At 38.6% G+C, this 72,089-nt stretch overlaps 2 protein-coding genes across 4 annotated transcripts; one reads left to right on the top strand and one right to left on the bottom strand.

The window, feature by feature from the left end:
- The first annotated feature begins 27,722 nt into the window (after window positions 1–27,722).
- On the top strand, window positions 27,723–29,567 carry LOC144709329 (uncharacterized). Its single transcript, XM_078582858.1, has 3 exons — window positions 27,723–28,110; window positions 28,186–28,249; window positions 28,996–29,567. Exons 1-3 carry the CDS (start codon window positions 27,938–27,940, stop codon window positions 29,230–29,232), a joined length of 474 nt encoding a protein of 157 aa, XP_078438984.1. The 5' UTR covers window positions 27,723–27,937; the 3' UTR covers window positions 29,233–29,567.
- Window positions 29,568–54,517: 24,950 nt separating this feature from the next.
- LOC144709757 (acyl-acyl carrier protein thioesterase ATL3, chloroplastic-like) lies at window positions 54,518–59,996 on the bottom strand. 3 transcript variants are annotated; one of them, XM_078583388.1, is made up of 5 exons: window positions 59,668–59,996; window positions 59,042–59,142; window positions 55,410–55,519; window positions 54,847–54,942; window positions 54,518–54,756 (listed from the first exon to the last, which is right to left on the bottom strand). In XM_078583388.1, exons 1-5 carry the CDS (start codon window positions 59,886–59,888, stop codon window positions 54,637–54,639), a joined length of 648 nt encoding a protein of 215 aa, XP_078439514.1. In that variant the 5' UTR covers window positions 59,889–59,996; the 3' UTR covers window positions 54,518–54,636. The 3 variants fall into 3 exon arrangements, 2 of the variants coding, with proteins under 2 accessions (XP_078439514.1, XP_078439515.1); XR_013583100.1 differs by having other exon boundaries at window positions 54,703–54,756; window positions 54,847–54,946; window positions 59,668–59,995; XM_078583389.1 differs by lacking the exon at window positions 54,518–54,756 and having other exon boundaries at window positions 54,785–54,946; window positions 59,668–59,994.
- Between the last annotated feature and the right edge of the window lie 12,093 nt (window positions 59,997–72,089).

Here is a 72,089-nt window from a genome sequence, read left to right as displayed (position 1 = left end):
CGGCACAGACTTGGTGTGGGCGCGAACACGAGAGGCGGCATAGCACTGGCACTGGGAGAAACGACGATCGCGAACGGTGCAAAAAATAGCACTCCCTCTCCTCTCTCCCTCTCTCTCACACATAATATCTCTCCCCTTTATCATTTTGTATCTTGTTACCAATGATATGACCCTCGAGTGGGATGCAGTGTTTATCTTCTAAGTGAAATTGTGCTCGAAGCAACCAGATGGCCTCACTGATTTGGTGCAAATAGAGAGGATCCAAGAAACACTACTGCACTCAAGGTTGCCAAAATAGAGTTTGCAACAGAAATTCAGGGATAGTTACAAAGTGTAAAAAAAATATGTACAAATAAGGATCATAGATTCTTAATGTGAGAAACCTAGAATGATTGTGCAAGATTTGTCAAGTTGGCCAGGTAATTTCAATTCATACTCCATTTATAAGAAAGCATCAACTGCCCACTTGGATTCCTGCTTAAAATAGCATCTTCTTTGACTGGGCTTAAGCTCCTTTTGGGATCCAGATCAGGCCCGCTTCAAAGTGGGCTTCATTGTACTCTAGGTTCGTCTCTCATTCAACCTTAATATTTTAATACCTAATTCTTGTTATAAATGAAGGTCCAATGAAATTTTATAAAAAATAAAGCACTTGATTCAAGGGAATCAAGTGGTGTCAGTTCATAAATCATTTAACCCCATTAGTTGAGACCAATTACAAAAATGAGAGTTGATATCATTTTTACCATGAATAAGTGATAATTGTTTTCCATATATTTTGTAAAAAAGAGTAATATAAATTAAAATTACAAAAATACATTTTGATGTCATCAATAAAAATCACACCAGAACAATAATCAATTAATATTATATCCAATAAACTTACATTAAAACATGATTATATAAAATGGCTTGATGGCCACATAATATCCGTCATTTAAAGCATTAATTTTCAATAATCTCTCAATATCTTTGTGAATGAGCTCATAAATAATTTCAAAGATACATTCCAAACATTTTATAAAAAATATATTTTAAATATTTTATCAAGATATATATTTGAGGATATACATTTATTGAAAGAATGTGGACTCAATGCGGATTACATGAGAGAATGAATTGTTATTTATGTACATTTATAGGTTTTATGATCATAACCTTTACATGTTATTACTAATTATTATTTTGTATTTCTGTGTCTGGAGAAATTTACCGGAGTTAAATGTGATACTATCAACGACCTGGATTACTTATTGTAGCTAACTAGTCAAGCGGGCTTTAAGGGGTACAATGAGGTTTTGGGCTTTCACAGAAGCAATTATAGGAATCTGATCCAACTTGGGACCCACTCCTTCAGCATTCAGTAACTTATTTCAAAAGGGTAAACAACGTTAGGCGGAGAAACCTACAGGCGATAGAGAAAATGAGCCATAAGTTGAAAGGAAAGTGAGTAGTAAATATTAAAATGACACTTAAAGTAATCGTGTCTATTCTTTGGAACAAAAAAATCCCAAATCTTGATATATCCTAAGTTTTCTCAAGAGACGGTTATAAACCTGACATACCATTTCCCATTTTGAGAAAATGTTTCTTTATCTAGATACATTTTTCCCCATCTTTCTGGATTTGTAACGATTTCTGATGTAATACGAATTTGCCGGATCGTTGGCTCGTATTACAACAAAAGAAAATCAGAAATTATGAACTTCAAATGTTATGCATGCAGGTATTTTGAAATAACTCTTGACGAGTAATTAAAGCAACGACTAACAAGGTGAACAATCCACTAAAATTCCAGAAAAAAAAGATCACGGGCAGACTCTCAATGACCTTAAACTCAATGGAGTACCAATGACGTAAGGAGCATATTACGGCTCAAAGGTGTTCACACTTTCGTTATCAGTACACTAGTCTTCTACCTCAAAGAAATATCCTACCTCTCGACACAGGTGGCTATCCTATTTGATTCGAATTTTGTTAAACCTGGCAGAGAAACTGATAGGCGGCACTACAAAAGGTAATAATACTGATAAGAAGGGGGAAGACAAAATGAACCTGGCTTAGACAATGATCAACTATTGTGTATCTTCAGTAGCGAGTTGGCGACGTCATTTTATTGATGATGGTTAAGACACCAGGCTGGCACGACTCGCTGGAGAGTGGTGGCAAAACAGTGGAGAGAGAGATGGCGGTACTGGGAAAGGGTCACGCGGGTGGCGGGTGCACAGATGGGCGCGCAGGCGGGACGCAGGGGCTGGCACGCGAGTAGGCCACCCAGGCGGACACGCAAGTGGGGCGCGCGGGCGCCTGGTGCACGACGGGACGTGCAGGCAAAACGCGCAGGCTGGCGCGCAAGTGGAAGCACGAACGGGGCGCACGATCAGACACGCGGGCAGGTGGACGAGTATGGGTACGCTGGCACAAGCGTATGAACACGGAGATTGCGAAGGCACTGGACGCTGACGGCAACGGTGTTGATGGCGTGGCGGCTGCAACAACAATGTGTCCTCAAGAACATGCCCAGAATAGGCGATCCTTGAGGTTCTTGAATCAAAAGAGATTGTTATGAAACCCAGATTCTTGAAATATTTTCAAGAAATCGGGCGTGGAGGGGATCAATCGTCGGCGAGGTGACCCATAGAGCGCTGTCGACGTGTGGTTGTGATGACGACGATGAAGGGGGCCCACGTTCTCCACTCGCTATAGGTCTAACTGCTATCTACTCTCTAAGAACACAAGAAAGTTTCAATTTGACAAATCCTATCTCACTTGGGCATGCCATCCCCTAGTATAAGGAGGATGGGTTGCCAAGTGGTCAACCATAGGGGAAGAAACTGTCACGAGCCGGCACCCCCCCTAGACGAACGTTACAATGACGAAAGAAAATCAACCAACGAGGCCCAAAACATACTGGCCCAGACCGATTGTTTGCTGAAATTCAAATACAACAAAATAGCATGTGAGACTTACGAGTAAATTCAAGCCGAATATTTGAAGCCGAGATTGCGAACATCAGCATGGGCAGCTCGGCGTGGTTGAACTCATCCCCTATTGGCGTCATCGCGATGGTCCCCCATCAATCTCTTTCTTTTTGTAAATATTCATCCCTATTGCTTGTTTCTTGTCATGAAGTTTATTTAAAAAAACTCTGTGAGCTTCACATCAGATTCCCAACTGAATTTTATTGCTAAGTGGATTTTAGTCCAATCCCTAAGTATGTGTTTTGATGAATCTTCAAAGTGGATTATGTGAAGGAAAGCCTGAGTCAATGGCTATACATTTAATTCATACCAGCAATTTTGAGCACAAAGTTAAGTTAATTTATATGATTCATTGTAAGCAAATCGCACATGCATTGAATGACTACCTTCATGGATATAAAAAAATTGATATTTCTCTGTCTTTCAAGAGGGGAGATCGGTAAGTAAGATTTTTATCATTGGTGAAATAGTCATGTGAATCAAACACCATCTGACTAGTGAAACATGATGGTCAATATTGACTTCTCTACCTACCTTAGATAATCGTATCTGAGATAGTAGATTATTTTATGAGAGTTTCAGTATAGATTAATCTAATCAAATTGTTGTAAAAGTTTAAATACTTTGATTTCAGAAATTTATGATATTAATTATGAATTTTTATGATGTTAAGTTCACTACGGAAACACAATGGTTACAATACAGTGACTCAAGATCTATATCCTCATCAACCTTCTTCTAAAGATCATTCTGGAAGTTTTTGCTAATTATTTTTGAATTTTTGTATGACAGAGGAGAGCTTAAAATGTTGTAAACAAAAATAAGTAGAAAATAATTTCATAGTGACTTTAGCTAAATTTTAATGATATATTTTAATATTTAAAAACAAGAGGAGGACATTTAAGGAAGTTATCCGATGAGATCTCAAATGATAAAATTTGCTCGATAAATTCCGTTCCTACAAAATAGTGAGCATATATGGTATGTTTAGTAGCATTTTCATAATTTTAATGTGGCACAATAGTGTTAATTTCTTTGAACTTAAGAGTGCTACTGATATTTCTGGCACATATATATATCATTCAAAATGAGAGGAATCGTGAGTGATTTTATAAAACCAAGAGAAAAAAGACACAGCATAAACATTTTAGAACATACTGTTGGTGATTGAGTCAAGTCATAAATACATTTGTACAGCAGACAGGCCTGTCTGGAGGACTTTGGGTTTCTGAACCTAGGTGTTTTTTCCACATATGGTATTATTTTGTTATCCATAAAAAATCATTTGAAATAGACAACTAATGAATTTTCCATTAATTAGTCACAAACATTGATAGCTCTACTGTTATTTTTGCATGTGTAATGTATGGACTGAAGGAATTAGGAACCCTTCTTGTTGGTCGAATCTCTTTTTAACTAGTGGGGCTTCATATTTATCAATCTCATCACTCGGCTGATACCCCAAATATAAGGTCACTTTCAAACGAATATATGAATATTTGGATTCATAGAATCCATATCCCATATTTGATTGTCAATTAGAGTATCAATTTTATATATAATATTTTTCATCTAGTTGTCACATTAGATCCAACACTAACTCGTAGGTTCATCTATATAACATTATTTGTTAGTTATTGTGGTATAAGGTGTTCAATAACATAGTATGTTAGGCAGCTTGAGTTTGGCTGCTTTGTGGGATTATTTAGTTATATTGTGGTATAAGGTGTTCAATAACATAGTATGTTAGGCAGCTTGCGTTTGGCTGCTTTGTGGGATTATCATGTTGGGCGATTATTTTTTTCTGTCTTCTCCATCAGCTCTGACGCTTCCTATTTTTTCCATTTTCAATTAAGTCATCCTATGTTCAGATTCTTGATTGACTGTGCAATCACCTAGTCTTCCGCAACGCACGCTTTGAAATTGCCATGTGTACCAGGAGAAAAAAATAGACAAAATCTATTTTAAATATTATGTTGTGGAGACATGTTACTGTGCACCACGTCACAATATTCCCTTCTTCTTTCAGTGACACGATGATGTGTGTGTCATGTCAGAATGAATTGCGATGATGTCTCATTGCCCTTTTCTTTTTATCAAGAGCAAGGGTTCTCATGTGCTTCATGTGAACTACCCCAATTCTTGACTCCTCCTTCCCTCTTTTGTATACTTCTCTCTCTCTCTCGATTCTCTGTTGTATTCATTTTAATGCATAAAAAGGAATAATTCTCCTAGAATGAAGTTCATATTTTATGTCTTATCCCGACAGCAAAGATCAAATTGAATAATTTCTAATGAGTGATGAGATATTTGTGGAATGGGTTTTAGAAAGGGGTTGCTTTTTCCAACAAACTTTGGTTACATTTATTTATGTTATTTGTACCAGTAACTGGTTTATGGATGAGTGCTCTTGGAATAGTCATCTGGCTCTAAACCTACGTGCCTATGACTTTATTTCCCAAGAAATCCGTGCAGCAGAAGATCCTGAATTTGAGACTTTCTACACCAAAATATTTTATTAAATGAAGGTATTTGTGCTTGGATGGTGGCTCAGGGTCAGCCTCATGAAAATATTATATTCCTTGAGGAGGTTCTACCACGCGGAAACACTCATTAGTGGACCTTAAGCTTTAGCTGGTCGTGACCAAGAAACCACTGGTTTTGCTTTGTTGGCCGGTAATACCAGACTTATCAATTTGCCTGGTAAACTACTTTGTTTAATGGATAACAAATGAAATGTTTTTAGAATTATCAATAGGAAGGCCAAAATTTGTTAATGAGATTTTCCGAGTTTGGGCTTGAGGGCTGATTGAATACCATGTTTCTAATGTTCTTTATCCGATATATGCGATTTATTTTCATGGATGTGAGTCAAAGTAGCAGAGGCCATTGTAAGTTATTCCTCGAACTAGGCTTCTGTTGGTTGTTTTCTTTCTTTTATGGACAATAAGAATCATGAAGCTCAACGTATACATCACTATGAGACGTTAGTTCATGAAGAGACAAAAAATTCATCATAATTTCTAAATTATGTAAAATGTTTTTCAGAAAAAGTGTTTTATTACATGTAGTAGTTTTAGAAGAACAAATAACTAAACATTAATGTCTGAACCATTATGCATTTAAGTATTTTTGTGTCCAAGATAGACATGTGGTTGACTATCATGTTGTCATGACCTGTGATATGATGTGTAGGTCTACAAACTTAGATCATACCCATTCAGTAGAGGTAGGATGATGTTTCTTCACAACTGGTAGTTGCATGGATACATCAGGTTCCAGGTCAAATTGATACTGGGACTTTTGCCATGGCAGCCATGCTCATCTGGTTAGAGGAGCTACAGATTACATTGGCAGTGGAGGTGTGCTTTCCTTTATATATATTGGGCACCAAGGGCTATGATACCATGGAAAGTTTTGGCATGATCAGTAAGAACAAGAAAATGATACAGTGGAGAGAGAATAAACACAAAATTGGTAACCTTTTATATGATCATTAATTCAATAATTGGGTGTGACATTGGTTTTTATTTGTAATACAATAGAGTACATGTATCCATGCAACTAGTTATAGATGTGAAAACTTATTATAGTGGCTAGAATTTGGCCGCGGGTTTCTTATATGGGATATAATCACGGCCGTCTATCTTTGATTCTATTTTTTGAAATGGATTTAATCCTGTCCATTGGTTCTCTTATGGAGTACAAGGTAAGCATTTTTCTGTTACTGGCTATGATTTAGATTAACTCCTATTGGTTTGCCCCGATGTGGACTGAGCTTCCAGTTGGGTTTGCGAGTTACTGATTCCAAAATAAATTTTTGGCGTTATTAAAAATGTGTACTCTTCATGCAAAATTGAATAATCAAAACTGGACACTAAAATATCTAGATATCCTCCATTTAATAGAACAAGAAAAGTAAACATGACAACTATGATGGGGAAACATTAATTATGGCTAGAAAACATCAACAACCTGATCTGATCACCTCAGCCTGTGTAGTAACTTCTTTGGAAGTACTACACTGACACTGCCAGTAGAACTCAATGCTTCATAACCTTCATTTTTTTCTACTTTGCATTGCATTGCCTGCTTCAACCTACATCCTCAGCTAAATCTCAGTCTTCATTGAGTTTGTGACCCTAGCATAGAATCCACGGCCTTGGTAACTTAACGATTTGGATATTTTTCTGCTTGTCGTAGAGTACGCGTCAATGCAAAGGAAAACTTTGAAGGAAAAAAATATTTAATGTTCACAATAGGTGCCATTATAGCTTGAGCTCTATTAGAGCAGTACCCCGGGGGAATTATACATAGGAACTCAGCAATAATATTTTTAAGGAAAACAATACTGATATCTATCTAAAGATGCAAAGATTGTGTTGGATCCTAGCTTTCTCACTTCAGCAACTCACACAGAGAAGGAAAACATGAGCACTCACTTTCTTGATCCCACAAAGAGAAACAAGATGAAAGAACACTTTGAGAGATGACGGAACCAGTTTACGCACACAGCATACTACAACAAAGGAACTCATACATATTTATAGGCACTCCTCCATAACTGCCTATGGGCTAAAAGAAAGCATGGACACACACCTATCCATGTACTGGGTCTTCCAAGACACCCATTCTTGTGCTCCTTTGAACAAGCTCTCCCATCCACATCTCCCTAAATCCATGTTGACTCGGTCCTTTCTTGACTTCTTCAAAAATAACTCCGAAAGTAACTGAGACAAGATTAACTGTCCAACAGATTGGACATTCGCCACCGAACCTTGTACTCCCAAATTGAGAATTAATTATTTTTTCCTGTTCTTATCCCTCGTATTATAAGGATATTTTCAGTTCTCCTATCTCTAGTAGCTTGTCCCCTATAAGTTTGTCGTATTGAACCAAAGTCAAGAGCCAGAATGTATGACAACGACGAGTGAGCGCCGTCTTCCTTCCTCATTATAGTCATTGATTTGTCCATTACTGCTACTTTTCGGTATTTAACTCTATGAACAAAATACTGTTTTTCCCAACATAGATTTCCCTTTATTTCCGGACTTGCAATATGTTCTTTGGGTAAAAATTATCACGAGAATACTCCATTTCTTTCAGCAAGTCTATATCTCTTGCTTTGATATCTTGTGGACCAGGTCTTCCTGGCCACCAAAAATATATCGTGCTTGACTAAAATTATCTTCCCAACTGAAAGACCAAGATAGTATTTCTCTACACAAAAATTGATAAATAGGGAGACAGGTCATGGAGCGACAGGACTATGGCATCTTCTCTTGCTTTATCGCTGTTCTTGCTTTCCCTGCCCTTACTCACCAGACATGCCGCTGTCAACTCGGAGAGGTTGAAGAGCTGCCTGGAGAACGCGGGGAACATCGTGGAACATCTAATAGATAAGTATTTCAAGGAGGATGAACCTTCACCCACTCCCCCGAAGCTTAACACTTCGGATAATCGGCTGAATAAGTCACACGTAAATGAGTTCTGCCTCGACTTCGGCAACAACTTGGAGTCTCGATTGGGGCAGGACGCACCATTCACTTTCTTCGTCCTCTATGATAAGGAGTTCTACTCGCCATCGCCATGTCAGAATGGGGTTCGGACACCACGTCAGCAAAACGGGGCCCAAAGAAGCAGAGTCACCACGACGTGGACCAATAGGAACTTTAATAAAGAGTAGTTAGTAATAAATGGACACGTACCCCATATACTCATTAGAGATTTAGATATAGGATTAAATATAAGTTTAAACATAGTTGATTAAATAAAGATAGGAATACACATAGATAGGATTACACGTAGATAGGTCTCACGTTTGTCACCAAGATCCAACAGCTCTTATTTATAAACTAGCCATTATAACCAGTTATAATGGCTACGATTATACCAAACTAACTATATACGTTATAACCATAATCATATACAATATAAATACGAACCAACGATTAATGTAAATCTTACGGATTAAACAACAATCAACCACTTTGTGTCTTGCCCGTGTCTCAACCTTCTCTCTTTCTCTCTTTCATTCTCTCCTCTTCTTTTCATTGTCAAGAACGATGGATCGTCTTAACACTCTATCCTGTACCCGTGCGGACGCTACAAGCGCAGCCCGTCAATCTGCCGGCTCTTCACACTTTGCCATGGCACTACAGTGCGGAAAGCCTTCAGGGGTTGCCACAGCCATTGTTCACTTAGGGAGGCGCTCGAGTGAGAGCGAATAAAAATGGGGTTGTGAACGTTTCGACGGCAATTAGTGGAGCCCAAGTGGGGAGGGCTTATTCGACATGGGTAAACTGATAGTGTACAACATCGACGTTGTGCTGTTGGTGCAGGATTACCCAGTTGGAGTACCACCTCCGCCAGCAACTGTGGCTCAGCCGCAAAGGGTGTCTGTCATTCTGGGCCGCGCGCTTTCCTGTATGATAATATACACCAACGGTACCAACGTCGGAAACGGGAGTGTCCGAAGCGGAAGCATATGACTCAACTCCAATCCTCTCCGTTGTTTGACGCTGGTGTTGCTTGTTATGTTTTATGCTCCATTTTCCGGTTCTTTCTGAAAGGCAACATTTTGAACGTTACTCTTTACCATGTGTGTTGGGTAAAATCCGGGACTTTCGAAGGTATAAGTCACAGTTATGCCTTTCAAGAGTCATAATATGGAGATTCAACTGTTCCAGAAGTTTCCTATCATACTGCTTTGGAATTTCGTAATGAAGTTATAGTGTAAACGTGCTTTACAAGATGTATAAATACACTATTAATGTGAATGGTATGTTCTTGGTGGTTTAATACAGTCGTTCATTTCTCCAATTCCTCTCACTCTCTTGTTTTCTCTACTCTGTTTGTAAAATGATAGCCTCGTTTGTCTTCCCATTGCGGTGAACGTTATGAAAAAGTTCCAGAAATCTGGCTAGACTTGTCCCATTGTGACCGTAACGATTTGTTTTGAATCACTTTCCATCGTTGTCTTCTCACTGGATATTTTTTCAGTCATATGTTGAAGATGGTTTTGATATTATGAATGAACTTGAGTATAGAAGAGAGGTACAAGAGAGGAAGAGAGACAGGGAGATAATTCACAAGGAAGATAATTTCAAAAAAGAATTCTCTACTCCAAATAATGTAATTACAAGTGTGTTCCATTTTATAATATATATACATGCATATATATATGATGTTATACCCATCTTTTCCCCATTTTCAATCTCAGATGTCAAAATGCACCGTTGTATATTTGACCAAAATATCCATATTTCTTCCAAAATAACTTGAATCCTAACCATTTATATTTGATCCTTTCTAAATTAGAACGTATAATGTATACTAGTTGCCAATTTCATAATGAGTAAACTATGCGGCTTCTTAAGGCATAAAGGCGTACAGTTCACATGAATGTAAAAATGAGTTATATATAATAGAACAGACCATTGCAGACTAAACCTTTACCGATAGTATTTTATGTAACACGATGGGGCCATGATCGAATGGCTCGTGTTACACCACAGGGAGAGGATGATAATCAATGATGCAAACATGGATGGATGATGCAGGCGTAGTAACGTCAATAAGAATATATGACGCAAAACTGCTGGCCTAGGGTGAAAGACAAGACAAATGACACAAGGGATCTAGGGTAGCGCTCAAGCTCCCAATGACCCAAGGGACCAGATCAAATGCCTTCGAGGTGGAGAACAATAACTGTCCACAAGCGTCCATGACCATCGGTGAGAGCGACATGAATCCGACACCAGGAACAAAATTCTCTATCTCGAGATTCTGTGGCTAAACCTATGCCTCAAAAATTGCTGATAGAGGAGCAAGCAAGGGCGGCATTAAAGAAAGTAATATTAATGAAAAGAAGGGGAGAGACAATGTAACATGTGGGCCAGGACTTGGAAGCTATGGTGGTCATAACTGATCGTCACGTTTCGAATCCTTCTGGGCGCAACCCGTTTATTGGGTTTATTTTTGCACCCCTCTAGCTAGTGCGTACCACGCGGGACTAGCATTTTTAAGGCGCAGGCCAGACAGGACGCTGCCTAGGTGGTGCCTGTCACGTGGGCCCACAATTGAACATGGGGCCTGCTGTTAGTGGATCAGGCTGACCCACTCTACCAAGTACAGGCTTTGCTGTTAATGGACGGGGTGAAACCGGATCCACAAATCAAGGGCCCTGCTTAGGCTATGTTGGGTCAAACTGGTGCAGTCAGCCCGAGCAAGGCAGCGGCGATGCCAGTCGGGCTGAACGGGGTCGGCCAGATGGAACTAGACTACCCGATAGATTCAAAAGGATGTAGTCGATGGCGAGCGGCGGGGAGCGGCGGCGAGCGGCGGCGAGCGGCGACGAGCGGCGAGGCAGCGGCGGCAGCGGCAGCAGCGGCAGCGGCAGCGGCGGCGGCAGCGGCGGCGAGCGCGGCAGCAGCGCGCGGCAGCGGCGGCGAGGCAGCAGCGGCGGCAGCGGCGGCGAGGCAGCAGCGAGGCAGCGGCAGCAGCGCGAGGAGGCAGCAGCGCGCGAGGCGAGGCAGCGGCGGCGAGCAGCGCCGAGGCAGCGGCGGCGAGGCGGCAGCGGCGGCGGCGGCGGCGGCGGCGGCGGCAGCGGCGGCGGCGGCGGCAGCGGCGGCGGCGGCGGCGGCAACTATTCTTCCGGTAATTTTGGTGGCGTCGGGGCATCGGACGATCGTCTCCCTCGGGGCCACTCTAGAAAGCAAGAAGATAGGTCTCTAGGATGGTGGAGAAGAGTGGGAATCCTAAAGGAGAACAGACACATCTCAAGACTCAAATTTCTCAAATGGAATTCCAAATTTCTCTTTGGGCATACCTTCCATTATATAGGGTAGGGTGGAATTCCAAAACCCTAGAGACCTGTCGTCAAGCCGGATACTTGAAGCTTGGGTTCTTCGCGTCGGCTGAGGCTCCACGGCATGGCTGCTCACGAACTCGGGCTTGGTCTTCCAGATGGCCCTCCATTAGTATTTAATAAGATTCTTTGGATTTTCTCTATGTTGTTTCTTTTATCTGGTTACCGCATGATATCATTGTATTTAACCAGGTGTGTTACTTGTTTCATAATGATAGGATAGAAAAGTCAATAATGATATTATATATTCATAGCCCTCAAAACTTATCAGATCTCTTAGCCTTGGTTAATCTAATTTTCAAAGAGTATTTAATGCCTTTTTTATGAAACTACTGACCAAGGGATTTGTGTGGCGGTGCACCCAAACCTATGTGAGCAATGTGGGAGAGTGGGATGCGCACGGATACACAGCCTAACAGTGTTATACTGGACAACAATTCAACAGCACGTACAAGTTGACAACATTGCGCCTTATGTGGGACAAACAATGCATGTGTTAGAGCTGTGACAATAGTGGCGGAAATGCTTTGACTTAGAATTGTATGCCACAGTGCCACAAGCATCTTACGATGGTACCCATCATTATCCTTGGCGAGAAATTTTGAAGAGTCAATGTTAGCCATGTGTGATGCTTCGGTGACCAGGATTGGTAACTACACAGTCCAGACAATTGTTAATCGGTAGCACAGCATCTTGGTGACACACATAAGGTGTTAGATGTAGAAGACCATATGAGTGTACATTCTTCCACATACCTATAGGCATGACAATTCACTACATGCAAGTAGTTGCTACCAAATAAGTGTGGCTGAGTTAACACTCTAGTTGTCACATGAGGCATGCTGTCTTTTTAGCATACTCATCATAAAAACTAGTGATCTCCATATAAAGATAGTGTAAATCTATCATAATACTTCAATGTCCTCCTCGCGTATCCTTCGAATAGGAATATTTGGAACACATGCTTAAAAACTAGTGATCTCCATATAAAGATCTAAGTCTGATCTGTATTCATGGTTTTCATTATAAGCATCACATGTGCATTATAATGAGTATGTTCGATTAATGAACATGGAGCGAGACATCCAATGTGTGATTTGCTGGCCGGCCACATATATTTCCATCATAAAGCACATTCTCTAGCTTCAGTGTATCTCCATTTGCACATTCTGCTTCAATTTTTCCTTTTCCTTCATACCCAATTACTGAACCATCTCTAAATCTCACTATGCCACTTTTAGTAGAATCAAGGTAAGCAAAAAACATTTTGTTACCTGTCATGTGAGATGTCGCACCCATGTCAAGGTACCAGTAGTCAGAATTTAAGACTCGCCACATAGTCCTTCAAGAAGTACATCTTCAGCTTCACTTGAGATGACCATGATGAGTGCTAATTCGTCTTTCTCTTCTAACTCTGCTAGATTCATCTTCTCTTCTTTCAAATCCTTCTTCTTGTCATTCGGCTCTCTGATTTGAAATGCCCAAATTTCTGACAATAGTAACATTTGATCTTCAACTTGTCAACGAGAGTCTTTTGGAAGATTCTAAGACCACTCGAGTAGAGAAAGACTTAGAGAGTTGAAAGAAAACAAGAAAGAATGAATACATCAAACAGTTTAAGGGCATTTATAAGCCCGAATGTCTGTTACAAAGAAAATAGACTTATAGTCATTGCTCCACATTGGCCAATCAGATTTAAAATAATTCTATCCCTCAGGTGGTTCACAACCGTTCACCTTGATCGAATGGTCCATCTTATTCCTTAAAAAAAAACTAAAAGCTAGGTAGTTAACTTAGGTATCTCTGGTGATGTTTCCACTTATTGATTTGTCGGATCAAAAACTGCCATTGTACTTTTCAAGCAAAGTTGAAGAATCAAATGCGGAAGATGAAAACTTCAGCGATCGTCCATTTACCTGAATAATCACAGTAAAGATGAGAGTAATGATGGGAAATCGTTAACTGTAGCAAGAGAATATCGACAATCGGATCTTATCGCATCTGCCTATGTAGTAACTTCTTTGGAAGTACTGTATGAAAAGTTCTCTCACGAGAAGTGGAAGTAGATGAAGAAGAAGAAGAATGGAGAAAGAGGAGCAGAGAAAAAGGCAGACAAGGAGAAGATCATTGTTATTCCTTAAAAGTTGAATCTTTGTAAAACAGTGGGTTGATATTTATACAGAAGCAGTAAAGGCTAGTAATAGGTAGTTCTAGATCTCAATCTATAACAGCCTCTTTAAGTTTAATTTTAACCGTTAGTTTTTGAACGGTTATATAAGCCTATCTGTATATAATCCTACCCACTTATATTATCTTACATTTAATCCTAACCATCTATTTCTCATACCGAGTGTGTATATATATTTTTATTTACCCATCTTCTCTTTTTCTATTGACTCCCGCTTAACATTTTTCTGTCATTCTTTTCTTGGTCTTATGTTGTTCATTTCTTATTCCCCTTTCATATTTTGACTTTCTCCCTTTTTCATCTCTTATCCTTCATATCAACTAATTTCATGAAGCCGCAGATGAGTTAATGTACCTACATTGTTCTCATATTCTCTCTCTCTCTCTTGACTTTCTTCTTATCCACTCTCGTTATCCCACCCTTTTAAATCTTATTGCTTTCCATATTTCATATAGAGCTTATTATATTGTATTATTTATCCCTTTTCCCACTTATATTATTATTTTATTTTATTACATCCTTCTTTGCTTCTTCTGTTTTGTTCATATATTTTGTTTGTCTTTTACTCTTATTCCTGCACTGTTTTATTATTGTTATCTTCTTTCTTCTCTTTAAATGTGATTTTTTTTTCCTTGTTCTTCTCGTTTTTGTTCTTTCTCACAGTTTCACCAAACGGCAGATATCTTATTCTGCATGCCCTTCCTCTTTTTTGTTAAGTATTCTCTCCCTTTTCAATTTCCACCATACGATTCTTGATATCATGATGAGTTTTGTTTTACTTCTCTCTTGTTCTTGTCTAATATATTTCACTTTTTCTCTGATTTCACCTACAACTGCTGATTTTTTCTTTCTGTCAATCATCTCCTAGCATTTCTTCCTTCTATTTTTTAAACACTATATTTATGATAATTGTTTTTCCACTTCTGTTTTGTTTTTTTCTTTGTATTTTTTTGTTTTCCTCTTCCACTCTTCCTCTCACACTTTTTTCTTTATACTCTCTTCCTATATGACTTGGTTATGAATGTTGTGCCTTTTGTCAATTCCTACTGTTACTATGGCATAATGTAATTCAAGTTTACTTGATGAAAACTAACAATGCATCAAATAATACCAGCATTTTACTATTCATGATGATGAATTGAAGTAAGTAAACGCACACTTCTGTGCTTGAACATACATACTCTCCATTATGATCAAATGTGCTATGATTGTCTTCATCATTCACCCCAACTATAATATTGTCATTATATGATGACCTGTGTTGATGGCACTAATAGACCAAAACAAGTTCCCCATACACTGCTCAGTTAGATGGAGCTCCACTTAGACCATGCTGGTAGCAAGTGTTGAGAAGAGGGATATTTTTGATATAAGGGCACTAAAATGCAATAATGAAACCACTATTGGATGAGGAGAGTGAAATGATTAAATATTTGCATGTTTAAACATTAGTGGTCTCTCTATTATGATCTCATCATAATCAGTTAGTCAGATCATATATTTATGAGCTTCATCATAAGCATCACATGCATTATAATGAATATAATGTATTGTTGAGTATTGAATGAGGCATGGTATGTGGGATTCGTTTGCAAAACACATCTATTTCCATCATAGTCTTGAGTGAGCTTGTGTTCCTAATGACTAATAAAAAGATATAGATTTAATTTATGAGTTAAATATGAGGAGAATGAGATAAATTGATAATAAAATAGAAAATATGAGGTAATATTTATAATATCACATGTTCAAAAACAAATTGATAATAAAGGTGATAGGGACATGAGAAGAGTTTTATTAAGTGTAATTCGGTCAATGTAGGGATTAAGATTAATTAGTAATGAAAGATATTTACAGAAGGAATAGATGATAATAGGGACAACTTTTGTGGCATAGATATTAAAAGAAGGAAAAAATGATCACGACTTGTTAGGCTGTGATCATATCTTCTTGTCATTCTTGTCTCGGCCCATATTATAACTTAAAAAATCTATAGGGAAGTTAGTCCCATTTCAGAAATACTAGAAAAAACTAATTAATATAGAGTTTTGTTTCTTCTTTTTTTCTTGAATTTGATGGCAGCCTGCTCTTTCAAGCAAGACTCTGAATGAGGATTCTTTGGCTACCCCTCAGGGCACAGCCCATGGGCTCTTCCTTGGCAAAGATGAGCCCAATTACCCTTGGACTGCCCCCTCTAATGTATGTGGCCATATATGCTGCCTGTTCTGAGCTTGATACTCCTCTACTTGGGTAATCCTCTAGAAAATTGACAGAGATATCTGTCCAAGGTTAGCTCGATACCCCTTTTTAATTTTTTCCTATTTTTTAAATATTTTCTTTTGATTCTATACTAGTTAGAAATGGAGTAAGTTAGACATATAATGGGTATCTCAATCCCAGAATTTTATGGAGATGTTAATCAGAATACTCAACAAGCATGCATCAACCAATCAAAAACTATAGATATAATTATATTATTCATGGATGATGATTCTTAAAATAATACCAGTTAAATATCTATAAAATTCAGGTGTAAGGCTGTAAAATAAGCATGATTTCATGAATGATATTCAGTTAGTCAAGATAATCTTCTGGGAAGCTCGGATCAGTGAAGTAGGAGGCAACCCACGTCAAGAGGATTACTGATGCAGGACATCGCCAGAGACGTCGTCCGGTCGACACTGAATATGATGGTTCGGTGCCGATGAATGATAATGTTATCGGACTATGATGGTGGCGTCGTCCGACCAGAAATCCTAAATGGAAAATATGCTACGATGCAATGCAAGATGTGACTAGTTTTGGTATGCGCAAGTGCCGACTAACAAGGAATACCGACGTCCAGACTCAACGGAGTCATCCGGTGGTGGAAAGTAAGACCTTTCGAACCTCGTCCAAAGGGACAAGGAGGACTACGGCGCCAAGCGGAGTAACTCCGCAGGGGTTTGCTTGCACGTGACGGGGGGCCCCAACTCGTACCAAAGAAGCGCTCAAGCTTCACGTAGCTCATGCTCACCCTGTCTCGCTCACCTATTTCTAACCCGAGCACGATGGAGGCAATCCAAAAATGTACTGCACAAAATAAGAGATGGGCGGGTACGGGAGACAAACCTCGTCGATGCCTGCGAATCGTTCTTTCAACGTCGTGCGACCGATTCGAGCGAGGAGGGCAATGTTGGTGGCGAAGGGTGCTGGAGGAGAGGCCGGTGTGGTGTGACAGCTGAGGGGCTGGAGCGTTCAAGAGGGTCGAATGGAGGGCAGCAGTAGTAGTTGGTCCACAATCGACGCCTGGGTGATGCCTAGGATGGGGAAGCCCTGACCGGTTAGACCCCGGCCGAGGCAGGGGTTTGGTCAGGCGGATGCCGCTCAAGGGAACTGAGGAGTCCCAAGTTGAGTCCTGGTCAACGCTGTCTCACTCGTCAGTTGGATCAACTGAGAGCAAGGCAACACGGCTCTGAACAAAGGTGTCTTCGTTTTGGTCACCCGTCCGGGGCGGCGGCCCCTTGGCTACGGTTGTGCCAAAGGTCTGGTTGGCCAAGGAGGGGTTACATGGTGATGGTCCAGGAAGACCCATGGTCAGACCGTCCAAGGGATGGGGTCAACGCCCGCCCAATCAGCCCCGACATGTTCAGGAATTGAGGACGAGCGCGCGCAGGACTGGCATCGATGGGGGAACACCTAGGGTCGATCGTGCACCGGTGGGGCACCTTCATGGAGTCGGCATGCTCGAGAGCAGCCCATAGAGCTGTCCTGGTGCCTTCCCATGATGCAGAAGACCACTGTCGGAGACGAGGCAACGATTGGCGATCGACTCCCGGTTGCACCAGGCGGTGGCGGGAGAGATCCACGCAGGAGAAGACAAGGCGGTGTCTTGGAAGACAGTCCTTCCTCCTCCCTTCTAGATCTTCCTCTGCTGGTTCTTCTCCTCCAATCTTCTCCTCCTTCTACTAAGTGGGACCTGTTCAACTTCTCACACAATGATTCTTCAAAGGAAAGACAACAAGTCCGCATTGCTAGGGCACCCATCCTTTCCTTTCATAGGGACGAATGTGAATGGGCCCCCTAAGTGCACCATAAGAGGGGAAAAAGGAACTAAAGCCCATTAAGGGAGGGGGAAGTCCTTATAGAATGGACTACCCCTCACTACAACGCAAGTAAGAAAAGTAAGAAAAGAAAAGCGAAAAGTAAGAAAGACTAGGGACAAATGGATAACGGATGGAGGAAACAGGAGGGTACAAGAAAGAGAAAGTCTAAACGTAAGAAAATGCGGATCAAAACACGACTTAAAAGATGCAGATGAAAACAACAAAAAACGAACAATATGCCCTTTACCTAGAATATCTGAATGTGGGTGTGCATGCGGTTGCCTTGGCTTGTCGGGCAGGCTGAACACAAGCCAGCGTGATGTCGTAGACGATGGCGACATCTCTGAAGACGATCCTTGGGCTCGAGCTACGTTGCGCCATCAATTACCCGATGCCCGAAGGGCACCCAAACTATGAAGAACGCTGACGAGAAGAGCACCATGCTCGGATCCAAAGGAGCGTGCGTGCTGACGTTGCCGTCTTCGAGGGGTCGAGGAAACCTAAGGAGTTTATCGACTGAGAGTTGAATATGAACTCCTACTTTTGGCGGTACCGCATGAACGATGACTTGTGCATCAAATATACGGAGACGGGACTTGACGGACAGGTCAAGATCTTCTAGTAAAATAAGCGTGTCGCCGTCGAATGACAAGGACGTCCCATCACGTCTTGCGCTAAAATGTTGCTAAAGTTGAGGAGTAAGTACGTACCTTGACAGTCTATCTCCGCATGTTTGTTCCTCACATGGCTCGACCTTAGGCAAGGTCGGCTCACTATGACGGAATACATAGAGGCATTCGAGGAGTGCCAAATGCAGTGTCAATTCTTGGAGGACTCGTGAATCATCATCGGTCTATTTGCCCGCGGGTTACAACCGACCCTGCGCAGCGAGGCTCTCAAATGCAACCCTGTAGAGGTCGACAAAGCCTACCACTTAGTGGAGCACATGAAGCATCGAAGCGACGAGGTCACAGCTCACACTACTCACACTACGCCTCAGACTACAACTGCCCAAACCACACTGCTCGCAACTGTTCAGGTTTCCCAAAACACCCAAGGGCAAGGAAGCGCCCCGCCACCTCCGTAGGTTCTACCCCACATGCTCGAGCCTTCACGAGCAATACTCAAGCCCGCAGCACCACCGTTAGTCAAGCACCACCTTCGTGCTGTAAGTGCCAAGGGAAAGAGCACCGAGCTAGCCAATGTCCGTCCTCAGCCCTCCTAATCAATATGGGAGAGGTCGAGTAGGACCTGAACGGAGAATTGGATCCGTTACCCGACAACGGTTATCGCGTAGACAAGGAGATCGTGAACGGGTACGAGTCACCTGACCCACGAGTTGGGTACATCCAGATAGTGGATGTCGGTACAACTCCGACACCCGCTCCACGCCCTAGCACCCTAGCAACTCGCTAGCATCATCGCTGACCACCCACGCACTAGTGGCACGTCCATCCCACCTGACATTACACTTCAGGCTAACCCTGTGCCTATCCCGTAGAGGACAGCCCCGTTGGCCGACACGAATCTATAAAATTTGCCTTCTACACGTTTGGCAAGATCAACTACAAAGCGTGCAAGTTGGCAGTGGAAAGTGGCTGTTGTGTTAATGCCATTTCGAACACGATGGTCGCACGACTAGAGATGGCAACCGTGCCTCATCTGACTCCATTCCACTAGAGTTGGCGACCGTGCCTTATCCTTGGTCGTCCCTGGATCTATGACCACAACGTCACCATAGCCAGTAGAACAAACACATGTTCGTTGTTGCATCAGGGATGACGGGTCACGTGGTACCCTTACACCACGAAGCCAGCTTTGAAGAGTGCCCCGACAAGGACAGTCGGGCTAATGCTCGTCTGCCATCATGCACCCCACCGAGAGCCAAAATGTGATGACGAGCATGTGCTTGACTTCCCGAGGCCCCACGCCACCGAGTTGAGCCCACCCGAGATTGCCAACGGCCATGTTCCTCGATGATCCCATACCCTAGCACCCGTAGAAGGTCCTCTTCATGAATTGGCCCAGCATGTTTTGTCATTACATCATCATCATCACGTTAGACCTACATATAGGCATGCAAAGTACAAGCAGGAAGCCGACTCGCAGAGCCAACTTCGAGTGTACAATGAGGGAAACCGAGTGTTGTTGAGAATTTGGCCAGAGAGTTATTCTCTCGGGTTGGCCACAACGCTACATGTTCATAGCGCCAGCCTATTCTCGGCCCTCCAACGAGTGGGCAAACACGCCTACGTCATCGAAATCCCTCCTTCATGGGGGACCAGCTCCACATTTGACGTGGCAGGCCCGATCCCATATCGAGCCCCTTCTCTCCCCTCCACCCTGTCCTTTCTAAACCCCTTCAATGTGAGCGAGTTTGCTGCAACCACTTCCCCGGTGATCTCGCCTGATTAGCACAAGTCAGTCGATTGTATAGTGCTTGGGGTAATTAACCATGCAGGGGATGAGGTGTCGCGAAGGCTCTTATGTGCAGATGCAGATGACCCGGTCACCACGGAGAGCGATCTATGCCAACAACGAGCAGGCCCTCGCTAGCAGCTATTGTCGGCTACCCCAACTCGATGGAGCCGAGTTCTTCCGATCGCGGGAGGATTGATGGCCCATGTCATCTTGAATTATCAACGACATCGTTCGCACCACCCGCCACCATCGTCAACAACCGGGTGAAATATGCTCGTTCATCGCTTTTAATTTGTATCGTCTCCTTCGTTGTATTTTTTGACTTTTTGCACTCGTTATTTTGTTTTCGTCACACAGCGACGCTGATAAAGTAAAATAAGGGTAGTCATTTGCATGTATTCTTCATCATAACTACAGTGAAATTCAGTTCAACACTACCAAAAACTATTATTTTACATAATAATGAGATCGTGCATTCGACTTTTCCAATAATTAAAAAAGCTACATCTTTTACTCAATTTAGGTTTCCATCAATGCTCTACATTTATTTTACCAAGTTACATAGTTTGGGATTGATGGGATATTTCTAAACCCCACTAGACTCAATGAGTCAAGTGGGACATGAATCTAACAATTTCCCTAGTATGTTGACTTTTCAGGTTAAAGGTTGACTTTTGGTGGTCTTAAAATTACTATATTTTATGAGGAAGTCAAGACATGACTCTTGAGTGTTGGGACGGAATTTCAGATCAAAAGGAACAATGAATAAGAAGATGCATTCTAATAAGTGGAGCAGACTCAACCGATGGGCTTATTGTGAAGGAGCATGAAGAAAACCTTCTAGAAGGTCCTTGGAGGCTTTCAGGGTGATCAAGACACCTAAGGGGGACTCCAGCTGGTAATTATTGGTTGGTGGAGAGCCCAGGGTCGGGATCCAGTCCAGGATTCATGAGGTGGAAACCATCCATCCATTCCAGCTCAAATCCAAGGGCTAGGGATCATTTGTAACTAACTCTAACCAACTTGTTCTTTTCCATCCAAATTCAACTTGGAGGGAAAGAATCTGGTTGGTTGGAGTCTGATCACCTGGATTGAGGCCTCAAGAACTCAATCTTGGACGTTCATCCATGATCCAACCACCAAGAATGGTTGAAACAAACACATGTACCCCTATAAAAGGGCCCCCCTCACCCTCCTTGAGGGTATCCAAGAATTGAGTATTGTTTTGTTCTACTTTCTTTCTTTGTTGAGCTTGTTCCTGGGTCCACCTTCAACTTGAAGGTGCAAGGAGTTTTCTGGGAGTGTCCTGGATCTTGAAGCCAGTTGGTAGGGAACTGAAGAAACCACCTTGGGCCCCTTGGGTGTGACAAAAGAGGTTCCTTTCTTCTTCTCGTTCTACCTCCTCCTAGACTTTTCCTAAGCTTCTTTCTATCCCTTAGATAGCCAACGTCTTAAGCTTTCCAACGCCTACTCACAAGTGTCAAAAAAATATCTGGAACTCCAGATATCATCATTTTGGTCCATCGCAAGTGAGAGCACCTCTGCCGGTGCAACCAGCGACGAAGCGCTGAAGCCCAACGCACAAGTGGCACTTTCGCCGCCACATTCAGCGATTGTGCTCTCTCTCTCTCTCTCTCTCTCTCTCTCTCTCTCTCTCTCTCTCTCTCTCTCTCTCTCTCTCTCTCTCTCTCTCTCTCTCTCTCTCTCTCTCTCTCTCTCCACTCAAACTGTCGAGAATCATTCCTGAACTGAGTTAACTCAGTTCAGTAACGATTCGGACAGCTCTCTCTCATCCGGTTCAATGAATTTGAACTGGATTAAGGGAATTACAACCCAATTAATTTCAGAATTTTTTGTCTCTCCCTAGAGATGATAAAAAAATTTGGAAAAAATCTCAAAAATCATTCTCTATTTAGGCTTTTTAAGAAAAAATTTCCATACCTATTAAAAATCATATTCATCTTTTTTTGTTGAAAATAAACCATCTTAACAACTAAAAACATTATGAAAGAGACTTATACCATCTGAAACTTAAAATTCTAATTGAAATTCATCCTAACTAGCTACCTAGCTCCCTGAGGGATCGACCCTTACTAAGTACTACTAGTAAGGTAATAAAATTGTTAATTGGTACATAACTACCCTTACAAATGACTTAGTGAGTGATCTTTTTATCATCAACTTTCAGCCCCTAGTTTGGACCAATCAGACGTGTCCCATCTACACCGTGTGTCTTTGTCGACGTGTGGGAGGGGGGTCCTTAGCAATTTGGACTCCCCCTCCCTTGTTCCCTTGTGTCTTTTTCCTTTATGTTTTAAATTTTCCCTTTTACTTTTTAATTGGGGGGGGGGGCATTATATAAGGCCCCCCTAATGGACCACACTCCCTCTTGTTGACCCATTTAGGGGCCCATTTGACCTTCCCCCTTTATAAGAGAAGAGGGGGGCTCCCTAAGTCCAAACCAGGATTTTTCTAAGTTTGAAGTTTTTTTCTTGGAATTTCTTGGTCTCACCTCTCGATCAAAGAACGGGATCGAGAGGGAGGAAGGACAGCAAGCTGAGGGAGAATCATAAGATACGTGCAGAAGAAGAAAAGGGAGAGTGTGTATCTACCCAAGCTGGACCTTGTCCCCGTGCATCGCCGTCGGATGCGCAGAAATTTCCCCTCCATCGGGTGTCCACCGTGGAGAATCAGGATTCCCCGGGGCTTGAGTTTGTTCTTGCCCGTCCCAGAATTCTGCTCGGTGATTCATCACCAAGTGAGATCAGTCTCCCCCCTACCAATTCTCTCAACGCAATCGCCAGAATTCAGCCCGGGAATCGAGCGTCGTATCCATGACAGCCGATCTGGGTGACTTCCTACAGATGGTCTTGCCGATGCATTCTGAAGAAAATCATCCCTGGAGTCTCTCCGCCCTCACGCGACAACAAAGATGAGGGATCCAAAACGTCTTACTCACCTGGACGTCATGCACCCTTGTTGCTCCTGTGGAATGCATGGGATCCTATCACCTGGCAAAATCGGTTAGCCGATCTCAGCTAGCCGTGGACGATGTTCTGTGTGCCTGTCCTAGCTGACCCAGCGTGCAGGTCCAACCAATGCTCGGGGTCCCTCCGGGATGCCAAAATCCGTTGCTAGTTGGCCGGACATCAGCAATTGACCAAGTATCATCGCTGGTCGATGAGTCACCCTGGTGAACAATCCCATTTTCACTGATTGCTGCTGGCTTAGTGATGGCGCAAACCATCAAGGATCATCAACGGCGTCATCCGCGCCGCCTGCCACCATCATCAAGAATCGGGTGAAGATGCTCGAGTATCGTATCTTCATTTTCGTCGTTTGTTTTGTTGTGTTTTGTGTTTTCTGGGTGAAGATGTTCGAGTTAACTTTTCTCCTGGTATTTTATTTGAGTTTTAGTTTCTTTCTTCATTGATCTTGATTTGTGTTCTTTTAAATCGCTTCGGCTAGGACAAAATGTACTAGCCCTTGTCTTGATTGAATAAGGAAGTTAGTTGCCTACATTCTCGTCATATTCTTTCATCTCTATTACATCCCTCTTCTTAATTGTATTCCCCTATGATCTCTAAATACCTACCCTTTTACTTAGAAGGGAAATCAATAAGGATCATCCCTATTTAATACTGGAGACCAGATCTTCCCTAAATATCATATCTAATCAATATTAAATCTGTTAAAATTCCATTCTAATTATCTTAAATTGAATCCTTGAACTCTGCTTCCCTGTGGATGACCCCTCTACTCATCATTTACATCTTTATATAGATGGTTCATTATATATATTATTGTATAAGTTGATTACAAACAATGATAGTAATTAACCTAGTTAATTACAGTGAAATTCAGCTTATCATACACAAAAAATTCATGGCCATTATATATGAGCAAAAATTTACAAAGAAGGTTGCATGGTTAATATCCAGATTAAAATTTGGCAACTATCTCATTTAATTATTAGACTAATGTAAGGGAAAATAATTCTGTATAAAATATCTATTATCGGATTTAGTATTTTAATATGCAGACTTTAATAAAATGGATCCAATAGATTGTTATTTTGATTCAACAGAATAGATATGGAGTGGAATGATTTGAACTTCAAAATTAGGGGACTGAAGCTTGTTGCATTACCACATGGTGAATCCCCTTTTAGATATTTATATATATATATATATATGATATCAAACAACATTATTTTTTAATTAGATATTTTCTGTTTCATTACAGAGAATATAAGAATTTAATAATAATAGTAACAAAATATAATTTATATTCGGTACCAATCAAATACAGTATTGTGGGACATTCATAAATTTCATATTTTATTGCAGAAAAACATAAATATAAGATATTTTACAACATAGAGATTCTGCTGAACCAAAATATAAATTCAATAATGGAAATTCATTGACCATAAAACATCATTCAAGTAATATTGTGTGAAAATACAAATCACAGTTTTCTCTTTTGAAAATGAAAGGATTTTTTATTAGCATTTTTTAGATGTTCAAATCAAAGGGAAAGAAATATTTTTTTAGTTATTACCTACTTTAACTAGTCAAATTCCCTTGTATTCATTATTCAATAAAAAATTAAACTATCTAAAACTTTTTTTGGTTATGCTAACTTTTTTTTAATATAGCCTGTATTTGTCATAATTCTGATTTTGTCAAGTAGTGTTTTGCTCAGGAGAATTGCGTAAGGCGTATGCGCCTTTTATCCAGCCATAGACATTACACCAATTTTACCTTCATTTTTTTCTTTATCTTAGCATTTTTTGGCAAGCTGCAGCAATATTTGCAATGAAATAAAAATTGCAAATGAAAGGTCTACTTAGAAAACAAAATTCATGATTTATTTGATAAAACATGTTAATGCTCTAAATCATAAAACGAATCTTCCCATCCCTAAATATTTGTGGCTTGCAAAGATTTTTCCTATAGAGAGAAAATGAGTGCCAAAGCATAACTTTATGTATTATACTGTACAGCAAAGATAATTAATGCCAGGTTGACCTCACAACTGTTTGGGTTGACCATTCTGTGGGTCAACTAAGTCAACCTCTCTAAGGGGGCAGGTGGGGTTGACCAGCAAGATAGGGCCCGTTTACAAGCCATTACAAATGACTCACCAATTTCCCCCACAATAAATCCTGACCCTTAAGTTTGGTGGGCCCAGTCAACAGTTATTAATCTGTCCAATGAGATTGACATAAAGATATTATAAGTCTAGTGGACCCCACTTGTCAACAGGATCCGAAGTTAAAGGAACCAGAGGCCCGACAAAGATCCGGAACAATGGGACATGTCGGCCCATAGAGATCCCCCAAACCTCTTCTGGTTTCAATCTCAGCCGTCCAATCGGTGTGCCCTTATTCAAACCGTCGATCTAGAAAGATGGCCGACAAAGAAACGTGCAGTAGATCTTCTTTCGAAACGTCTTGTCTTGTTTTTAATGATTTAATGGACCCGAGATCTGTAGTTATTTACGATAGTGCCATTCTTGGATTGACCTTTCCCCACCGTACAATCCCACGGCTGACGTACTTGCCTTATCGTGATAAGAGAATAGATTATTGATCCGCACGTGCGAGGAAAGTTCCACGCGTGTGAAGGGGATCTTCTGCAACTTGCTACCTTTCTCCCCCTTGTCATGGCAATCTAGGCTTTTTAGCAGTTAATGCAAGTCTAATTAGGTGTTTAATTAATATAAGTTGTCAAAAAACAAGATTTTAACTCTCTTTTAAGATGGCCCATGTCACTGTACAACTAATTATGTATTTTTATTTAACCTTAGATTTTGTTTCGACAACCAAAAATGAAATAAGATTGGGTCTATTATGAATTTCCATGCGCCAAAGATTAAATGAAAATATGAATATAAAGTAGAAAGATGTCAAACTCGCGTACTTGCTTCTATTTTAGTTTGAGATGTTTTTAAAAATACCCCCTAAAGTTTGATACTATCCTAGGTGTAATGATGTATGTTAATTTAACTTAATGCTTTGTGAAAACAACCAAATAATGTTCTTCGGGAAAATAAAATTGCTTCTACGAATCAGCAGACACCAAATATTAAAGGAAAATATGATTAGGTAATTGAGACAGACAAAATGTAATTCCTACTATTTTAGTTTAAGATGTTTGTAAAAATGCCCTTTAAAATTCAACACTGTGTGAGGTCCGCTTACGTGTGTTTATTTAACTTAAGACAATTTGATAAAAACCCAGTAATATTTAGTGAATTAATTACATCCAATTTGAGTTGGCATTCACCAAATGCTCGAATAAAAAATGTGATAACATAAGTCAAAGAAAAAACCCCAAGTAGGTTACTATCTAAGTTTAAGATGAAAATTAGATGCCCTTTAAAATTCAATACCATGTGACGTCTGATCAAATTGAAACTTTGAGATAACAACCAAACAATGCGTCTAGTTTGACACCCACCAAAGACTTAATAAAAATATGATTACAATAAATTCATATACAAATGAAAAGACTCAAGTAATTGATACTATATAACTTTAAGGTGAAAATTACATAACCTTTAAAATTCAATACCACGAGACATCTAATCATCCACGTGTAGTAAACTTGAAAATATGTGATAAACAACCAAACAAATGCGTCTACTTTGACATGGACCAAACACTTAATAAAAATATGATTATATACTCGAGACAGACGTCAAAAAGAGAGCTCAAGTAATTGAAACTAGATACGTTTAATACCCTTTTAAATTCAATAAAATATGTTTCATTAAATTAAGACAATGTGATAAGAACCAGAAATCTGGTATAATTTAAAGCGATTAAATAATTCAGGCAGACGTAAAAGAGAAAAAAATGACGGCCACATTTTTAATTTAAAACGCCCTTCAAAAATGGATCCCATGTGGCGTGAAAAAAAAAACTACTTTCCAAGAACATTAATTTCCGAAACAATTTAATATCCCAAAAATTCCTGCCACGCGCGATAATAAATATCCGCCGAAAATATGTGGTACGGGGAAAGTGCACGGGCGGTAACTCCACCGAAATCGCTGCTTTTTCAGGAATCGATTCGCCAGAATCGATTCGGGGCGGGCCTAGCCATTAAATGAATAGGAAAAAACCCAAGCGGCAACCTTACCGCTACGCTCACCGCCTTCCCTCTTCCTTCTTCTTTCCTTCTTTCTTCTGACCGAACAGCGCTGAAAGAGCTGGCCTTTGCCCAGTATAAATCTCCTTCCTCGCGCTCCGCGTTGGTCTGGCACCTTCCTCGAGCTCTGGTCCAGCGCGCTAACCCTAACCCTAACCCTAATTCCCAATCTCCGACCTTCTTCTCCAATACCCACTTCCCAATTTTCCCCCCTTTCTCTCTCTAGCGAGGCCATGAACCACTGCGCCGTTCAGCAGAGCGCCATGGCGGCTTACGAGGAGATGAGACGGCCCTTCGTGGCTATGGTGTCTGAGAGAAGAGAGGCCATCTTCTGTCCTAAGCCGGGCCGGCTTAGTCGATTTGTAGCTGCCGCCGACGCCATTAGACCTCTCCGATGGCATCTCGGGTGAGAATCCCGCTTTCTCTCTCTAGATTAGGGCGTGTTCTTCGTTTCTGAGCTGTGGTTGGGGTTTTGATGCAGGCCGCTGTCGGAGGCCTCGGAATCGAGACCCGGATCGGAAGCTTTGGATATTATCCTCACCAAGGTGGGGATGAGTGGATCGAGCTGATTCTCTTGATGGATTGACTCGATTTGTTGTTTTTTCGAGCTGATCTCTGAGATGGGTCGGTGGGTTTTTGGGTTTTAAAACAGCCCAGATGGTTTGCAGAGTTGGATCCGATCGTTTGTTCGATTTTTTTGGCTTCCCTGATGATTTCTCAGCTGCAGTTTTTGATCTGCTGTTTTTTGCTGTCCTCTGGGAATCTTTGATGATTTCTCTGATGGGTTTGTCGGATTCTTCAATCCTCTCTAATTGTTTTGTAATTTTCGCGACCCTGTTCTTAGTCCGGGCGATTTCGCTGATGAATCTGCTCTTTTGTCATCTTTTCAATCACCCAGATGATTTATCAGCTGAATCTAACCCATTTTTCCTTAGAGTCTTCAACTTTTCCCCATCTTTTCCTTCCTCCCAATGATTATTTCGGGCAGATCTCTGTCTTTTCCCATCTTTGCGTAATTCTGGCAGAATTTTCAACCGCCCGTAATCACCGAGACCAAATTTCTAATGGGTCTTCAAATTTTCCCTTTTTTCTTAAACTCCCCCGCCGATTTCACTCTGGGGACTGCAAATTTTCCTTCATTTTCAAATTTCCTGTGGATTCCTTACATAGGTTGCGATCAAATCCCAAATTCTCTAAAATCCTGCTGATTTCTTCCATTGGGTCTGCCAATTCTGTCCAATTACACCGTAATTCTGGTTCACATACCTGACTCTTGCCGGCATGTTCACAGGGGGCTTTCTCTGACGTCGGAGAATCGGCTGTGGGGGCATCCCCGCCGTACTTCTGCGGCTCGCCGCCGACCCGGTCAACCAATCCGGTGGCGCTGGACGCCCGCTTCGGCGAGGCGACGGCGGCGCCACCGACGCCGCCGCCGGCAGCCCGTGGCAGCACCAAGCTTGGCCCGGTCCCGGCCGCTGTCCGTATCGAGGGCTTCGACTGCGTCAACGGCATCGCCGCCGTCGCCTGACTCCGCCGGAGACGATGATCATCATCACTGTACATGCTTAGGCTAGGATTTTGCAGGGTCCTGAGTACCAGAAAAAGAAGAATTTGTCTGTAAAGGGAAAGAAAGTTAGGATTTTGCAATAATGGGTCTTCGGAAAATTGGCTCCAGCTCAGACACCGTTGTCGCCATCGTCGCTGCCACCGCCGCCGACTCTCGTCTTTTGTACAATTGCCTCCGGCAAGGGGAGGTGACTTTCCTCCCCTGTTGGTGGTTTGGTTTTTTGGCCGAGTCATTTGTCACTTTTGTTCATGTATATATGCCTTTTTTATTGATCCAAAGGCTCTTTTTTGTCTCAATTTATCAAATACTTTCTAGTTAGTGAAACAAAATTGGAAAACGTTTCTCATCTGTATTTTAATATCTATCTTATAAAACAAAATGGGAAAACATTTGTCATCTATTTTTTCCAGAAAAAAAACTTAAATTTTTTTTCCCAAACTGAAAAACTAAAGTTTTGTTGGATCTTTTTTCTTAAATTTCCTCTTTTTACGCGGCTCATGATCCTTCAATGACGCAATTATTTTGTCCGAAGCTTGGAAATTCTCATTTTTTTGTTCTTGGGAAAACATTTGCCATCTATTTTTGCAGGAAAAAAAACTTAAATTTTTTTTCCCAAACTGAAAAACTGAACTTTTGGTGGATCTTTTTTCTTAAATTTTCTCATATTACGCGGCACGTGATCCTTCAATGACGCAATTATTTTGTCCAAAGCTTGGAAAATCTCAGTTTTTTTCAGTTGCCTTTCCTGCAAAAGTTATGGAATGTCTAGAATAACGAATCTTTTTCATGGGTCGCTAGAGAATTCGATAAGCCAATGAATTTTCTCCCTGTTTTAAGGTACGGTTAACCAACTAATCCATCCCTTTTTCTGGAAACTTCTTATTCGTGGTATTTGAAGAGAGAGAAAGAGGAGTTGACCCGGAAACGCAAATTTAATAAAATAAGAGCCATTTTAAACCAATCTTCTGTCTTCTAAAATAAAATCCTTTTTTTTATCTGTGATATGAGGAGATAAAAAACGGGAATTAAACAAAGGGAAATATCTGATTCCTGGATAAGGCCGGTTTTCTTTGAACTGGTCAACGCATATTGATCGCTTTAATGGGCCTGGATAAAGGCGTTGACTGTAATGACGTGGAGGGCTGGGATTGGTGGAAGATGCTTGTTTTGTGGCTATCTCAAACGGGTCGCTGCCGTCCAAATTGTCCACCTCAGAGCAGCTGCCACGTGGGCCCAAGGTCGCAATCGTAGGGTCTTAATCAAGACACGTCAGCACATTTGGATGGATTCTCATAAAATATATGTTTTTCTACGATGAATTGAGTACATGGTGGTGAACGCTTTTATTCATTCGTAAGGCAGTTTTGGCCATAGTTTTGAGTCTTGTATTTAATACAAGTCTTCAAAGGATACCCTGGTTTTTTCTAATTTGGAATCTTATTGTTCTTTTATTAATTCCCTGTGTATCTTTCTATCTTTATCCCTAGAAAGTGGCCTATACCAAATTTGACCGGTTATTATATACAAGTCTTCAGAGGATACCCTGGTTTTTCCCACTTTGGTGTCTTCTGTTCTTTTGTAAAGTCCTTCGGAATCTATATATCTATCTTTAACCCTAGGAAGTGGCCTATAACAAATTTAGCCAGTTATTTCATACAAGTCTTCAGATGATACCCTGGTTTTTCCTTTTTTGATATATGATTTTGCTTTTATAAAAACCCTGGGTATCTTTCTATCTTTATCTCTAGAAAGTGGCATATACAAAATTTAGCTACTTCTTTTATACAAGTCTTCAGAGGATACCCTGGTTTTTCCTTATTTGGTATCTTATTGTTCTTTTATAAGTCCTTGATCACCTTTCTATCTTTATCCTTTGGAAGCGTGGTCCATACCAAATTCAAAATAATTATTCTGCACAAGTCTTCACAAGAAACACTGATTTTTCCTACATTAATGTATTATGGGTTTTTTATCAAGTCCTGGGGGGTACCTTTATATGTTTATCCTTCGAAAGTGGCCCATACCAAATTTAAAACAATAAATGTGCACAAATCTTCACATGATACCCTGATTTTTCCTACTTTGTTGTTTTATGGTTCTTTTATCAAGTCCTGAGAGTGCCTTTCCATGGTTACCTTTTGGAAGTGGCCCATAACAAATTTAGGCAAGTATTCTGTACAAGCCTTCACTTGATACCATGGTTTTTCCTACTCTGGTCTTTAATGGGTCTTTTATCAAGTGTTGGGGGTACCTTTCTAAGTTTATTCTTAGGAAGTGACCGGTACCAACTGGCTGAAATGATTTAAGGTTTGACTCATCCGCGGTTGGCTTATTCTACCCTCGTGTCTACTATGCCAACTTGATGCTCGCTGGTTGGATCCCAATTGCTTAGTGTCCTATTAATTTCAACAGGGGATTCATTTATTTTATTTTGTAACCCACATAACAAGTAACACATTTTAACAGATATCCAGAAAATTTTTTTAAAAAAAAAACCAAATTGTGCCATATATCTAGGAGAAAAAGGCCCTTGCTCATTCATTTATAAATTATCATGCATAGGGTATCAGTATAAAATTATGAATCGATGCCCCCTAAACATGTCACTGAGTAGTTAAATGGTTTTAATGTTAGGATTAACAATTTTAAGATACTTTGCATAAGCATAATAGGATTAACAATGCAGTAAATCTTGAGTTTGATGTTATATTAAGTGCAATACCCCATCTTTGTATCAGTATTATAATGTGCATTTTGTTATAGTGTAAAACTAATATGGTGCATTCAATTTGATGTGACATTTGTAAAATAATTGTTTTGCATGAAGTTTACTCACATTTATAATTGTAAGCCATTGTACGTTGTCATTAGTAAAATAATGGTATTTTGTATTTATTATGTATCATATAAGTAAAAAAAGGAAAATAAAAATTATATTATTTCGTGAAAGAACAGATTGAAAAGTTTAAATCATTCTTATTACCAATACAACACAAGTTATGTGATCAAACATCACAAATAATATATCACTTTTATCACAACTAATTGTTTTATCCAAAAGTTTGTCGTAATATTATATATGTATCATATACAATAGATTGAATATATATTTCATATATGCGGAATCGACAAATAAATTAAGAATCATATTGTTTCTTCTAGAATTTTCCCTTATCGTGGCTCATCAAATAAATTTCTGACAATAAGAGTATTTAGAAATTAATTATGGATATTATATTAGAAAAAGAGAAGTCAATCCATTTGTAACACTTGTCTTATTATAAAATGCATTTGTTTTTAAATAATTAGAGCTAGTTTAGATAAAATGGTAAGAACAGTTCTAAATGGTTTTTAAAGATGATTAACCCAGTAAGTATTCTGAAGAGTATCTTATCATGGGAAATATGTTAAAGACATATTTTCGTTGACATGCCCACCAATAAACATTCTCGCTATATCCATTAAAATATTATATAATTGATCACTAATGATGATGCAACTCTAATTAGGAGAAAAATTAAGACATATATCCTTTGACCAAAATAATCATTATTATTATAGAAGGAAATATAAAGATATCCGAATTCACTTATTTCAGTGACAATTTGATATTTTTGTGTCATTTCCTCCAGACTAAAAACTAAGAGTAGACATTATTCCTTTTATTCATATTATTCATTAAATTATTTAATTTAATCTCTCAAATCTGTCATCCAAATATAGTAGACTAAATTGATACAAAAAAGATATTTATGTACCACCCATGAAGCACAAAAATAAGAGACTAATATTTATTCAATTATGTATTTCGTCTATTTGAATCAACTTTTGCCAGGAGGTGCATTGCTTTTGTATTCACACTTTATTCTATTTTGAGGTTTGAGAATTTATTGACTTTAGGTTGATTTCCAATGCATTTAAAATATTTTAAATAATGATGCCATACATAATTGAGCCCTAATATCTAAGGAAAATCTTGTGGATAAAATGTACATAAATTATTCATCGAAAATGGATTCTCAAGCTTAGGATGAAATTTTGTTATTACTTCCTCATCTTATTCTCAGTTTTTCATGCATGTAGGAATTTTTTTCAATTTGAGTTTATATTAAATATCTTAAATACTAGTGTCTTTACATTTTGACTTTACAAGATCTATATAGGAACAACATGTTTTCTTTACTCAGCATCTATGCTAGATTACTTTACTTCCTAATCCCATTTATAAGATCATCAAATATATCACCAATGTATCTTTCTATTTCATACCATCCTAATTTCTTCACATTTAAAGTTGAATGAGATAATTGTGTGATCTAAAATAATTAATTTCTCATGTCAATTGTATGTAATAATTAATATTTATATTTATGAGATTATATGAAACGGCACATGATGAATCAGTTCGAGGACTCAAGACTGATACACTGGCCTAGAGGGTCACGCACATAAGATCTACGGACATTGGTGCATATATTTACATTATAAGAGCTCTTCTGAAAATTTCCATAATAAGTACAAAAAGAGGGGGGCACCCATTTTAGGGGCCCCTACTAACCCCCTTGTATTCTATCCTTATCATATGTCTTTCAGTTCTAATAAGACTTGATGGCAAAAATATTTACTATACCTTGAAGGAAGATTGAAATAAGTTAAAGAGGACACCCATCATCTCATCAATCATGCGGATATGTCTAGAGGCTAGGCACATGAAAGCTTGGATAAATTATTGCAAGGAGTAAATTGAGAGTGGAATCAGTTCCACAAAAGGTGAAGAGACTCTACATCCTTTTACAGATAAATTATTAATTGATTTACCTAGTATGATGCTTTAAGTGTGATTTCTACAATCAACAAAAGCCTAGAACCCAACAGTAAATTTAAGAGCCCCATAAGAGTAATATACCCCTTTGTATTAATTTTTTATGAGATCGCTTAAAATACCCTAACTTTTAAATAAACACTTATGGATGAGATGAAATACCCTAAATTTTAAATAAACATGGAAACATTATGATACTAAGTACACTCACGCATGAAGAATACATCATCTAATTGTTGTTAGAAATCTTCTAAGGGTAAAAACTGAAACACTGGTGGAAGTGTCAAGTCATGAAAGATAAATAAAAAAATTAATTTATTATATTAGTGACTTTTTACTCCCATGAACGGAAAATATTACATGGTCTAATAAGGATATTTAAACCTTCAAAATTAAATAGGATAAATAATAATTTTTATAAAACTTAAATTTTAATAAAATAACACTTAATAAATTTTGAACATTGATTTGTCAATATTGAGAAATAAAATCAGATAAAATTTATTGAAATATATTTGATAAAAGAACTGAATTCATAAAATTAATTATATGAAATAATTAATTTTTAATTGCAAGTAATTTAAGCCTAGTAAAGTTTTTACAATACATGAACGAATTATTAAGTACCTAAATAAATTGGGGGTGTGTAACATAATTTAAAGTAGTAATTAAGTTTAAGTAAATAAAAATATTTAAGTTAGATAAAATAGAGAAATAAGTATAAGCAAATAAGTAGGTACAATTAACCAGTAATAAGTAGAATTTTGAAGTCTATAATAAAGTGTATATTTTCATATCCAATAATAAATTTCTGTCTTATAAGTATTATAGGACGTCAAGAAACAGTAGAATAATGAAGAAATAGTAGCATAATAATATAGTTTTAAAATAAAAGTAGCATAATAAGTCAACCATTATACATTATAGCAGAAAGTATTCAATGAAGGAGTTGACTGGGTCATTTTATCAATGACAAATATTTAAGATAATTAAAAATCATGGTATATAATTTCAGGTACACTAGATAATATGTATATATCTAGATAAATACATAAACTTAATTCTAATTAGCAATAAACACCCTTTGAATAATTTCAGCCACTGCAAAACTATGGGAGAAAACATAGAATAAACTTAGGTTATAATTTACAAAGGTTTTCTCAGTAAAAGGGATATTATATCCAAGCTATATTGATTAATAAGATAACTGAAAATAATGGTGTAATAAAATTCTAATTTAATTTGTGAAATGGCCAATCAATTTAGGATGAAAAGTTATAAATTTAATAATTTTTTCTCATAAAAAATTTTAAATAAAATAAAAATTCTCAAATTTATCACTGCCATTTTATTGTTGATCGATGGTGATAAATGCAAATTTGACTCCTATATCTGTGTTTAAAACTAAATATTTAGTAATGTGTGAACTTTTGGGGTCAATCCATAGAGAAAGAAACTACAATATTATAAACTTAATTGGTGAGTAAATAAGATAAAAAATTGGGAAGATAAAGAAAACATATAGGACATGACTAAATGATAAATAACTCAAAATTTATTATTATAAAGGAAGTGAGGTAAATATATATCATTCAACGCCATCAATTTAATCCATTCAATATAATGCATGTGTGAAATTTATAAAGAAGTCCACGCATTGATTCATAAAATAAATAAATCATGAAGATATCATAATAATAAGATTACTAGTATTTATAAATATATCATAAATATTATTATTCATAGGACACTCAGAAAGGACATCAAAATATCCAGATATACTAACTTTATCTAGTCTCATTCATATGATGAATTTGACAAATCCCTTAAACATTAGTGTTGATACACTTTATGAGAAAGTGTATCAACACTAATATCATTGTCAAGTTTATGAGAAAGTGGGTGCACTTTATGAGAAACATCTCACCAATTATATATATATGAATCCTGGAATGTTTTTTACCATATCATTTTCAAGTTGATTCACTCATGGTTGTGTAAGCGGGACTTAAATGGGAGACACCAAAGATGTCTTATGGATGGCCAATTGTACTTTGACTATGAGCTATGAATTACTAATCATGGAATTCAAAAAAACCTTATCTCGGGTACATCAAGAGGTTTAGAAATATGATTGAGTTGTCAAGATAGGGTTTTCAATCCTAGATTAGAGGATATAGTTCAAGGAAGACAATGTGATGAATTCCCTTGACAAGGTAGTGTAATATCATAGAAGAGTTCTCCGATGATCTTCCGACACATCAATACTAACTAGGATTAAATATTAGGGTTTGAGAATTTACTATACCCTGGTCCATACTAGGAGAAACAAGGGGATGAGGGACTATAAGTAAATGACAACCAGTGACAGTAATGTTCCATCAAAAAGTCATTTTAGTCCTTTGTATCTTCTAGAGCACAAGGTGTAGCTTTGCGCCGAAGGTCTGAAAACTCGACCAGTCAATTGGATTGATTAATTAATCTATATGTTTATATATATAGTTAATTAAGTTGGTTAATAAAGGTTATTGGGCCATTGGAGTCGTTAAATAAACTTATATATGGGCCTAGAGGATCATATTCAAAAGGTCGTGTGGATGTCAGTAGACTTTAGAGGGTTTATGAAAAATTGCCATCAAGTATAAGTAGAAGAAAGCCCTGAATAAATTTTGGCCATAAAATATTTATTCAGGTGACCATCATTCGTATCTCTTATCACCTTTCTACCCCTCCACTCCTGATTCAATTGCAATGGCTTAATGGAGCTAATTGAGCTTATTGAGATGATAGAGATGATTTGATGTGACATTTATCATGTGAATATGTCTAGAGTTTGGACATATAAAAAACTCAACATGTCTCTCTTGGAGAATCAAGAAATTGAGATCTAATCCGTAGGAAGGTGATTTTCTTTTAAATTTTTTAAGTGTCTTTTACAATTCCATTATATGTTTTTTTTTGTGCAACTTTTCAATGTTTCATGCCAATCACAACCCCGGAACCCAACATCGAGGATGCAAGAACATACGATAAACATTTATTAATTCACATATCATTATAAAAATGATCATAATGTAAAAACATAACCTAGATCTCTATTTTAATTACCCAATTTTAACTTGATCAATGACTGTATATTTTTTTCATTAACGGCAGCTCTGAGTACCTAAGTCTCAAGTTTGTCTTTGATTTGTGATCACATCCATCAATCTTTAATATTAAAATATTTTATCTTGAAAACTTTTTGAATAGACTTTCCTACAACTTTTCTCCAAATGTTCTCAAAGTGAATAGTAAACATCACAATAACATGTGGTCTGAAAAAATTATCATTAAATCCTTATCAAGAAGCTACAATGAAGTTCTACGTTGAATAAAAAATAAAACAATTCGAGCATCAGAATATTCTTCTCACCTAAGCCCAATAAAGGTTTGAATGTTATTGTCTTAACATCATCGAAAGTTAGATCACTTTATAGGCTCAGCAAATAGATACCTGATACACATAAATTTATGTTACATACATGCATCAAAATATTATTTTAGATGACTATTCATTAGGAAATTGTGCAATTATGCTTCAAATTACAATGAAATACCACATTTAAATGAATTACATATTTTAATCCCATCATGCAATTTTATGCATTTTGTGCATTTATTTTGGGATACTAACCCAATTTGATTTCTTTGTAACTCAAATAGTATAGTGATAACACCCTAAATTATGTGCTTAATTCAAGTAATTAGCATACTTTTATGCTTTTAAAGAGTTTAAAATAGGGTTTTTATCATATTCTAAGTATGTTCTGATTTCCCTGAATTTTCTGTAAATTTATGAATTTTATGGAATTTATTTAAGCTTTGGAATAACTCTATTTTAATGAAAATGGAAGATTTAATAAAAACATTTAATGTTAATTAATGTGGGGATGAGTTAATGAATTTTCTAGATTTTTCTTGAATTTTATCAAATTTTTTGTGAATTTATTTGAGAAAGAAATGAATTTTTAAATAGAAAAGGATATATTTATAAGGAAAATAGGAGTTTTTAAGCAATTTCTAAAGTCGGAGGGACTTTTCTGAATTTTTTTTGCAAATATGCCGATAAAACAACTCTCAGTCATTCAGATAAAATGACTCTCGTTGCAGGCGTCAAAATCCAATAAAAATATTTCCAGGGTTTTATTGAATTAATCGGAATATTTCTATTGTTTTTATTGTTTTTTAGGAAATATGGAGGAGAGAGAAAGCGGAGGGGCATATACATATATACTTTCGGGCGGCGTCAATTTGCGCATGCAAATTTTAGCAGGGACTTGAGCGCAAAACTCCAAGCGATGGATATTGGGTGGCCACGTGGCCAAACTCGGTCGTCAAAAGAGAATCTGGCGGCCTAAATGCTCCGGGCATATTGCTCCTATGGGCGGTAAGCTTACCGCCTGTGCTGCATAGACAAAGTGCATGCACGGGAGATGACGTGGCGGCGCGTGAGTGGACCGCGCTGGTAAAAGCGCATAGGTGCGTGCAAAGCGCAATGTACTATGTTTATTTTCTATTTTTTCTTATTCCAGTAAGGGGAATGTGGTGCACCGAAGATGAAACAGCCAATTGAAGTTTAAAATGCGCCAGCCAATCAGTGAGTGACACGACATTGAGTGTATGAAAAAAATTAAATTCAATAAATGAAAATTTGATCCAATGGCTCAGATTGGCCAATATTCATTTATTAATATCTTTGGATCTTGAAGTCGAATTGAGGTAAATTTTTTAATGGACTTGCTCATCTCGACCTCTTCTTTCTATCTTTATAGTCGGATCATTCAGATAACTCCTACATTAATATATAAAAATTAACTACTTATTGCGGGTAAAATGGTAAGTTTTACCATTTAACCTAAATATAAAAGCTGAAATTCGAGATGAGGGGGTCATTTTGGAGGCGGCTCTTTCACAGCTACAAGACAGAGAGGAGAACCAGGCCTGGATCATCTGAGTTTGGTACTTTTACTCCGTTGTATTTGAATTTTGGCGTACTTTTGGATTATGTTTTAGTGAAATTTGTAATTTTTATTGTTGATTTTGGTCTGCATTTCTAAATCGCTTGGCTTGAGCGGCATGTACAAGCCCTTACTATGATTGAGAGGAGAGATTATGAAATTGATTTAGCCGTTCCATTTGCATATTAAGAAAAAATATAAAAAATTAATTTCTAGGATATATTAGATTGCCTTTAACATATAGTAGTTACTGAATTTGGATACTCGATTCCCCAAAACAAACTAAATCCAAATCTCTTTCTTAACCCCCCTACTTGACTCCTTTGATCCGTTTTATTGGATCAAAGAAATCAATTTAGAGATCTCTAATTCTTCTAGTCTTCCCATCTCTTCTACCCTCCTTTCTAAACTCTTAATTAGGGTAATTTGATCTTCATTGAAGATTAAATTAACTCTAATTAGGGTCAAATTATTCAAATAGATTACTAATTAAACTCCTTACTAGCTTCCCTTGGACGATACCTATACTTATCATTATACATCTTAAGTTAAGGTTTTATAAATGTCATTGTATAAGCTAAAATCGACAACAATTAGGGATAAAAACTTGCATAATTAACACCTATTTTTTGCTTATAATTTACTTCTCACATTTTGGATGAGTATTTGAATGCAAGGGCAAAAGGAAGAGAACATGGTGTGGATGCAACAATAATGACGAGGACTAGACATGCCATCTACTTCAAAGCAGATACAAATTAGTTTTGCAAGTGTTTAAAGGATCATCAGTCTCTGTTTAGGATGATCCATGCATCGAGGAAATCATATTGGTCAATTCCCTATCAGTAGGGAATTGGGTTGAGGTTTGAGTCTACTCCACGCAGGTTTGGTTTAATCTGATTAAACCTTTATTTTTATTCATTATTTTAGACATTTGATTGTATAGGACTATAGATGATTGAATTATTGATCTAATGATTGAATTGTTGATCTAATGGAGTGGTCAAGATGGGATCGTCCACCCTCCGTATAAGAGATGACAGCTCAACGAAGATGATACGATGAAGTCCTTGGCCAAGGCAGTGAAATATCAAAGAAGAGTTCTCCGATGATTTCTGAATGCATTAGTACTAACTCGGATGACCGATTAGAGTTTGAGAATTGACCATACCCTAAGTCGTCCAAGGAGAGTCAAGTGGATGAGGGATTATACATACACGGTAATTGATGATGAACAGGTTTGATGAGTGAGTCGATACACACTCCTTTGTATCTTCTAAGACACGAGGTGTAGCTTTGCACCCCATGTGTGGGAGACCTGACCTATCGATTGGGTTAAATCGATACGACATTAATTAATCTATATGATGATATAGTTAATTAATTCGGAAGGCCAATAAAAGTTATTGGGCCACTGGAGTCATTAACTAGACTGATACATGGGCCTAGAGGGTCACACGCAAATGGTCTTTTGGACGTCAGAAGATACAATTAAGTTTTTTGGGTTTTTATGAAAAATACCCACTTAGTATAAATAGGGGAAGGCCCTGAAAGAAATTCACCCGGGCAAGAATTGTTCAGGGGCCTTTCCCCTTCTTCTCCACTCTCCCTACACCCCCTCTCCATGGCCGATGCGATCAGAACGGCGTGAAGATGACAGTGGAGGTAGAACGGGGCTCGTCAAGGAGAAGGAGGAGATCCGATGTGCCGAGGATCACGTGGATACGTCTAGAGCCTGGACACTTGAGCAGCTTGACTCATCTCACTTTGGGATCGAAGAAATCACGAATGAGATTCGTGGAAAGGTACTTCGTTTGATGTTTTTGTTGATGATATTTGATTCATTTAAGTCTTCCATTGCGAATCATTTTCCTTTTTTCATCCATGTCAAAGCCTTTAGAACCCAACACATAGCATTATCCAATGAATAATAGAGTATGCCACAAAATATTGAAGTTACATGGCATCATCCAATGGATAATAGAGTGCTCCATAAAATATCAAAGGCACATGGCATTACCCTATGGATAATAAAGTGCACCCCAAAGTATCTAAGGTTCATGCCATTATCTAGTGGATAAGAGAGTGTGACCCATAATTCAAGAAAAGAGGACACTATCATGCCAAATTAGGGAATGACATGTGTCATATTTATACTATATAAGTATTTTTCATAAAACCCCCCCAAATTTAGGTATATCTTCTGACGTCCAAAAGAACATTTGTGTGACCCTCAAGGCCCATGTATTAGTCTAGTTAATGACTCCAGTGGCCCAATCACCTTTATTGGCCTTTGAAATTAATTAAATATATCATCATATATATCAAGGATTGATTTACCTCAATCAATAGGTTGAGTCTCCAACCCATGGGTTTCAAACCTACACCTCATGTTATAGAAGATAAATAAGTGTGTATTCCTCATTGGTTACTGAGTTTGTATAGTCCCTCATCCGCTTGACACTCGTAGGACGACCAAGTACTGATGTATGGTCAAGTGTCGAACCCTTATCAATCATTTGAGTTAGTAATGATCTATTCAAAAATATCAGAGAACTCTACTCTGATATTTCATTGCCTTGGCCAAGGACTTTATTACATCATCTTCCTTGTGCTTTCACCTCTTATATCAAGGTTGGACGATCCTATTTTGACCACTCAATCATCTTTTTGAACTTCTTGATGCACCAAAACTAAGACTATTTGGAATCCCACGATTAGTGACTCCTAGGTCATAGTAAAAGTACAGCTGTCCACCCACAAAATGTCTTTGGTGTATCAGGTCTAAAGACTCTTTATACAACCATGACATAAATCAACCTAGTTGATAGTTGTGTATAATACTACCATTCAGGGGTTTGTACCGATCAATTCAGAGAACTCTTTCCATTAAATAGCACCCACTATCTATCCTCAGTGTCTCCACATGGATGGCTATAGAACCAGCCAGACTCATCATACGAGTAACACTAGATAATGATATTCTATCAGGATACTTCGATGTCCTTCTAGGGCATCCTTCGAATAGGAATATTTAGAACACATGAGTAAACACTAGTGATCTCCCTATTAAAATTTTATCACAATTAACTAAATCCAATCATGTATTCATGGACTTCATTATAAGCATCACACATGCACTATAATGAATATAGTCTATTATTAAACATGGAATGATAAATGGAATGTGTGGTTGGCTTGCCGGCCACATATATTTCTATTAGATTCAGACACTTTTCAGGCTTGTTATCTCTTCCATTCTTACATTAGATGTTTCATAATTTTTAGTTTAGTTTGATTTAATTATATCATTACAAAAATATCAACAATCATTCTCATATCTCTTCTCCCATCGTTTCTCATATATTCCTCAATTCTATCACCGAACTCACTTCAAAAACACTTGACACCACATCTTATAGCTAGTTTTATAATTCTTCTATCTCCATATTCTCTTCCATTGTCTCATCTATCAGCTGACCAATAATCATAAATATTTATCTCTCATCACTTAGAAATCACGTAGTCTCATTACCTAGGCTCCCTTAGGACCAACCCTTGCATACAAAACTTATTTAGTGAGGAATATAAATTTATTTCATGAAATTCGAATCACAACAATGATATAATTGAAACACCTAAATTTAAAGTTCACAAATGAAAGTCCTAACAAAATGACAACTTAGTTACACAATAAAAGACAATTGGATCAGGGGAGAGAATCATTTTTTTTAATTATATACTTATTTTCTTTGTGGTACTCATCACACTTCCATGCACAGGTTTGGTAAGTTTCTACTCATGCAACACAATGGGTTCGCTCTAGGGATCACGATCAATTAAAAGTTCTGATGTGATTAAATTTATTGTGCATGTTCTTATCATGATTTTATTAGACCTTTACTATGATGATTACGATGCAATTACAAACAGACAGACTGGCCAATTTTTAAAAAAATTAGCGATCCTCATTTTGATTTATCTGGATCTTGATTCATCATCACATAGGAGTATTGATAAGCCAAAAATAGGGGTAACCAATTAAAATCCAAAATTATTGTTACTTTAAGCTTATACAATAAAATTTATGAAACCCTAACTTAAGATGTATAGTGATAAGTATGGGTATCATCCAAGGGAATCTAGTAAGACAGTTCAATTACTTATCCAGTTGAGTTATCTGACCCTAAGTAGGTTTAGTTTCATCTTTAATGATGATCAAGTTAACCTAATTATATGAAGAATTTAGAAAGGAGGGTAGAAAATATGGGAAGAATAGAAGAATTAGGGATCTCTAAATTGACTTCTTTGATTCAATAAAAATGATCAAATGATTCAAGTAGAGGGATAAAGAATAAATTTTGGTTTTGTGGAAAATGTGAATCCAAAATACTAATTACTGTGAATCAAATGATCAAATGAGTCAAGCTGTGGAAACTATGAATCCAAACTACTAATTACTATCTCATAACTATAATTCAATCTTTCCAAGAAATTTAACTTTTTTATTATTTTTTGTTTAATTTGAAAGTGGAATAATTAGATCAATTTAATAATATCAAGAAGTTAAGATGTTCAGACCAAGATCAACAAGTGATTTAGAAGTTCAGACCAAGGTCAACAAGAAAAATCACAAATTTCACTGACAAATAATCCAAATTACACTAAAATTCAAATACAATGAAGTATAAAATACCCAATTCTGATGATCCACAATGGTTCTCCTCTCTGTCTTGTATCTGCGAAAGAGAACCCTCCAGAATGACCTCCTCAACTCAAAGTTCTGCTTTTATGCTTAGGTTAAATGGCAAAAAAATACCATTTTACCCCCAATAAGTAATTAATTTTTATCCATCGATGTGGGCTTGATTTGAATAAACCATACAGCTAGAAAGAGGAGGTCAAGACGAGTAAATCCATAAAATTTTGAGTTCAATCCAACTTTAGGATCATAAGCCATTAATAAATGAATATTGACCAATCAGAGCCGTTGGATCAATATTCAATTATTTAACTTAAATTTCTCAATACACTCAATCGCGTGTCGCTTCCCAATTAACTGGTGAGATTTTTTCTTGTTTAGGCACATCCTCTCTCTGTTTGCCACTTACGCCTTGTCCTGATATTGAAAGAAAGAGAAAAATTAAAAAATACATTTCAGAATGCACTTACCTGTGTGTTTTTACTGCCTCCATCCAACCAAAAGTCACCACATCACCTCTCACGTGTGCGCTTTGTATGCACCGCACGAGCGGTGCACTTACCACCCACAAAGGATGCATATGCCGATAGCATTTAGGTTGTCGCATTCTCTTATGACAGCCGAGATTTGGCAATGTGGCCATGCAAAATCAATCTCTTGGAGTTTTGCGCAAAAGTCCCTGCTTAAATTCGCACAAGCAAATGGGCGCCGCCCAAAGTTATTTATACAAAAGCCCTCAGATTTCTCTCACCTCCATATTTCCTAAAAGATCATAGAAAAGTCCATATTATTTTGATAAAACCCTCAACTATTTTTAATTAGATCTTTACTTAAATAGGGTTTCATGAATTCTGTTTTAAATTGTTTATTTTTTCTCTTACCTGAATTTTTTTACTATAGCTGATTATAATCCTAGTTTGGGAACTTGTGTAACCTGTAATTATAGTCACAAAGGAGAATTTCAAAACACTAGTACCTCCGATTCCTCATTATTTCACTCCAATTCTTCAACATTTATGAAATTCTACATGATCAAAAGTGAAAATATTAATTTTACAGCACAAACCTTCGCACTCATGTCAAGGTAATACTCCTTGAGACTTCTTCATGGCGCTTGACATCTGCATTTAACTCCCTTGGGATGACTTCATGGTATCCCCTTGTTTCTCCCTTCATACTTTGGGCCGCATTGTGCTCCCATATTCTTGCATCGTAATAAACAATCCCGCACTCATCTAAGAATGCATCCTGATTTGTATCCACTCTTCTATTCAAGAAACAGAAACTTATTGAATGATTGGTTTTATCCAAGTCGACTCCCTTGAGTCACCAAGGGTAAATAAAGCCATCTAGAATCAAACATTGACTCACCAAAATCCAAATAAATTTCATCTAGAATCGATTCTTGGGCCACAACATGTCAAATAGAGACTTGTAAGGGAATTCATATCATAAGTTATATCTTCCTCGAGATATATTTTAACATCAATGCATTATACACTAAGTTGAAATATGATATTTTAAGTATATATGATAATACAAAATCTATCCAATTTGAATTCCCTTATGTATGATACTAGAAACTCTATCCAATATGATGGAATCCAATCTCTCTTTTTTTAGATGTCAATATATTTTAAACTATTAAATTGAATAACTTTATCCAACAAACGTCACTTCTGTCCTCATTCTTAATATTTCTTTCTAAGGTTCCCATTCTTCTTTAAGGGGGGCATGTCTCACTTTTTTTTGGTTCCCACAAGCCTTTTGAAGTATTGGGCCCAAAACATAAATGTATTGTCTGTTTGGACTTGCATTTTAGTCATGTACAAAGAGTATTTCCTTCAAAATAAATAACTGAATAAAAATATAAAAAAATATCAAATAAATCCATTAAAATCTTTATGAAATTAATGTTTTAGTTCAATTTTCATTATATTATAGGATAGAGAAAATGGACTAATGGAAAACAATGCTGACAATACCAATATATTCAGAAAATTTAGAACTATTAAAATATGAAGTGGAACACATACTGGGATCCCAAATACTTCAAAATAAAAACATCATGATCATTCCATACTGAGGAAAAATCAGTCATGATTGCTGATATTTTTTTATGAAGTCTCTTAGTTAAGTCTTCTAATTGTAGGAAGAGGTTAAAATTCAAATCTTGAAACCCAAATATGATCAATATAGATAAGAGAAGTAAAACAGTTTTCACTCACTTTTATATGTAATGAAAAAGCGGATGTACGGATTTCTCCAATCTGGACCGGCAAAGAGGGTATATGGTGACATTAGAAGATGATAACATGATAGATGCATGGGTATTTACATACATTTTAGATGGTTTTGGTATTATTAATTAAGAAATTATCATATCATTATTTGAATTATCTAAACATTTATGCATTAGCAAGAAATTCCAATTTTTCCACATTATAATTATTTTGACTAACCTGCTTGACTTCTTTGAAGTCAAGCAGTTTTGTTACAAATGAGTATTTTATAGTTTAATATGTGGAGAAATTTAGAGGAATAAGAAGATACAATTCTTCAAGAGTTGGAGAATTTAGGGAGTTAAGTGATTCTCAAAAGGGGCTTAAAAGAAGCACAGTGTGTTGTGGGCCTTCAAAAGAGAAATTTGAGGGAGATGGTCATGGAAATATATGTGTCCAACAAGCCAATCATACATTCCACATCTCGTTCCATGTTCATTAATAGAACATATTCATTATAGTGCACGTGTGATGCTTATAATGAAGTACATGAATACATGATCTGACTTAGTGGATTATGACGAGATCGTAATACGGAGATCACTAGTCTTTAAGCACGTGTTCTAAACATTCCTATTGGAAGGATACGTGAGAAGGACATCGAAGTATCCGGATAGAATAGCAATATCTAGCCTCACTCATATGATGAGTACGGCCATTCCTGTAGCCATGAGTTTGGAGACCCTACGGATAGGTAGTGGGTGCTCTTTAGTGGAAAGAGTCTGTTGAATTGATCAGTACGAATATCTGTACGGTATTATACCAAACTTTCAAGCAAGTTGATTCACGTCATGGTTGTGTAAGTGGTCCTTAGACCTGAGACACCAAAGACGTCTTCTAGACAGACAGTTATTCTTTCACTATGACTTACGTGTCCCTAATCATGGGATTCTAAATAGTCTTGGTTCAGGTGCATCAAGAAGTTCACGAAGACAATTGAGTGGTCTAGATGGGATTGTACACCTTAGTATAAGAGGTGACACCTCAAGGAAGACAATGCAATAAAGTCCTTGTCCAAGGTAGTGAAACATCGGGATAAGGGTTCTTTGATGATTTCTAAATGCATCAGTACTAACTCGGGTGACCGATTAGGGTTTTACAGTTGACATACCCTAAGTCATCCTAGGAGTGTTAAGTGGATGAGGGACTATGCATACATTGTAATCGATGACAAGTAGGTTCCATGAGTGAGTCGACACACACTCCTTTGTATCTTCTAGAGCATGAGTAACTTCACACCCCATGTGTTGGAAACTCAACCTATCAATTGGGTGACATTGATTTGGCATTAATTAATATATGTGATGATATATTTAATTAATGTGGAAGGCCAATAAAGGTCACTGGGACACTCGAGTTATTAATTAGATTGATATATGTGCCCATAGGGTCACAAGCAAATGGTCTTTTGGACATCGGAAGATATACTTAAGTTTTGGGGATTTTTATGAAAGCACCCACATAGTATAAATAGGGGATGGCCCTGGATAAAATTTACCCACGCCAGAACTGTTTAGGGGCCTTCCACTTGTTCTCCCTTCTCCCACACCTCCTTTCCACTCCGGATGCAATCAGGTCGGCATAATGACGACGACGAAGATCAAACGGGGCTTGTCAATGAGAAGGAGGAGATCAGACATATCCATGACTGCGTGGATACTTCATGTGATTGCACACATGAGCAACTCCATGTGACTCTGATGGAGCACGCCCAAACGACATTGACGAATCGTCATCGGAGTCACCATCGCCATCATCAGCATCACCGTCCGTTCGTGTCCAGCCCAACCGGCACGCCAATGCAACCGTGAAGACGCCCGGTTTAATACCCTGGGTAAAGCATGACCATGCACATGTTTGCATTTTAATTTCCTGTTTTTTTCGTCTGATTTCATTTTCGTGTTCATCATGACGAGTTCACTGTACTCGTCATGACGCATCTATATCATCGCATTTTACCCATCATTTTATTTTGAGTCATTTAAATATTTCTCCATGTTTTTTCATTTTCAGTGTTGTAAAAGGGGTTCCTTATTGAGCCCGTGTGTATTGTGTAATGGGTCCATCATGGCCCTATATAAGGCCATGATGGACCACGTTCATGTTTAGATCTGAAATATTTTGTTGGCAGTTAACATCGCCGTCCAGGGCTCACCTTGAAAGAAAGAAAGGAGAGAAGAGGGGAGGAAGAAGAGAGGAAGAGGAAGGAGTGGACGTTGGAAGGGGGAGGGAGCTACCAAGGCTTCAAGGACCGATCTGTGCTACCAGGGTCGTCCCCGTTATTCTCCTCCATCCCACGCTCGGTGGTGGATCCCCACCATGCGTACGTGGCCGACTAGGAGCCATTCTCTGGTGGTTGAGTCACTTAATGCGACCGCCAAAGCTCTCTAGAGCCAATCCCAGGTCAACGTGGTTCTCGTTCAACCGCCGCTGGATGTTACGCGACTCGACAGTGATTTATTTACACCAGTGAACGACCCCGGGAATGCGTGACGCGGCTCGTAGTTTAGCTGGGACCCACGAGGCTAGTCAAAGCTCTCTGGTGACCACCCATAGTTGCATCGGCCGCGTCAATCATCCGGCTCAAGTGCACGGTAGTTGATTATTGCCCGTTCTTTCTCAGTTGACTTATGCCATCGATGATGAACGCTCAGGCTTGACAAATTGCGGACGATCGTCTCTTGCACCTTGCCGCACCAATCCTCAACACGGCTGTGTTTAGCGGGACCACCAAGTTCTTCATCGTCCTACTTCCCCGCTCGACCGACCCGAGCCAGGTCGCTGTTGGGAATGAATCGGACTGTGCAGCTATCGGGCGGTCCACCGCAAGTGATTCCACGCTGCCCTTGGACAATCGGCCACCTAGAGCGACCCCTTCCACCCGGGCACCAGCCTCTACACAATCCGCTGTATGTTGTCACGTGAATACTCCCCAACGAGCCGCCACAATTGCTATTGCAGCTGAACGTGCATCATGCCCACGCCAAGACCGGATTGCCTACCCCGCATGCTACTCACGCACGTGCCCATACTGCACTCGGTACTCTCTTGATCCTCCTTGCCTCTGAATCCTCTGACGAACACGCTCCTACGCAAAGACGACTTCACTGCCAGTCGAGCCTCACCGTGGCCCCTCCCCAATGGCACACACTCATCTACTTGCCTGTACCAGCTCGTGCCCGACAAAGACATCGACGACGAACGCCACCACCAATGAGGTACACCGTTCCCCTTGCTCATCAGTTTAATTACGTCTTCCAATCTACTTTTTGACTGCACTCCACTGTGCTGGGTTAGATCAGGTGAGAGAAAATTCTTGAGAAAGCTACAATTTGAGTGTCTTCCTAGGCACGGGCCGATCCAGCCTGTTAAGTGTGGACCCCTACGGAACTATTCTGTTGGGCGTCGTAGTCGCCGTAGTCACTCTGACGAGGGTCAGAAGGTCACTGTCATCGTCATCGGTCGCCCGCTCTAGAGCTCGGAACTCGGTGAATCCCCAATCAGCCCCTGCACTTACATTTCACCTAGGACATTCGCATCACGTAGTTACATTCACTTGGTGAATTACCCATCGGACGACGCCATCAACAACGTCTGACATCAGACTCGTTGAAGGATCAAAGGAATCATGGATGCTATCCATGCTGAGGTACTTCGTTTCAATGATTTAATGATGTCGTTCGATTCCATTACGTGTCTTCCGCTGTGTGGAATCCTGATCTTCATCCACATCTAAGCCTCTAGAATCAAACAGATGGGTCATGATTTGGCCTGCCCATTGGGCTCTCAAACACCTTACAAACAAAGAAGATGAAGATTACAAGAGGATGCTCTCAACCCATAGAGGAAAAGAGGCAAAATGGCAAGAAAAGAAAATACAAAATACCCAAATGGGTATTTTAGCAATTCTTCAAATCTATAAATAATTTTTCTCCCTCATTTCCCCTCATTCTAGACGTGCTCTAGAAAGTGGATGGCCAGCAAGAAAAGGCATGTTTCCGAATCCAGGCTGTTCAACTTGCTTAATGTGTTTGTTGAAGTTTTCATTTAATCTCTTCTCTTGTTTGCTTTGAAAAATGCTTGATCTTGGAGAAATATAAGGATCCAAACTTGATAAAAAGCATGGGGGGCTCACCAGACTTTCATTGAGGTTTTAGGAACCTAGATTTCTATTTTCTCTTCATTAGTTATCCATTTCCCCTTTAAATCCATCACTTTCTCACTCTAAACACTCATCGCCCTAGTTTCTCTCTCTATAATTGAATATTTCTCTCTCCATCTCAAACCCACTCTACACCCCTTCTTCATTTTCTCTCTCTATCTGCTCATGTTGGTATTTTTTTCTCTCTAAAACCACTTCTTTTTATCTCTAAAATAAATTCCCATCACTATCTAAATCTTCCATCATTCCTCACTTTGAATCCCAAAAAAATCACAATAAAAAATCAATTTTTATCCCTACAAAACCCGAGTTTTCTCCATCATCACCGTCATGCGCTATTGTGCGGTGAAATGCAGCACTTGTGCGAGAGGGGCACAGTTTCGCCTGCCACTCCGTGCGCAGCTGCGCACGCAACTACCAGGCCAAGGACTGCCCTGTTCAGCATGTGGCTACTTTTGGCGAAGTCCTAACTCAATTGGGCCAAGCCCAATCGGCTAACCCACTACGACGTCCTACACGGGCTAGACTGGGCCCACCGACTCCAAAGGCCCAAACCGCCACCGCTCCGCCACCAGCGATCGCCAGAACAGGTAAATTTATCATTTTTTGCATTTAAAATTTGGTAACAAAAATTAGGAAAAATTATTTTCTGCAGTTAAAAAATCCAAAAAAATCATGAAAAAACTCTAAAAAATTCTTTAAAAAAATATAACTCTCGTTTTTTTATATTTCTAGTGTTTTTTATCTAAATTAAATTCCATAAAATTCTAAAAATATTTATTTTCATTCTATGGTATTAATTATAATTAGGAAAATTAGGATAAAATATTTTTAGTGCTTTTCTTTGTATTTCTGCTTCAATTTAAATCATAGAAAATTATATAAAATTAACTAAAAAATCAGAAAATCCCAGAAATTGTATCTCTCATTTTTAAACTCATTTCCTTCATTTAAAGCTTGAGAAAATTTTTGAAATTAAATTTTTGCCTCTCTGTGGATCGACCCCTTACTTGCCCTATATTCATTATAGGGTATTGAAGTGGAAAATTTTCATAAAAATTGTTGGTTGAGTCTGAATTAAAAAATGCCATTAAAACCCTAAATTTGGACTTATCAATGGATTTCTCAAATCATGGATCAGGAAAGAGGGTATATGGTGACACGAGAAGGGTCAATTACTATACTACTCCAATAAATAATTAAGGCAAATTACATAAATAATTTTTTCACAACTGGTTGATAAGAGCCCTAGTTGGCCAATTACTGTACTACTCCAATAGATAATTAAGACAAATTACATATATAATTTTTGTGTCATTGTAATTTAATTTAAATCAAATAAATTTTTCAAAATATAGAAACTCGCTCTGGTGTATAGCTAGATCAAGGTCATCTCCAAAAGGTCTTGCCTTTAAATGTGAATTTAATAATTGAGTTATAATTAAGGAGCAGTAATTATAGTAATGAAGATAGTGAAAGGTGAAGAATAGTAAGTAGATATAGGTAGATTGGAATGTGAAGAAGTGAGGCTTGTATATGATAATAACTAATTATAAGTAGTGAGAGAAAGTAGTAGTAAAAGGATGAAATGAGATATTTATAAGTAGAATGTTTACCAAAACATTTATTAAGAATAATAATTTTATAGAGAGTGGATAGAGTAGGGAAGTAGTTAGTGGAGGGCATATTAAATTGATTAGAGAACTGGATATAAGAGAGAGGATATCAGATATTAATTATATTTCTTATAGATATTAAATACAATAAGAAATCAGGATATTGAAATGAATTAATGGTGTTATAGTTAAAGATGATATTAACATAGGTTGTGGAATAAGTACACAAGACTAGTAAGATAGATAGATTGATAAATACTATTAATAAGAGCTAAGAGGTTATTTATTTTATGCAGTAGTAAGCTACATAGAAAATGGAAAGTGGATATACGGATAAAGATATTAAGATTTTAGTAAGATAGGGAGTAAGGGACTTAGGCTAATAAGATGTAAGAAATAGGTTTATAGAAATATTTAGTTTAATAGAGTAAGACAAAGAGTGACTAGAGAAAGGGAATATGGCTATGATTAATGAAGGGAAACAGAGTTAAGGAATCAGTCAATTAGATATCAATATAGATGAGAATATAGATATATAGACTAAGAGCTTAATATGAAGAGAGAAGATAATATATTTTTGTGTAGTTTTAGAGAGATTCATTTCTTCATCTTCTTCCGCCTCCTCCGGCACCGTCCTGAGCTCTGAGAGCAGTCAGAGGGATGTCACGCGCCTCCTCTTGTTCCCAAAGCCACTGGAAGGGTCCTCCGTCATCGCTTGGCATCCAGATTGGAAGATGCCAAAATGGGGCTATGGAGCACCTTTAAAGGCCTGGGAAGGACCTCTCATGGCCCTTGATGGAGGGTGATGGCCTCGGGGATCCTTCTCGGCCGTTAGATCACCTGATGTGGCCCCCCCTTGGTCATAAACCGCTCCCAACTTGACAGAGGCGACAGCCATGGGCAGAGGTGGACAGATTTGCCCTTGGCAGCCTGATCTCCTTAAATTGCATGTCTTAAATCTTTGGTATTCAATACACTCTTCATCAACACATGACATTGGACTTCTAGGAGGCAAACAACCAAGCACCACAATTGATCCTCGGATGATGATTGAGGTTGGCGACAAGAGCTCCTGACTAATAATAAATACTTAACAGACTGGCAGTTAACAGGATTTATTAGAATCATCTTCACAACTAGGTCCAGCTCACAAAATAAATTTACATAATCAGAATTTTCATGATCCCTGTCAGACGCATCTATAAATACCATACTAAATCCTACAATTTGGCATGACCATACATACATTATAAGAGACGGAAGTGACTAACTGTGTATGAGGAGGCCTAACAAAGATTTGAGGGTTAAAGTTTAAGAGAACTATCAGAAATGAGTGATGCTCATAACTTTCTCGAGATTTTTGGTTGCCTCAAAGGCGAAGTCTTTTGGTACTTATATTTTTAAGAATCATACTGAGATGAATACTTATTTATCAATGATTTTTTGTTGTTTCCATACCTCACGTACAACAAACAAATGATGACTAGCCAGACTTTTATGTCATTTTGGCGTGAGAAGACATGCTGGAAATATTTAAAGCTTGATTGATGACATATAAAACGTGAGATGATAAATGCTATAAGGTGATAATGTAGACACGATGAACCCAAGGAGTGATATAGAAAAAGAGAACTCATTCTCACCTATCACTATAGTAAAAAAACAGAACCATGATACATTGCCAGAACATTTCCCCCAAACTACATACCTTGGTCTTTGACCCATAGCTGACCTGGCCATTCCACACACTATCAAAGAAATATATTTTTAAATATATATCTATTAACTTATTCATTCCAACATAAAATTTATGTATAATATGATTCGTGATCCATCCCCAGGAGTATCTTTGTCTTTTGTCCTCATAATTGTAGTCTATCAATACATGTAGCCCTCCAAATGAGGGTAGACAAGAAGATGTAGCTACCAATGCAGGCCAATGGATAAATAATTATAAAGAGGGAGGAAGCAGGAGAGATGGTCGAGTGGGCTGACCAGAATGGAAGATGCTCCTTAGAAAGTGTACATGCACCAATCAACCATGTTCTTCATTTCCATCTCAATCTATCAATCTCTATTTGTTCCTTTTCTTTTTAGATTTCCTAATTAGATATCAAGGTTTCTATCGATTCGCATGTGGAAACCATTTTAGACTTTCAGATAAAAAAGTGAAATTAATGAAAAAATCTTTCTACACGAAACAACATCATAAACTGGTAATTAATTCATGAAAATAGAGCTTCCATGCCAACCCCCTACAAACTCAGTAAAAACCAATCATTATCCCCCCATAAAATTGAAGGATCCAAGTGTAGACCAAACAGATATCATGCTTGACTTTGATATGATCCGGTGACGGGTCTACGCGAGGCGGAAGGACCGGGCCGGGCCCGTCACACTCGAACAGAGCCCCGCTGGCCTTACACCTACTTAAGCACGTCCCCAAGGATGGGGAAGGCAGGCATTCGGAAGTATGCGTCCCTCCCTCCTCTCCTTACCTCCCTCACCGGGTTCCTCACTCCTTCACGCTCGTGATTGTAGGTCGACGCGTCCTCCTTACCGCGGAGCCGACAATCCCCCTCCAGCCATTCCCGTCTCTCTCTCCCTCGTCTCCACCCCGGGAACTCTCTCCTCCTCTCCTCTCCTTCCCCGTGGAACTCTGTTGTAGACGTTGAATTTCATCGTGAATCGTTGAACTGTTTTGAGTACAAGAAACTACACGATACGCCATCAGGAACGTATCAGACTTCTTGTCAGTTACCTTTATGCTCACCTCGATAATCAATTGCTTCCCTCTTCCCGGATCATTCTCACCATCTTGGATCTCAGCTCTGAAGGAATCCGTAGCGGGCGCCCATTTCTGTCAAGCCAAACTGCAGTGGCTTTTGCTTCCAATATGGCCTTTATATTGAGGAACATAGTCTTAACGTAAAGCAAGGAAAAGGGCCGGAAAGGATTGTATTTACTCTATCAGAGAAAATGTCTCATCACCTCTCTATTTGGAAGCTTGAAAATTAGATGGTCAAAGAAAATCCGTGATGCCGAGGAGCCTGAGACTCGCACCCTCACAAGGAATCTATCCCCACTCTGGCTGCCCATGAACAAGACCCCAGTTTTGGTCAAAATTGATGAATACATAGATAGATAAATAAATTGATAAATGAATGGTTAGTTGTTTTTTATGTGACTTTCGGACAGACATGGAAAATGTATATTTAAGAAACGGCAAACTCAGTTAAAGATAATCTTCACACTTCTTGCTGTTTCCAAAATGAGACCAAGCTTCAAATAAAAAAACTCATCAAAATATAGATATAACTAAAACATTAAAGTTGTTGGGAACAGCAAAATCTAACAAATATTTCTGTCAATATTCCACAAATATCGAGGCAGAAACCTCTATAGGCTGCATCCTCACGAAATAATCTTTCGAAGCTATTAACTTAAAGATGATTTTCCCATTAATTAATGTTTCAAATAAAAAATACAAGAAAATTTAAAAACCACTAAAACATTGCAAATATCTCAATCTGAAAGGGAACCAAGTAACGCACCTTTAATGGGGAAAGGAACTTGAGAGACAGCTCTGAAAGAGCCAGTGACTCCCCACCGCGAGCCACCCCGTCTGCACTGACCCCAATTTCTTCTAGGAACTCATGCCGGGCTGAAGAACAAGTGGAACCGATTAGATGCACAGAAAAGGAGGAAACTTATCAATATCTAGAAACAAAAAATATTAATGAACTAAATTTGATTTAACAATAAATATTAAGAGGAAAAGCTCTGGTTCAATAATTAATCTGTAATAATCAGAAGAAGCTTCTCATATGATGATTTGGATGTTTAATGTAAATTAGAATTTTTTTTTGAAGAAATAGTGTAAATTAGAATATTACGCAGGAATGAGATTTAAGAGAGGATTTTTTGGAAAAAAATATTTTAGAGAGGATCACGATGACCGAGATGAGTTTCTAACAAGTTATTTACCAGAACTTATCAAAGGAAACAACAAAGAAGGGCCAGAAAGTCTTTGGCACATGCCTAGAAGGTGGCACGTGTTGAAGTCCTTTAAATACCCAAGGATTGGGAAAGGGAGGAGCTACTTCAAATTCAAGAAAGTTACCAGAAACTAGGCCAGAGGGGAGAATTATAATCTGAACCATTCATTTGTCCTTCTTAATCTTTTCTTCTTCACATACCTTCCTTTTCTTGTAGAAGTTCTATGGAAATTCTATCGCTGGGACTTCTATTATAAATTTCCTCCACTATATCTCTGATTAGGTTGAAGGGAGTCACATATTGTCTTCGATATATCTCACCATACCAGTTCCACACTCATTTTGAGGTTTTCACTTGAAGGATTCAGTGCATAAAAAACTATCAATATGCTATTCTGATTAGAGCTCTCGGGTTCTGATACAATTCTGTTAAGATCCCGGCGAAACTAAAAATTAGGAAACCTTCTCCAATTGTAAGTTCAGCAATGTATATCTTGATCCTGAGAATTGGCACAGATATTTGATGAGAAAACTCACAAGACTCGATTACAATAGCGGTGAATAATCTCAGTAGTCCACTCTGAATATAGAAACAGACACAGAAAGAAAGGTTGAGATAGGATATGTATCTCGATGTGGACAGGTAGAAGACGGCGAGCTTTGGACGGCCGGATCGGCGGTCTTGGTGCTGGAGAATCTCTGGATCCTTCTTGAATTCAGTTGAGTGAAAAACTCCTTTCTTGACTGGACCTCCTCCTAATTTATATCAGCTTCCCACCACCTTCAGTCCCACTAATTTCCCGCCTTTTTTATTCAAATTCTCCACGTGCGTGTCACTCCACATGTGCGAGGTCATGGGCCTTCCTTTTCCTTGACATATATGTACGCAAAGGGCGCCTATCAAATTCCCAGCCACTTTAAAGGCATTTTCGTCATTTTTCCTCTGAGCATTCACTTTAAAGTAACCGTAGACCTCCCACCAAGCCTCAATCGATAGAATTAAAGTTGGGAGATCCTCCCAAATCCGAGTATTGGAACCTCCTTCGAATAATCTTGTTTTACCAGGAGTCATTCGAGGAAGATCGAAGCCTTACGCCATCGAAAGAGAGAAAGGGATGAAGAAGTAGCATAAATGAAGAAGAAGAAAACCTCTATCTTTCATTAAGGCAAATACCTAATGAAGAAGAAGAAAACCTCTATCTTTCACTAAGGCAAACACCTAATGACGAAGTAGAAAACCTCTATCTTTCACTAAGGCAAACACCCAATGTAAAGTACAAGTTTGGTTCAGATCTTAAGATATGAATCAGAGTATTACAACGGTCATATTTTCACAGCTGTTACAAGGGCATAGATGCAAAATCACAAAATAAAAGGATACGAATTTAATACGATATTCTAATACTGAGCCTGTCGCCATTTCTATCATTCTTATTTTTCTTCTACAGTTCCCTCCAAGATCCCTACATCTGGGACAATATCAAGTTTCTTTTGGGAGGAGGAGCGGAGCAAAGAAGCCACGGCACTTGGGAGCAAGAAATGAAGATGAATCTGATAAGCAGTCAATGAATCTGAAGATTCACGCGTGAATTTAAGAACAGAAGCGATGGAGCAAAGAATGTTATGAAGTCAATGAAGACAGGAGATGAAACATCTAGAAGACTATTCTAATAATCAAAGAGGAAAATGCCCCTACCAGAATGAAATAACATAAGTACCCATCATAGGATTTGGGTTTGAATTATTTTTGAAACGACAGGAGTTGGGGAGGAGGATGTCAAAGAACTTCAGCTACAATTCTTCTTGGTTGCCCCCAAGGACGAGGGATACAGAAATTTAGAGGGAAAACACCCCAAAAAATAAAATATCATAATGCACATTGTGAGATGAAATGTCAGAAATACCCCTCACAGGATGTGGAGCATGTCAAAAGACGTCAACATAAATTCTTCATGGCTGCCCACCAAAAGGAAGAGAAGGCTATATATATTCAGAAGGGAAAACAACACTAACAATAAAAGACCAAAAATTGTTAAAAAAAAAACAATAAAACAACAAAATTAAGTTATGATCTCCAACTGGAGTGTACTTAGGAATCCAAATTCATGAGCAAGACTCACTTCAAGAAATTTTCATAGATAATATCACCAAGAACGAAGGGCGGGCACCGTTTGAAGTTCAGTCACAGGAGTCACAGAGGAGATGTAGATGACAGAGATAGGAAAGGAAATACTGGATCGAGCTGTTATCGTCTCACTTCCCTACTGGATCATGCAGAATCTCTTGGATTCCGCTCAGTAGCCGCAGCTCCAGGTGAGAAAAAAACTTGTCGAATAGCCCACGGCTTTTCCTCCCTGTTCTTTAGTTATAGATCTTTTTCCCATCTATTTGACAAATTTTAATCCACGTGTGTATGGACGGTGCTTGGTATCATCTCCTCTTTCTTTCATGATAAGTCCTTGGGAAGACCTTATCAAATGCCCCCCAAAGAGTGAAAGGAGAAAATATTACTGATACATGCGTATACTAATAAAAAACAATTGTCAGAGTGGGAAAGTCGGATGTTAAACTACATTTTGCAACGTTGGGGAAACCAGAAGTCCAAAATCTTTGAAACAGAATGGCATATAACTCAAACGAGTCAAGAAATATTCCAAAGATTTCTATGAAAGAATCATAATATATTTCATATTTTCATCTCATACGACCAAGTATTTGATTATAGTTTAACTGGAAAAGGAAGTATTTGGTAATCCTTTTACAGTAAGTCAAGAAATATTACAAGAAAGCGCCCGCAATCACGAGGCACTATCATCGAATTAATCTCCAGTTGAACCTCCCGATTCGGATGTGATCATCAATATTCTTCAGATATATTAAACCTCTCCGTTCCTGGTTTTATAGGGCGATTTTATTAGGAAATAAAAACTAAACGATAAATTCAGAAACAAAATCCAAGTTTTCTCTCTTGTTTTCTCACCCAAATTGGATGCCATTCGCACATAGAGATTCATATTCCAAATAAAGAACAGGTTTCCAAAGATTTTCAGAACCAAATATTGCAGGCAACTATAAAAACAAATATAACTTTCTAGGAGATAAATGAGCTGATGATAACAGAAACAATAAAGGCAAAGAATTCGATCTCAATTCTAAGGTGATTTGTAATGATCATAAGAACCGCATACCATGCTGGCAATAGCTTGCGTAAACAGCATTGTTGACGACCCCGTACTGATCGAGCTCATAGTCCCGGACCTTGAGCTCTACATCGAAGAACTCGCTCATCCTTGATTCATCAGACCAACCAAATAAATAATCATCGTCAAACACAAGATCAAAATTCCAAAAGCAAAGGCCACACTAAATCGCAGCATTCAAGGTGTTTAAGATTTCCTACAAAAAATGAAAATTTGAAAAAGGGTTTCTCATTCAACAACATAATGGGGGAATTTCACCCTTTTCCTCAGGGGAAAATTTGAAGTTCATCACGCCAACCAAATAAATCATCGTTGCCAAACACTAGACCAAAGTTCCAAAAGCAACGCTCACAGTAAATAGCAACATTCAACGAGTTAAAGGTTTCCTACAAAAATGAAAATTTGAAAAAGGGTTTCTCATTCAACTACATGAAGGGGGAATTTCACCCATTTCCTCCGGGGAAAATTGAAGTTCATCACACCATCCAAATAAATCATCATCGCAAAACACTAGATCAAATTTCCAAAAGCAAATGCCACAGTAAATCGCAGCATTCAAGGCGTTAAAAATTTCAAAAAGACGAACTAAAAACTATAAAAAGGCGGAATTTTACCCTTTTCCTCCGGGGAAATCGAAGAACCCTGCAACGCTAACATCGCCAGGAACTCGAGCATTTTCTTTGCTTGCTGGGCGAATCTGAAGTGAGAATTTGGTTCTTCGACGAGTAGACGGGCGAACCCAGATGCTTAATTTCGATGATTCGCCGACCCATTTGGAATTTGGTTGATGGGGAGGTACGAGAAATGGCCGTAGCGCAAGTCTCATTGCCGCCATTATCTTCGCCGAGAAGTAAGTTGGAGATGATTCGATTCTTTCGAATGGGTGATTTCCATCATCCTTTCCATGAAGTAGCTTTGAATACTACTCCCTTGATTCAACATCATGGTGGGTTGTTCTTGCTATAAAAATCGAAATTCTATGTAGGATTTATCCATTTTTGCTCCATTATTTAGTACATCTATTGAAGATAAGTGAATTGCAAGTTATGACGAAGATTGAAAATAAATAAATTGGAAGTGATGATGAAGATTGAAGATAAAATGAATTGGAAGTTACTGAAGATGCAAGTTAAATGAATTGGAGGTTATAAATGAATTGAAAGTTAAATGCATTGGTTAAATGCATTGATTAAAAGCTACATGAAAGGAAAATGTAATGAATTGGAGGATCAAGATTCATGTTAATTTATATTATTCAGGTGGATTTACATGGTTTTTACAGATTTTAATTGTATGTATTCAGATTTAAACATAATTTAAGTTTCAATGTTGACTTTATAATATTAGAAGCAAGTTTTTTAGACAATTCTAATGTGGGGACTAATCTCGTGGGATCCCTCTCAGCAATTCCCTCAGATTGCCCGTCATCTTGAGGTTTTCGAGCTCCCCCCTCGCAATCCACGCCGTGTTGTGCGGCATGAAACTCTCCTTGATTTCCCGGACAAAGTCTTCGTAAGTCAGGGGTGGCCACTCTCCACATTCTTCCCGCTGTCTCCACCACGACTTCGCTTCATCTGTTAAGAAGTAGCTGGCCTGGAGGATCTTACTTTCATCCGAGTACTGTCCCTGGCCGAAGTACCGGTCGCAGTCGTATAAGAAATCTGCCACTGCGTCTTCCCGGCGAGAACCGTTGAACCGCGGTTTGGGGAGGGTATGCTTCCTCCCAACGTCGTTACTAGGACACTGCTGGCACCTTCCTCCAGTCTTTCCATCTAGAGCTTCAGCGTCAGGACCATCTCGGTGAGCTGCCGGATGGTGTCCTCGTGTTGTCGAACAGTCTCCTCGAGACCTTCTTGCCTCTCGCGGGTCTCCGCCCGTATATCTCTTATGTCTGCCTTCAGATCATCGTAGTTCTTGTCCACTTGGGTCTTCAAACCCAACATGTTCTGGTGGAGTATGCGATTTGTCAGTCGCTGCTCCTCCTTTCGTCGTCTCTCCTCGCTCAGTTGTGCGCGGACTGACTCCATCTCCTCAACCGGAGTTTCAGAAGCCATGGGAGGTGATCCCAACCTAGCTCTGATACCAGTTGTCACACGGTCAAATCTCGATATAGGTCTCTTGGCTCGGAATTGACGTGTGCCGGCCTCAATGCTTGGGCAGAACACTGAGCAGCCTTGATCTCTTGCAGCGGAAGCTCTTGGGATTGCTTAAGATCGCTTAGAAGGGGTTAGGGAGATGGTGGTGCTAGGCACCGTCAGTGAATAGGGTCATTGCATTAATATCATCAAGAATACATCGTAGATTACATGGGGGAAGACGAGGGGTGTTACAAGGAACGGGACGATCTGATAAATGTAAGAAATCATTTTAGGAATGATCTGATAAATCATGTTCAAATCGACCAAGCATAGGAATAGTCATTAATTGACATTGAAATCATAATTTTTTTATAAGATTCCATTACCTGTGCCCAACAGATATGAGAACAATGAACAGTTTTTTAACACATGTAATGGAATCTTATTAAAATCTAATGATCTTTATGTCAATTTATGGCTATTCATATGCCTAGTTGATCTGAACATGATTTATCAAATCATTAATAAAATGACTTCTTATATGAATTGGAGAGAGGACTACCATGATATTACTACCCACGTGAGAATTATCTAAAAACCTTACTCCTAATATAAAATCAACATTGAAATTTAAATCATGTTTAAATATGAATAAATACATTTGAAACCTGGGAATGCCGGTAAATACACCTGAATTATATAATTTATAAGCTGAATATTATGACGTTTTTGAAAAGTTCATGACACTAGATTTATATGGCTTAAACTATTGGTGTTCTTAAAATGTATACATCAAGTTTTTAATCAAATTACTCCTTCATACTTAGAGGTTTACCACTTGGAATTTGGCTTAATCAGGAAAAAGGTATATTGTATGTATTATGGGTGCCCACAAAGGCTCTTGTGAATTCTAAGCTGATTACACTACGCCTTAGAGGGGGATGGAGTTAAATTTTGTCTCTGATGAGATCTATCTTTTTCTTTACTTTAACACCCAAGTTAATCCTGGTGGATATTACCGATCAGACTTCCCTATCTTTCTAATGTTCGTTGAGACAACATTTATTCATTATTGTCCTAATGTGATATTTATGATGAAGTATTTATATGTATGCGATGCATATGGGAATAATGGTGAGATCATAATACAGTGATAACTAGTCCTTAAATGAGTGTTTTTAATGATCCTACTAAAAGTATACTAATGATGCACATCAAAAATCTCCAAAAATGACAGTATTGTCAACTTACACGCATGTGATGAATATGCCCCATTCTATAGCCATTAGTGTAAAGATGCTATGTATATATGTGGGTCATCTGTTCAAAAATAACTCAGCAATATATTGATGACACAATTTTGCAAATGGTCCTTAGACTTGAGACACCAAACACACATTATGGATGTAAGGTTATATTTAGTGACATGAGTCTATGATCATGTGCTTCTAATCAGTCTTGGTTTGGTTGCAACAACAAGTCTATGAAAGGGATTAAGTTGTTAAGATGTGATCAGCTTTCTGCAGTATAAAATAAGATTGACTGAAGGAAGAAGATGTAGTTAAATTCCTTAGAATGGGTAGTGGAAATATCGAACAAAGTGGTGTCAAATGGTTTTCATCGTGCATTCATTGTAACTAGTGACCTAATACGGTTTCATTGTTAAGAATACCCTTTGTCGCCCAAGAGACTTAGGTGGTTGAAGGATTACACATACACAACTTGTAATGATGGTAAAAGTTCCATGAGAGAGTTGACATCCTCCTATGTATATTCCAAAGCATGAGGAGTAGCTTGGCATTCCACACGTTGGAGAATCAAACCAGCTAGTGGGTAAATTTGACCCTTCTTTAATTGATTTATATATTTATGAAGTTAAATAATAAGGTTGGTCAATAAAGGTTATTAGGCCATTAGAGTTTTTTACTAAACTACAGAATAGGAAATTCTGATCTTCTTAGTGTTAATATATTATATGTGTATTTAGGTTAAAATTAAGCCCCAAACAGATATGCATATCTCTAGACAAACTTGAAGGTGAAGTGAAGTAATATGGAAATACGTGTGGATTAGTGATAACACGCTAAAAGTCGGGTTAATATCACTACATTTACTTAACACTTCATATCAAAATCATTACATATGAGTGTTATGAGGCCTAAAATTATCGACGTTATTTTTAGAATATTTTTTAATTACTATGTTTTAGGTACTTTTGGGTTTTTACAACATCATATATACATTTTTCTGTCAGAATATATTTTTAGGAATTTTCTGCCATTGAATTCTTAAATATAGTGTTTTTTAAGACATAAATATTATATAGATAACATATTGATGGATTATACCTATTATATAAATTAATTAAAATTTTTGGCTTTAATATTCATGGCCTGCAATGTGTCACCATCCAATTAGTCGAATGGTAACCAATGACACTTTCCCCATCAATTAGCCCAACTCATCATTGCCATTTATTGACTGACACGGTACCATTTTTAATAAGTAGACTGACATGGATTTTAATTGAAATAAATACAATGCAAAGACTAAAAAAAGGAGATATTAAAATATTTGTTACTTTATTCCTTTAAAAGTCAAGAATTCTAGCCCCAGCCATGTGACATGTGTACGATGCATCCCTGCATGCACGTAGTGCCATGTCATATGCATGTATACACGTGGATGATGGAACTGACAAAACACATGGACATAGTCGGCGCTGATGCATTGCAATGTTGCATACAAAATATTTAAGCATTTTTTTGTGTAGGGACATGTTTGAAACGTTCCTCATTTACAAAACAAAGACGCCTTGAAAATAGTAAAACAATTGCATTGAGTAAACTAAATACTATCACCAAAAATTAATCAATAGTGTTCTCAACATAGTCTTCCATCAATATCCCACCAATGTTTAGTTAATATGAACTACTGATTAGCTCAAAATTACGGGTTTGATAAGGCGTTATTGTTTTTTAGTTTAATCAATAAAAGTTTAAACATGTACGGTCTTAGATGAATTTTCTATTTAATCTTCCCCGGGAAAGATAATTAAGCTTTTTTATTCTTTAAATAGTTATTAGTGGGATGAGAAGAAATACGTAAAAAATATAGAGTTTAGAGACAAGAAAATGCAAGGCTAGACATTGATAACTAGTGAGATTAAGATGACTATAATTAGGATGATTATTATCAGCTCACAAGTGTGGGAAGAAAGTTTGAGGATGAATTTGATAAGGATCTACTCCTCTATTTACAGATCATAGGAAATTGATGGAAAGAGGGGGTGCAGACAAAGGGACCCTCAAAATATTAGCTCAATTGGCCTTCTAGATCGTCTGACATCAAGCTTCGAACCTTGAGTAATATTGTCATCCATTTTTCTCTCTCATTGTCATTTTCAACATTGGTTTCTCATTTTCCATTGATGGTTAGAACATTTAATAGTCATTTCTTTAATCATTGGTGTGGTCACCTTGTCTTCCACAATGGGTCACTCTAAGGATCCACGTGTACTTGTGTAGAGGAAGAAGACAAAATCACATTTTTACTTATTCCTTTTTGTCTTCTTTCTATTGAATGACACGTGTTAGCATGTCATTCACATCAGGAAAAGGACAATATTCCCAATGATTGTATGCTGGGGTGACACTTTTTTGTAATCAATTGGATGGTTACACGGATGCGTCGCGTGTACCCCTTAATGGAAATATATGTGGTCGGCAAGCCAATCACACATTCCATGTCATGCTCCATGTTGATTTGTACGACATACTCATTATAGTGCATGTGTGATGCTTATCATGAAGCCCATGAATACATGACCCGACTTAGTGAATTGTGATGAAATTGTAATACGAAGATAACTAGTCTTTAAGCATGTGTTATAAATATTCTTATTCGAAGGATACTCGGGAAGGACATCAAAGTATCCAAATAGAATAGCACTATCTAGCCTCACTCATATGATGAGTATGGAATTTCCCATAGCCATTAGTGTGGAGACGCTAAGGATAAATAATGGGTGCTCTTTACTGGAAAGAGTTCACTGAATTGATTTGTACGAATCCCTATATGGTATTATACCAAACTATCGATCAGGTTGATTCACATCACAGTTGTGTAAGTGGTCCTTAGACCTGAGACACCAAAGAGGTTTTGTGGACGAACGGTTGTACTTTGATTATGGCCAACGAGTCTCTAATCATAACATTCTAAACGGTCTTAGTTGGGGTGCATCAAGAAGTTCACGAAGACAGTTTAGAGGTCAAGATGGGATTGTCCACCCTCAGTATAAGAGGTGACAGGTCAAGGAAATGATGTGATGAAGTCCTTGGCCAAGGTAGTGAAATATCAGAGAAGAGTTCTTCGATTTTTTTCAAATGCATCAGTACTAACTCGGATGACCGATTGGGATTTGACAGTTGACCAGACCCTAAGTCGTCCAAGGAGCGTCAAGTGGATGAGGGACTATACATACAAGGTAATCGATGATGAACAGGTTCCATGAGTGAGTCAATACGCACTCCTTTGTATCTTCTAGAACACGAGGTATAGCTTGGCACCCCACGTGGTGGAGACTCGACCTATCGATTGGGTTTAATCGATCCGATATTAATTTATCTATATAATGATATATTTAATTAATTTTAAATGCCAATAAAGGTTATTGGGCCACTAGAGTCATTAACTAGACTGATACATGGGCCTAAAGGGTCACACAGAAATAGTCTTTTGGACATTGGAAGATATACTTTTTTGGGGGGGTTTATAAAAAATACCCATTTAGTATAAATTGGGGAAGACCAAGAACAGAATTCACCCAGGCCAGAATTGTTCAGGGGCCTTCTCCTTCTTCTCCCTTCTTCATATGGCTTTTCTCCATACCCGATACGATTGGGATGACGTAATGATGACGATGGAGGTAGAAAGGGGCTCATCAAGAAAAGGAGGAGATCCAACGTACTGAGGACCGTGTGGATATGGTTAGAGGCTGTACACTTGATGATGGCGAAGCCCTCAAGCTATCCCCATTTTTTTTCTTAGGTTTAATTAAATTTTTATCTTTTAGGATTAGTACTTTCCCCTTATTTTTCTCATGGGTCCTATATAAGGAACCCCTATGTAATAGAATACCAGACTTTTCCTTTTTGAGAAAACAATTTTTGGAAGAGAAGAGAAATTAGAGAGACCTTGAGAAGGCGGCTCCACCGCCGCCACCGGCCCCCTCCGGTCGAGCGCGCGTGCACGCCCGCGCCGCTCAACCCTCCTAAGCGCCGCCGCCGTCACCACGCGCTACCGCGCCCCGCGCCCCGCACTGCCGCTCCGCGCGCTCGCCGCCGCCTGCGCCGACCCACGCCGCTGCCTCCAGTGCAGCCAACCCGCGCCACCGCCTACCACGGCGACGCCCCGCGCGACCGCCTCGCGCTGCGCCCGTCATCGCCCTCCGCGCTGACTTGCGCCACCGCACTCCGTGCAGCCGCGCCCCAAGCCCCTCCGCGCCGCCACGCCCCGCACCACCCCTCCGGTCGTGGACGCCGACACCGCACCCGGCTCGAGCCGTCGAGCCCAGGCCGCGCCGCCATGCACCTTGGCTCAGCCGACAGGCCCATGGGCCAATCGGCCTCTTGGGTCGGCGCCAGCCGGCCTGGCCAGTCAGACCCAGCCACCGAAACCGTGCCCTAGGCGCCGCAAACCCTCGCCCCGAGGCGCCTATTACCCTAGCCGCCCATGCACGTATCTCAAGGGATGCCATGTCAGCCCTAAGACCTTATTGGACTGTCTTAGTGGGCCGCCGCCGCTGGCCCAGTAGGCCTACTGGGCCAGGCTGCCCTGGCTCGCGGCCCAATACTGCGCCCCAAACCGCGGTCATCCGCGGCCCAGCCGCAGCCCATTCCGGGCCCGCCGCCGCCGCCTCCAGCCGCCACCTCCGGCCACCACCACCTACAGCCGCCGCCACCTCCGCCACCGCCGCCGCCTCCGACGCCGCCGCCTCCGGCCGCCGCCGCCACCGCCGTCGTTGCCTCCGACAGCCACCGCCACCTCCGGCTGTCGCCGCCATCTCCGGCCGCCACCGCCACCGCCGCCGCTGCTCGACGTCGCCGCCGCCGCCGCTTGATGTTGCCGCTCGCTGTCGCCGCTCGACACCGCCACCGCTCGTCGCCACCGCTTGCCGCTCGATGCCTCTGCTGCCGCCCCTTGCCCCACCGCCTCCGACCGCCGCCCGTTGTCACCTCTAACTGCCGCCCGCCGCTGCCTCTCAAGCTCGCCGCTTGCCGCCGTCATCGAGAGCACCAACACCATGACGACCGTCGCCGCTGCCCTGTTCGCCGCCGTCTTCGTCATCCGGCCGGCTGAACGCCCCGCCCACCGGTAGTCGGGCCCACCAGCACCTCGACGATTACCCGTGGAGCGCCGACCACGTGAAGATAGAGACACCCTTCGGCCCCCAACGAATTGAGGACCCCGTGCAGGACCTTTCCGGGACACCCACCGAAAGCGGGACGTGTCGTCCAAGATGATCGTCCCCGATCCGGATGAACGGACCCACGCTCCCGCCGCAGGATGTCGACGACGTCCGGCCTGCATCACTTGAGTAGCTTGACTCGCCTCGCTCCATGATCCAAGAAATCATGGATATGATCCGTGCACAGGTACTTCGTTCAATGGTTTTATCGATGTCGTACGATTTCGCTTAAGTCTTCCACTGTGGATTGTTATGAGTTCTTTATCCATGTCAAGGCCACTAGAATCCAACACCCCCTAGAATCCAACACCCCCCCTCCCAATTTTTAACCGTCTTAAAATGACTTATTTAATATTTTTTATTGATATACTAATCACATTTTTTACGAGTTAAATCCAGTTTTTTTTCATTGGTCCACATCAACCCTCCAAACAAAAAAATAAGGAAAATATCATTAATGATATTGCAATTCGCGATAGCATAATTTGTCACTAGCCAATTGAATCAAATTGCAACACGTGGCGAGGTGCAATTGTAAGACAAATATATATAAACTTAAAATATATATTATTCATTATAATATAAATATTAAGTCATAAAGATACAATAAATATATATTTTAACTTATAAAACTAATATCTCCATGAATATGATGTCAACAAATTCTTAAAATAATATTCCAAATAATAAAATTAATTTCCTAATGAATTTGATGTCAAAAAATTCCAAAATATTCCATATAAATAATATTAAATCCATAAAATCTCAATTTCAATCTTAAAATAGATCTAATCATTTAAAATTTGAGAAGACACAAATAAAATTATTTTAATGCATAAAAATACATAAATTTTATGGAAATAATTCAATAATGTGTGTGTTATCAACAACATGACAACTCATAAGATGAAGTAGAATTGCTTATATGTCACCTAACTGCACCCCAATTTCTCCTTTATGAGAAAGTCATGGATGAACTTCCCCATAAAATGCATGTAGAGATACAGACCCAAGTGGGATGAATTTCTGCCACCATACTAATGCCAGACGCATCTAATGATATTTCTTCATCAACTAGTAATGAATGATGCAAAAATACAAAGAGAAAGTGTAGATTCCGAGTTGTTTGACTGAGGTACAACAAACTATGTTTACCCTCGTCTTTCTATACCCAATATTAAGGGCTGAGACACGTGACCAGGGCGAATAAACTCATAGATGGAACCAAGTAGTAGTGGAATGTGATCCTCAAAAAGTGATGTGATAACAATGGTGAATATTGTGTTGCCTTATACCAAATCACAATTCTATGCTTCATCTAAGTTCATTGAAATAAAGTTCTATCCATTATTATTCTTGTGTGATGCTTATTATAAAGTATCTTAATACATGCATTGAGTAATTGAATTATGATGCAATCATAATAAAAATATCACAAGTCTTTAGTCATATATTCTTAATATTTATATTCAAATGATACTTAAGATGGACATTAAATTATACAAAAGAATGATATTATCAAATCATACTTATATGATATGTATGTCTAATCCTATAATTGCTGGTGTAGAGACACTAAGGATGTATGGTGTGTGCTCTATATGGAAGGACTTCACTAAATTGCTCTACATGCATTCCTGAATGAGTTTTTACTAAACTGTTAATTAGGTTGATTGATGTCATAATCGTGTGACTGGCTCTAAGACATGAGAAGCCACAAACATCTCGTGGATGGATGGTTATGCTTTGATTATGAATTATGAATTCATGATCACAATATTTGAATGTGCTAATTTGGATATTTCTAGAAGTTTTACAAAGATGGTGGGATGGTCCATATGGGATGGTCTGCCCTCGTTGTAAGAGGAGATTGACTCAATTAAGAAAATGCATTAAATTGACTGGCCAGGTTAGTGGAGATATTGGAGGAGGTTTTCTCCAAGGGTTTTTTTTACACATCAGTATTAAATAGAATGATTGATTAGGGTTTATCAATAATCATATCCTAAGTCATTTGAGAGACCCACACAAATGAATGTTTATGAATGTAAATAGCAACTGATGACTGTAAAGGTTCCAAAAAATATTTTGAATACTCATGTGTATATTCTCGAGCATGAGTTTTAGCTTATCATCACACGATCTAGCAACTGGACCTATTTATTGTGTTAAATTGATCCTTTATAAATTAATATATTTTTTGACATAATTAATAAATAATGATAAAATAAATGTTATTGAGCAATTAAAGTTATTTACTAGACTGATACATGTGCCTAGAGATTTTCACACATAAGATCTATGAATGTTGGTGAATATACTCAAATTATAAGGCCTCTATGAGACATGTCAAAAGGGTATAAATAAGGGGGTGCATTTTTAATTGCCCAAGAAAACTAGAATAGGTATGTCTTGTGTTCTCTACCTCATAAAAACCGTCTCAGTCTAGTGTGGCTGGATGGTGTGAATATCTGGTAAATTTTTTAGATGTTTTGTAGAAAATGAAATATATAGATTCAATATTCAAGTGATTGTGTGGATAAAACAAGAGGCTAGACATGTGAACAGTTAGAAAAACTAATTTAAGGAACTGATCAGTAATGGAAAATTTTCCACATAAGCTGATATACTCATCCACCAATTAATTACTCGTGTTAATTTGTATACAAAAATCATCTAAACAGTCAATCAAATCCACACATCAACCATCAACCCAAACTCCCAAAACCTTGGAGAAATAGAGAGGTCCCTCAATAGAAGATCCACTATAGATAAATAATTTAAACTTCAGATTATTGCATTATATTTTCCACACAAGACACCCCCTGTAGGTCTTTCACTTTTTCTAACACAATATCTTATTAAAAACACCATGATGGGTTTTCCCCTAACATGAATGATTTGGCTGAAGGATGAAACTGACCACTTTAAGATATAATAGGACTTCTAAGTAAACTCTTCCCATCAAATCCTGGGTGATTCGTTAAAGATCACGATAGAATAGCTAACAATAGTACCTATTAAAGCCCTTTATGAGCTTTGTTCCTGAAGAAAACCTTGCCTAAGGAATATACACATAGGGAGCTATCTAGTTGAGGTTAGGCCTATCTCTCTTGAGAAACAAAACTGGACTCCAAAAAAATGAGTTTCTATTTTATTTTATTCTCTGAAATATTATGGAGTTTCACCAATTATTACGAATTTTTCAAGATGATGAATTTCCATTTCTTTGAGAATTTTAATTTTTTTGGTGAAGAATTTCATAATAATTGACAAAATAAAATATCCTCACCCCAACATTTAACAATTTGGCGATAGTTCAATTTTCAGATATGTTAAATCACTCATGCTCAATACGATGATCCTCCACCCTCAGCACAGAATGAATAAACTCGAGAAGTAACGACATTAATAAGATCCAGTATAAAGCTCAAATGATTATATTATATTTTTCCAATCACATGAGGCAGATTTTTTGCTAAGGGAAATTTTCCTTTCCACAATACCATGCATATAGAGTTCTAATTCTCAAAAGTGCATAGACACCATGGATGAAGAGATTTGTAAATGGTTACTTAAAAAAAAGAGGTATTCAAAAGTATGTACAAACAGGCCTCATCCCTAGTATCAATGGGCTCTTTTTGAACCATAATGATTATGGTAACTAAAACTAATCTTGAGCTGTATCAGTAGATGTAAAGGTAAAGTTTCTCAATGGAGTCATTGATGAAACAATATAAATCATGCATTAGAAAACCTTGTGAATGGAGACCCAAAGTCATTCATTTTTATATTAAAGAAGACTATCTACATCTTTAAGGGAAACTCATCATCAGTTGTATCAAAATTTTCATAAAATAATCATTGCATTCACTTGTGAAATCACTTTGAAACTACAAACCATAAGTCTAATTGGAAAAAATACATTTCTTTTGTCTTTCTTTCCGCAGATGACAATATGTTATTGTATGAAACTACTAAATTACTGTCAAATAAGAGAAGTAGAATCTTGGTGATGCCTCTTACGTACCAGATGTCCAAATTTAACAAGCTTATACCCAAAATAGTTGGATTTTTCAGAAAAAAACACATCAAGAAAATACTTCAAAGGTATGGCATGCAAGATTGCTAACCACTTGACACAAATGTTTCTATATGAGATAAATTTAGTCTCGATAAGTATGGAAGAATAATTTATGAATTCAAGAGATGTTAAATATTCACTATTCATCAGCCCTAGGAACTCTGTTGTATTCATCTGTGTAAAATGAATAATACTTAGTTTTTGAAAAAAAAGTGGTCTGGGAATGCGTAGAAAAACTGAAAATAGAGTCATATAATCAGAGGGCAAAACATACATGCTCATGTAAAAAATTCATATCAATGAGAGATCCTCGGTACTCTGATTTTGAAATATTAGAAGCACTGATAGCATAAGATCATCTTCAAATCACATTTATCTTCTCGAAGGAAGACCTCTACACTTGGG

The sequence above is a fragment of the Wolffia australiana genome, chromosome 11 (genome assembly GCF_029677425.1).
Source record: "Wolffia australiana isolate 7733 chromosome 11, ASM2967742v1".
NCBI lineage: Eukaryota > Viridiplantae > Streptophyta > Magnoliopsida > Alismatales > Araceae > Wolffia > Wolffia australiana.
Note: the sequence above shows the minus strand (reverse complement) of the source record. Positions and strands in the feature narration are given on the sequence as shown.

Excerpts from the sequence above, each read along its gene's own strand:
- LOC144709329 (XM_078582858.1), top strand. The coding sequence starts at position 27,938 with ATGAACCACTGCGCCGTTCAGCAGAGCGCCATGGCGGCTTACGAGGAG. Across the intron at positions 28,111-28,185 it reads CCTCTCCGATGGCATCTCGG|GCCGCTGTCGGAGGCCTCGG; the intron begins GTGAGAATCCCG and ends GTTTTGATGCAG. Across the intron at positions 28,250-28,995 it reads TGGATATTATCCTCACCAAG|GGGGCTTTCTCTGACGTCGG; the intron begins GTGGGGATGAGT and ends GCATGTTCACAG.
- LOC144709757 (XM_078583388.1), bottom strand. The coding sequence starts at position 59,888 with ATGGCGGCAATGAGACTTGCGCTACGGCCATTTCTCGTACCTCCCCAT. Across the intron at positions 59,143-59,667 it reads GATTTCCCCGGAGGAAAAGG|GATGAGCGAGTTCTTCGATG; the intron begins GTAAAATTCCGC and ends TGATGAATCAAG. Across the intron at positions 55,520-59,041 it reads CGCAAGCTATTGCCAGCATG|CCCGGCATGAGTTCCTAGAA; the intron begins GTATGCGGTTCT and ends CTTGTTCTTCAG.